Here is a 65309-nt window from a genome sequence, read left to right on the forward strand (position 1 = left end):
GTGTGTGTGTGTGTGTGTGTGTGTGTGTGTGCACGTCACAGCTAACAAGAGACTATGACAAAGTTATTTTGAGATATGGATTTGATTTTGCAGAGAACTCAGGATATTTGCGGGGTTACTGAAAACTGTGCTTCCCAAATGAAAGTGTTAGCAAGCAGTGAATGATTTAGAGTGCACCTAATTAAAAACAGATACCCATACATAAAGACACAATGAGGGTAAACAAGTGGCAGAGACCAGATTTGTTTCTAATAAATGTGGAGGCAATCATAACACAATGCAAAGACTCCCAGCATAAGGGGCAAAGTATCAGGCATGCAATAAAAGCAAACTATTTGGGAGAAATGTGTTTTCCTCAGCATAAATTGAGATGGGAGACAAAAGCAAAATACATTAATGAGCATGCAGCTGTAAGATAAAGGCCCAATGATGATGATGATGATCATGCAGAAACAAAGTTCTTGCCTGATTCTTTCCTTGAGTGTACAAAGCAGGGACTTCACAACAGATTGATTTGTGACACTGGGTGTAAATGAACAAAAATTGAATTTCAAAACAGAACCCGACAGTTGAATGTAGCATAATCACACAGCCAGCAGAGACAAAAAGATTAGTGATTGCCCACTGTTAGCACTGCAAATTAGGCTTGTTTCACAAAACAAGCCCATGTTACAAAGCTATGCTGGCATGACTGCCTAAGGACAGATGCCACTCAGAGTTTGAAATACAGCAAGGCAGGAAATTTCATGTGTACTTAAGTTAAAGAGGAGTTTGCAAACACAGATAATCCAATAGGTTCAGAACCTGTCTGGCAATAAGAAGACACTCTTCCTAATGGCACACTGTTTTGAATCTTTATTTTCCTTACGACGTTTCTATTTCTATGCCGCCCGATAGCCACAGCTCTTAATCTTCATTCATCGGCTTCATAATGCTACACATCTGCACCAGTGAATTTGTAGCATGATCTGTGGCACCGTGAATATGTCACAGTCAATAGGCCTCATCCAAGGCATTAGTTTGCAGGAGCAACAAGTGCTATACAGAACAGAACTACTACAACAGAATTGTTCATACTGACTTAAAGATACATCATTCCATTCTTTGAAAGGCCGGGGAAATAATTTTAAAATTCCTTATTTTCTGTCCCAGTGTCAGGATCCAGTGCCACTCTGCTTTTGTGTTAGGTTCAGCCTTCTGCAGATTCAGTTCCTCCTACCCCCTCAGGCCTTGTAGGACAAAAAGTTGCCCATTTAGGAATTACAGTGTGCGTGTGGGGGGTGGGGGATGTCTTGCTTTTTAAATATGTTTGAACAAAAAAAATGTATATGCAATATATATAATTTATTGTTTCACTATGTACAGCACCATGTGCATTGGTTGTGCTGTATAAATAATAATAATAATAATAATAATAATAATAATAATAATACACACAATGGCACAATCCAGCTATTATTAAACACTTTTAGCTACCTAAACATATGCATGTTTACTTAGAAGCAATTTCCAGAGAGCTCACTAGGACTTACTTAATTATAAAGAATCTCCTTAAATTAATACAGTACGCCTTGACTTATGAGTCAAAAGCATATTACATGTCAGACATTTTCAGACTAATCACAGGAATAGGGTCTTGAGGGTATGTGATATTATTGCACTAGGTCATGGGGGGTCGAGTTTGAAAACACTGCTATATTGTATAGTACTATGGATGGTGGGGTAGTGTGCAAACTAATTAAAATGTAATACTTTTGTTGAGTACTTGTTATTTTTGATATATGGCTTTAAAAACTCTAGGATCCATCGTTGATGAAGGATGGTTTCCAGATATAGAAATATATACATTAATGTAAACAAATAAGCCCAGCCCCCCTTTTCTAAGTTTAGCCCCATGCACAAACACCCCAAATCGAGAAGTCTACACCCCTGGCCAGAACTTTCCTTTAACCATCATGTGCAAAATACAGCCTATTTTTAATATTACCACTCTGTCTTTCTCCTTCCTTTCTCTCTCCCTCTCCAACTTTCCTTCCTCTTTAAAAAAAACAAAACAAAACCCAACACACCTTTAAATGATGGTGATGCCACTGATATGACCCATCTTAAGTCAGGATGCAACCAACTGGTGCATCTCCAACCACCAGAAAACTAATGCTATGAGAGTTAGACACAGTATTTCTTTTATCTTCATGATTTTCATTGAACTGCCTGGTTTATTTATTTATTTATTTTATTACATTTATATACCGCCCCCCAGCCGAAGCTCTCTGGGCGGTTTACAACAATTAAAAATAGTAAACATTAAAAGTACACAAAAATTTTAAAAAACATAAAAACAGTATAAAAACAACAACAGTATCCATTTAAAACAACAATTCTGGGATCCATTAAAAACAAACTTAACGTTGTTAAATGCTGTTTAAAATGCCTGGGAGAAGAGAAAGGTCTTGAGCTGACGCCGAAAAGATAACAACGTTGGCGCCAGGCGAGCCTCATCGGGGAGATCATTCAACAGTTGGGGGGCAACCACTGAAAAGGCCCTCTCCCTTGTTGCCATCCTCCGACTTCCCTCGGAGTAGGCACTCGGAGGAGGACCTTAGATGTTGAGCGCAGTGTACGGGTAGGTTCATGTCGGGAGAGGCGTTCCATCAGGTATTGTGGTCCCAAGCCATGTAGGGCTTTATAGGTTAAAACCAGCACCTTGAATTGGGCTCGGAAACATATAGGCAGCCAATGCAAGCGGGCCGGAATCGGTGTTATATGCTCAAATCTTCCTGTACCAGCTATCAATCTGGCCGCCGCATTTTGCACAAACTGCAGTTTCCGGACCGTCTTCAAAGGCTGCCCCATGTAGAGGGCGTTGCAGTAATCTAATTTGGAAGTTACCAAAGTATGGACAACTGAAGCTAGGTTATCCCTGTCCAGATAGAGGCGTAGCTGGGCCACCAACCAAAGTTGGTAGAAGGCACTCCGTGCCACCGAGGCCACCTGTGCCTCAAGTGACAAAGATGGTTCTAGAAGAACCCTCAAGCTACGAACCTGCTCCTTCAGGGGGAGTGCAACCCCATCCAGAACCGGTTGAACACCCCCCATCCGATCAGAGGAACCACCCACCAGCAGCATCTCAGTCTTGTCTGGATTGAGTTTAAGTTTATTAGCCCTCATCCAGTCCATTGTCTCAGCCAAGCACCGGTTCAGCACATCCACAGCCACACCTGATGAAGTTGAAAAGGAGCAGTAGAGCTGCGTGTCATCAGCGTACTGATGACAGCGCACTCCAAAATTCCGGATGACCGCACCCAACGGTTTCATGTACATGTTAAACAGCATGGGGGACAAGACCGACCCCTGTGGAACCCCATACCGAAGAGTCCACGGGGCCGAGCAATGTCCCCCAAGCACCACCTTCTGGAGCAGTCCTGCTAAGTAGGAGCGGAACCACTGCAATGCAGTGCCCCCCACTCCCAACTCAGCCAGAAGTTCCAGAAGGATACCATGGTCGATGGTATCGAAAGCCGCTGAGAGATCAAGGAGAATCAACAGAGTCACACTCCCCCGTCTTTCTCCCGACATAGGTCATCATACAGGGCGACCAAGGCTGTTTCTGTGCCAAAACCAGGCCTGAAACCCGACTGAAATGGATCCAGATAATCAGTCTCATCCAAAAGTGTCTGGAGCTGTCCCGCCACCACCCGCTCAAGGACCTTGCCCAGGAATGGAACATTTGCTACAGGCCTGTAATTACTAAGATTTTCCGGGTCCAAGGAAGTTTTCTTTAGGAGTGGTCTCACTACCGCCTCTTTCAGACGGTCTGGGACCACTCCCTCTCGTAGAGAGGCATTAATCACCTCCTTGGCCCAGCCGGCTGCCATCCCTACTAGCTTTTATTAGCCAAGAGGGGCAAGGATCCAGTACAGAGGTGGTTGCGCGGACCTGTCCAAGCGACTGTCCAAGACATTGGTTAGGAGTCTCTCCAGAATTAGGGCAGGAATATTAGGCTACTGTAAAAAACAACAAAAAACTATGCTAGCCAGAACACTTAAACAAAATCAGCAGGTTTCGCACAGGCAAAATTATGTATTTGTTATCTATCTATCTATCTTATTTATAATAAAAGTTATAACCTGCATTTTCCTCTCCAGACAGAGACATTCAAAGCAGCCAACAAAGGCATACAAATCATAATCCAATTATTAAAAATGCAATAAATACATCAAAATAAAATTGCATAAAAACAGTATTTAATGAAGAACATAAAAACCCAAGAAAGCTACAAGCTAAGAACATAATAGCTTGAACAGCAGTAAAATCAAAAGCCTGGCAAAACACAGGCAGAAATGTTGTGTGATTATCAACCCAAACGCCTTTCAGAATCCATGGGACTTTGCCCTAGTTGCAAAAGTAGAGATGTAAAATTTCTGGAAATTTTGAAGCCATGGGCGGGGGGAGAGAAATGTTTTTTTTTGGGGGGGGGGGTCGGGAAAAAACCGAAAATTTGGAGAAGTATATATCTGAACACCTTGTCTTAAACATTTATTTTATTCATCATGCTAAAATAAACATCCCATAATCCATTTTATCTTCATTTTTTTAAAAAAAAAATCCAATTTTTCAGGGGTAAACAAAAAAGGTTTAGGAAAAAAACGAAAGAAAATATATTTTTTTCAAATTTTTCCAGGGGTTTTCTAGGCCTTCACATCTCTATGCAAAAGTAAAAGGAAGGAAGAATGGGACTTGTGCTACATTGATGATATAGTGCTTAAGCTGTTTGCTTCCACCTATGCTGTACTTGTATGATTTTGAAATAAATTAAATTAAAGGTAACTGAACCCAGTAGAGCACCATCCCTGGAATTTATCACCACTCAGGAATGTTGGGAACATGTAACAATAAATCTGAGATTTGCCATTTGTGCCAGTGAAAATAGCCACCCGTGGCCTCAGTTGACTGCATTTGTTCATAAGTCTCCCGTAGTCTCTGGGATATAATCACAAATAAACAGGTGAGTAGATTTGGAAGTAAATGTCACTACAGTCAGTGAAAATTTACCCCAGATTTGTGTCAGTCAATGGTATTCATCTTTTTCAACCTTTGGGCAAATGAAGTCTCAAAAGATACTCCCAAAGCGATTTAGGACAGAACCAAATGTCCTTGCTGCTAATTCTATATCCCTGTGTTGGTAATTCTACCATGCAAAGAAGGTTTCAAGAAAGAACAATGTAAACCCATTTCTTCCACCCTACCCCACCCCACCCCACCTGTTTGTTTTTTGTTTTGTTTTGTTTTTTGTTCTGCTAACCCTGCAAGCTAAAGATGTTCCATTTATTTTTAAATTACGTGAAAATTAGCCAGGTGTGTTAGATAAGCTTTCTATACACAGGTCTAAATATTGACAAAGGGAGATGTGTCACTGGAAAAATCATCAGTCTGGCAATTATCACGTTAGCATGTTAAGTGGGGGGGGGGGGGAGATGTGAAACTTCCAAATGTGTCAATACAGATTATTTCATTTCCACCAGCTATCAGCAGCTATACTGTTAGCATCAGTGTCTTGATGTATACTCAGCAGCAGGTCACCTCCTGCAAGCAAATCCTTAAATTTCTGGATGTTCTGCCGTCCTAAACATAATGTCAAGAAGTAACTTATTGCTGAACATACCACAAAGTAGGGATAAAATAATTACCATACTCCCCACTTATAGACAGCCTCTGTGAAAGTGTTTTGCACCATCCAAGCGTAGGCACATAGAGAGCAGAAAGGAACAACTTGACTGCAGGAAGCTGGCTGGCAGAGTTGCTAATTGAGGGTTTCATGGGTCCATTGGAATGTGTATTGCCATCTAGCACTTTCTGTCTCTGTGTGTTCTGATTTCTGAAACTCCAGAAGACAAACTCAACATCTAGATCTGCAAACAAATCATTATGAAGTCACCAACACCCCACTGTGCTCTCTCCTCCCAAAGGAAACTGAACATAAAAAGATAGCTTTGGAACCTTTCATGTCTTAGGCTAGGGGTGAGTCTTACTTTCTTAGTAAGCAAAAAGTTTTATAATAGTCAGAATGGTTGGTTGGTTTTTCATTACTTAAGGACATAAGAAGAGCCCTACTGGATCATTCCAAAGACCTATAAATGGCTGGATCAGAGCAAAGGTTGGCAATAGCTACTATTCATGATGGCTATATATTACTTCCAATATCAGGGGCAGTATGCCTCTGCATACTGCCCCTGGCAAACATGGGTGGCAAACATGGGTGGGAGGGTGCTGTTGCCCTTATGTTCTGCTGGTGGGCTTCCCTTGGGCATCTGGTTGGCCTCTGTGCAAACACAATGTTGGACTAGATAAGCCTTTCGTCTGATCCAGTAAGCTCTTCTTATGTTCTGTCTAGTCCAACATTCTGTTTCCCACAGTGGCCAATCAGATGCTAACAAAACAGGAATGGGGGCAATAGCTGCTCCCTAGTAACATGTGTTCAGCGGTATTCTTCCTCTGATTCTTGAGGTCAGGACGGGTACCAACAGACAGCGTCCTGGGACAGCTGCTAAGGACCACAACTGGCATCTGTCCTGCCCACCCACTCACCCCAAGAAAACTCCTTTTTCCAGGCCAGCATCCTAAACAATACTACTTTAGGGGATTGTTATTAATTAAAATGGCAGCTAGAGCCAACCATGCAGCACTGCTGAGAGCACTGCTCAAAGTGCTCTTGCCTGTGACTAGATAGGCCTTTGCAACAGAAACAGTGCAAGTGCAGAAGCAGGATCTTGAATTTATTCTGGATACAGCAATATTATTGTACTCATGAACTTAGTTAACTTGATTTTTCTACTATCAGCACATGCTATTTCAGCATGAGTTTGCTCAAGGGATGGCTTATTGCTCAGTGTAGAGCACATCCTTTGCATACACAATGCCTTAGGTTCAACCCCAGCATTTCCAATTAATGGAACCCAGGTAACAGGGCTGGGGGGAAATCACTGTCAGATTTTGGAGAGCTCCTGCCAGTAAAGGCAGAGAGCACTGGACTACATGAACCAATAGAGTGACATAGGATAAGGCAATTTTGTAAGTTTATTTAACCCTTCAAATGGCATTGTACTTAACTTGTATTATTATCAAATATATAGCCATTTTGCAATTAACATTATCAGTACTTTCAACACACTCTGGAGTCAAAAACTGTACATTTCCAAGCTTTTAATTTGATTCATAGAACAACAACAAAAATGTCTTTGAAAAATATGTGCATATGAAAAGTGCATATGAAAAGTAGGCATGTGCTCCGCTCCTATTAGAAGCGCAGAAGCAGGAGCGAATTGGCCTGCTCCGCCTTGCCCATCGGTGGAGTAGAAGCAGACCGCGGACCCCTAGAAGCAAGGCGAAGAGAAGCGCCCATTTTCGGAGCGCTTCTCTTTCCGCGGAGCGCTCCGATCGCCATCTTGAAACATTTCGCCCATAGATAACTGGGTTGTTTTTGAAGCTATCGTTCTGAAAATTCTTGTGCTTAGACAGTTGTGGATGGGGGTCATTTTGAGACTACTCTCACCTCTCTGCGTCGTGCAGGTCGTGTGCTATTTTTTTTAAAAAAATTGGGTCAACAAACAGGGACGGCGCGGGTCAAACGGCGGTTTTCGCCCATAGGATTGCATTGCAGAAAAGAATCGGGGATAACTGGGTTGATTTTTAAGCTATCGTTCTGAAAATTCTTGTGCTTAGACAGTCGTGGATGGGGGTCATTTTGAGACTACTCTCACCTCTCTGCGTGGTGCGGGTCGCGCACTAGAATTTTTTAAAAAGTAGGGTAAAGGCGGGAAAAAGATTACCTTTTCGATTGCTGAGGGGCAGAGTCAACTCCCGGTCATGATCACATGATCCCAAAGTTGGAGGAGGGGATAGGCAAAACGGGTAACTTGGGATTCTGGGAACTTCTCTTTCTTAGTCTGAACGGACTTTTCCCAGTGTTTTTTAGAACAGTAGCCCCACCAAATGCACAAACACAACCTGTGAAATCATATACTAAGCCAATAATAAGAGATAGAAACACAGCACTGCTACCCACCCTAACTTTGGGGAACAACTGAAAAGATGTGGTGCAAGGGGATGAGCTCCCCTAGGGCATCTCATTGTGGACGTGCCCCCACTCTCTCCTGTACTTGGAAGGCCATCAGAGCCTTCCAAAGAGAGTAACCTGGTGGAGCAATGCCTATCATGAGTTGAAGTGACAGTTCCACTTCTTAGCGGTGGAGCAATGGCTTTCATGAGTTGAACTGTCAGCCTTGCTTCTTAAAAGACTGGTCACTACTAGGACCAGTCAAATTGGCAGCTGCTGCTTCCTCCTCCCCTGGGCACGTCCCCCTATTGCTGGTAAAAGACAGATATAGCCTTTTTTTAAAAGTTCTTCTTGCTGTTTATTCAGCAACACTGCTGCTTTTAATTCCACCCCTCCTTCGTTTATTTATTTATTTATTTATTCCATTTTATATGCATTACTGGCTTATCCTTGGCTCACTTCCTTATGCCCCCAGAAATGTCTGCTGCCTGCCTGCCTGCCTTCCCTCTCTCCTCCCCTGCCCGCCTTGCAGGGATGTTGTGTGTGTCTGGCTTTGACTCAGGGGAGAAGTCCTTCCTGCGCTCACTTGGAGTTTTGGAAGTTCCAAATCCATTTTTCAAGTGTGGAAGAAGATTCTTATAGGTTGATCTCTACTCCCCAATTCATGGCATGTTGGGATTTCCTTTGAAATGGCCCCATTGAGAGGTCTGCAGGTTTAAGCCCCGTCAAAAAACAGGGGATGATGGGACTGCCTTGAGTCTCGGCGTGCGGCGTATGTATCCCTGGATAAGCTGTCATGGTGGTGAGTTTGAGGGGTTTTTTTAACGTGCAAATTGACGGAGCTATTGGAAAGGGGTGTGAATGGGTGTTGGATTTTCATAAATTCCCCAAAAATCAGGGGATGATGGGACTGCCTTGAGTCTCGGCGTGCGTATGTATCCCTGGATAAGCTTTCATGGTGGCGAGTTTGAGGTTTCTAACGTGCAAATTGACGGAGCTATGGAAAGGGGTGTGAATGGGGTGCCCGATTTTCAAAAATTCCCCTAAAATCAGGGGATGATGGGATTGCCTTGAAACTTGGCGTCCATGTGGACACGTGGATAAGCTATCATGGTGCCGAGTTTGAGGTTTCTAACGTGCAAATTGACGGAGCTATCGAAAGGGGTGTGACTTAGGGTTATGGGTGGTGTGTTAGAGGTTAGAGCCCCGCCAAAAATCAGGGGATGATGGGACTGCCTTGAATCTGGGCGTCCATGTGGACACATGGATACGCTGTCATGGTAGCGAGTTTGAGGTTTTTAACATGCAAATTGACGGAGCTATCCCAAGGGGTCTGAATGGGGTGCCCGATTTTCATAAATTCCCCAAAAATCAGGGGATGATGGGATTGCCTTGAAACTTGGCGTGCGTGTGTATATGTCCATGAGGTGTCATGGTGCCAAACATGAGGTTTCTAACTTGAACAGAAAAAAAGTTGTTTACATTTTTAGCTTTCAATGCAACCCTATGGGGGGGAAAACGGAGCTCCGATCCAGATCCGGAGCTCCGAGCGGAGCGGAAATGGGCGGAGCGGGGGCGGGGTGAAGCGGACCGATCCAAAAATCGCGGATCTGGAAGTGAAGCGGAGCGGGGGGTCCATGCACACCCCTAATGAAAAGATGCATAGTTTTGTGGAGGGGATGTGCATGAACATGCAACGGGAGAAAAATAAACACATTTGGAAAAATGTTCAAAAATATATGCACACATATTTGTGTGAAAAGTAAAAGACAGTGCTCACAATCTGATATGGACATTGTGGTGAAATTGGGGGCCTTGCTAGACCCTACCGGATAAGCCAGCAGGGAGGCGGGTCGACGACGTGCTAACTTTAGCGTGCGACGCCCCGCCTCCTAGACGGCCGACGCGCAGGGACTACGGAAGCCCTGCAGCGTCGGCCATTTTTGTTGTTGTTGTTGTTAAAGGGGCCACATGCGCCCCAAAGACTTCGGAGAAGGTAAGTGGTTTTTTTTTACTTAAGCCCCCCACCCTTTTTTAAATTAAGCCCCGTCCCCTGCCCACTCTTTCCCCGCCCTCCCTCCCTGTCCCGTGTCGCCCTGCACCCTCCGTCCCTGTCCCGTGTCGCCCTGCGCCCTCCCTTCCTGTCCCGTGTGTCGCCCTGCGCCCTCCCTCCCTGTCCCGTGTGTCGCCCTGCGCCCTCCCTCCCTGTCCCGTGTGTCGCCCTGCGCCATCCCTCCCTGTCCCGTGTGTCGCCCTGCGCCATCCCTCCCTGTCCCGTGTGTCGCCCTGCGCCATCCCAATCTATCCTGCCAGGTCCAGCCTTCCCCCTCCCCCGGCCCGATGGGCACAGCGCTCGTATGAGCGCTGTGCCCAGTCCATGGCTTTTCCCGGCTACTAAGTGAGTAGCCACAAAAAGCCACGGACCCTGCTAGACGTTCCGCAGCCCCGGCCTCAGGCCGGGGCTGCGGAAAAGGCGCGCCATACGCGAATTCGCTTATGGCGCGTTAGGGGAGGCTTTAGTGCGGCCTGGGCCTGGATTCCCCTGTGCGTCATGTGGACACACAGCAGGGAAACCGGGCCTCAAAGCGTGCTAAGGCCTCGTCTAGCAAGGCCCTCAGAGTACTTCAACTGACTCAGGTTTTGTTGATTCGCACATCTGAAGGCAATAGACCTCTCCATTGCTGTTATCTAGTAACTGCTCCCTCTTCTTCTAGAGACTGTACATAGGAATCATGACTAGTAGCTATGAATTTGTGCAATCCCGTTAAGCTAAGTCATGCTGGTTAAGCATTTTGAGCTAAACATTATGGCTTAACATGTCATGTGAACCATGACTAAGCATATTGTGTGAACCATTCCTAACTATGATGGCTTCATAACCATGGTTTAAACACTGCAAAAAAGTTAGTGGCCTAACCATGACTTAGGAATACTGGAAAATATACCCATGATGGGGACAATACAAGAACGTGGAGGAAGACTTCTCATGGTTTTTGTAATGTATGAATCAATTTTATAAAAGAAAACCAGAGGCATCAATCATTGTTATATGGTGTAATTTAAGCTACAAATGTTTTAAACAGAACATGAAATCTGCATTGACTATTAACAAAGTGCAGGACACTCACCACCATGCAGAATTAGAATATGGCCCTAAGTCATGGAGAGTTTAGGCAACAGTTTCTCCTGAGTTAAAATTTTAAGAGTAGTTACCATAGCAACTGCTAGACATAGCATATGGTATGTCTGCTACCTCTGAGATAACAGAGCAATTTCTAAAGAATTTACTTTACAATATGGTGTGAACACTTGTACTTTTTACCATTTTTTTTATAGTGTTGTATAAGGTACTGTTGTTCCCTGACATACTCGTCATGTTGAATGCTCATTTTGTGTCTTCCTGTCATGCTAAGCAAACACTTTCTTCCTTTTCTTTGTCTTTCTTAGTCTTACTAATTCCCTATCACCACAAAGCAAGATGTGAAATATTATGGTCGACTGAGAAGTTATCTTGTGCAAACCGCAGTCTGACATTTTGCACAACTCCCATCCATTTCAATGCAGTGGGGGGGGGGAGAGGTGGATTGTGGCCTATATCGAAGACAACAGTTACTGGGCAAGACAGGTATCTGTCTCCTAATGCATCTTGATTATAGACGCTATTCATTCACTATGCTCTATTTCACTGTAAATCGTACTCAGGGTTTAAACAACCTATTTGCAAGATAGCATGCCTTCCAAACATAGCCAGAAAGGAAAAGGAAACAGTGACCCTCATTGCTCAAAATTCAATTATAATAAATATTTTGTAATGTTACATGCACATCAATGCTCTGAGCTGTGAGATTTCAAGGGTTCCAGCGCTTACCAACTGGTGTTTTGGGATAGTTGGTTTGTTTACACATATATACAGGTCAACCATAGATGGAGATTCATAGCATTAACACCCAACTGATGTACCAAAGTTTACTGCTCCCACATCAGATCTCTCGGGAGACAAGCCAGCTCACCAAATGCTGTCACAGAGTTTCTTACTCTGTTTGAGTCTTTTCCATTATAAAATGCCAGGTTCTTCACACAGTCACACAGCTTGGGGACTTCACTCTCAGAGACAAGAAAAGGAAGACATGGTTTCTTCTAGAAGCAGTCCCTGGCCCTTAGCCTTGGTTAAAGCTAATCTCCTTTACAAAGAAAGGTACTGAGCACTTGGCCAGAATTATCACTCAATCCAAGGGTCTGACCAACTATGACTCAGGCAAATTACACTATCAGAAAGCCCATTCACAGAAATCCTGGGCATGTCTAGACGAGGCGATATCCCAGGGATTGCCCCGGGATCATCCCTGCGCGTCCACATGATGCACAAGGGATCCCGGGGGCAGGGAGGCATGATCCCTCCCTTTCCCCAAGATAGCTGGGACAGCTTTAATCCCAACTTTTCCCATGATTTTAGGATTGTCGTGAGACCGCAGGACATGTGGGCAGCCGTCCTGGTTTCTTCCTGGCTCCTCGTGAGTAAATGCAAGTTGCCGGGAACCAGGCATGGGGCACGGAGTGCTTCAGGAACTCCATGCCCATCAGGGGTGGGGGGGAAATAGAATATATATATATACAGTAGCGATGTAGCACTCATGCGCTCATTTTTTATTTTAAAAAATCCCAAAATGGAGGGTGTGATGACGTCCTCTTCCTCCTGGGACGTTGTGTGCCACATGTAGACTGAGGGGGAGGATCTTGCAATCACCATATCACAAAATCCTCCCCCCTCCAATCCCTAGGTCTAGACATGCCCCCTGTAGTTAAGAAAGGGACCCTTTGTCGTGAGGACTTTTCAGGATTCTTCTTAACAAGTTCCATAAGCCCTTAAAAAAATGATTCCATAAGCCCTTAAAAAAATAACAACATTCTGTGACAATAAGTTCCACAAATTAATTATGTCTTGTTTGACAGGATAATTCCTTTTGCATGTCCTAACTTGTTGCTTACCAACTTCATTGAACAAAACCATTGGATTTTGGACGCATGGGGCTGCTGCCAAAAATGGCCACCCCATGAGTCTCCTCTTCTGGCCCATTAATATATAGTACAATGTACCACATATTCTTACATGCATTTCCCTTTTCCAGCTTCACATTATTGGCTGGTGACGGTAGATAATAACCATTCAACATAATGATGTCACGAAGGATATACAGACTAAGTGTCATTAGATCTTTGGAACTCAATGTGGTGCCATTCCTTTGAGCAACAGACTGGTGTTTATTGTAACACGTGATTCCACACAAGATCAGCCTATGCTAAATTATTTGCTTAAATGCCTGTCGTACATATTTCATACAATGTATTAACTGAAACTTTTATTCTAGTTTTGAATAGGGTTCATAGTCTGCATCTAACAGTACACGAATGACACACTTCCTATATACACACACACACACACACACACACACACACCATAAACTTGATCACTGTAACTTCTCTTAAAATATGAATTGAGGCTATCATGTTTGCTCACAATGTCAATGTGCTTTCACGAGAAAATCTAAAGAAGCAGGAAGCCAATGAACTACAGATGTGTGTGTTTTAGCTGGGAAAAGAAAATAGGCAATCTGAAAGAACCAACATTCTAATGACTTCAAACTATGACACATCTAAAACCAGAACATCTTATCCAAACACTTCGATTTCCCCCAAATGTTTTTAACTCCTACATACATCATTTGGACAACTCTAAAATAAAGCACAGAGCACTGAAATAAATGCAAATACTGCTACATTTACTGTACAAATGTAAAGGCTATGACAGGCTTAAAAGGCAATAAAATGTGAAGTAAAATGTGCGCTTTCTTCACAGATGATTCCTCTGATACTGTGAGTTGCCCCTAGGAATAGACAAATCTGTCAATTTCAGTTTCTCTTATCTTTGTGTGCACTTTGCTCTAATACATGAATTTTATATACATTTTTAATGGAGAATTAGGAAAAGTGGAATATCCAAGTTTAACTACATTTCAATTCATATATAGGTCCAGGAAGTGCAAATTAGGTGAGAGAGAGACAGAAAGAGAGAGAGAGAGAGAGAGAGAGAGAGAGAATGTCTGTTTAGCACACACTTACCTAATGTGAATTAGGTAATAATGTGAATTAGGTAAGTTCACACTGAAATGCAAACTTGAATAAATTTTGCTCATATTCCTAGTCACTGCATCTAACAAACACATTTTTTCAGTCTTGGCATACAACAGAGTTGTTATTTTCTCACACTAGAAAAATAAAATAAAAACTAATTTCTATTCTTAAATAATAATTTGATTAAAGGTTGGGTGTTTAAATCTTGACAATAAAATAAACTATAGCGCAGAAATATATGAGCATCAGATATAGAGGTCTTTCAAAATAAAAGTTTAAGAAATATTCCATGTACCTCTAAATGTATGCCACACCTTTTTCTAAGAGCTGAGACTAGAACATAACTACTGGAAATGAGAGTATTTCTGCCTGTATTTTCAATTATTTGATTAAAATATTATCCTTATCTGAGGATAGACCCACAAAAATCTAATTAATGAATTAAAACTAGTTCAAGTAAGTAAAGCATGCTTTCAGAGTACAGAATAATTAATTCGATCATATCGTTTAGTGAATAATATCACTTATTGAATAACATCATTCAAGTCAAGATGCCCATTTGCTATAATGGAATCTCGAAACAGGTTAAGAAGCATATCTAGTGTGTAATGTGATCTGTATTTATTGGCCTTTTCTGGAATGGCTAGGTTCAAATCAAATATCAACAAGGACTTGAGGATTACTTAACTGATTTGAGGTTCTCCCTCAGAAAAGCTTTTACCCTTTACAGGTAAACATCCACCTACTGCAGTGTTAAAGGAGTGGTGCTGTAACATTCTATTCAGTTTAAGACACTGGATCTGCAGACAGGGGATAGGTGAAGATATTCTGTATTACTTGTTCCCTGTAATGGAGAGTGTGCAGTAGAAGTTTGTCTCTCAGGTATTAAAGGGCTATGTGAGCATTGTTCCAATCTCTCTCTCTCTCTCTCTCTCTCTCTCTCTCTCTCTCTCTCTCTCTCTCTGTGTGTGTGTGTGTGTGTGTGTGTGTGTGTGTGTGTGTGTGAGAGAGAGAGAGAGAGAGAGAGAGAGAGGGAGGGAGGGAGGGAGGGAGGGATGTGTGACACTGAGAATTCCATTCCGTTTAAACCCAACAGGATTCTGCAGTGTTTCTGTTTCGGCAAGTGGCAGCAAACTGAAGTAGATCCCCCCACTCGCTGATTTAAAAAATGTTTTTCGCACTTTTTTCCAGATCTCACCATTTGTGCAAATGGTAATTTGCGCAAATTAGATCATTTTGAGGGCAGGGGGGTGGGAAATTTGCAGAAATAGGCTCATTTTTAATATATATATATATATATATATTGGCAATCTTGTGCAAATGCGTGCAATCGCAAGTTCACCTGTCCACTATGTCTCACAGAGGCATATTCCCAGCTTTTAAATTCTATCAGTTTCATCCTCTCCATACACTACTTCATTTAGCCCAGCAGAGCCATATTCCATACTTGCCAGGGAACTTGTCAATTTCATCCTCCTCTTTAGCACTTCCCAAGTGAAGTGGGGGAGCGCCAAAGAGAAAGATGGAATTGATAGGCAATAAAAATATTTTTTTAAAAAAGATGACCCAACTTCTGCAAATTTCAAGATCTGATTCACAACAAAAATACAATTTGCACGAATTGTCACCACTAAAAAAAAATGGAATCCACTCTTGGATCAACTTGCTACGGATCAAATTAACACAAGCGGTGGGAAACAGAATAAAATCTGCCAGGGCTGAACTGGAAAAATCCATCGAGATTTCACCCCAAAATGGAAGTCTCATAAACAAAGAAACCTAAGCTTTGGGTTTCCATATTGGTACATGGCAGAGCAGTCATGCATTTGAACTGGACAGCTATGCTGGCTTTCACTGTCGTACTAAATGCCTTTTCACATAACATGCAAACTGTGTGTTGGGAAATGTTGTGTACATCATTGTGAGCAAAGATAGCATGCCTGTTTTAGCACATGTTCACTGGGGACCCATTATGGATCATAATTTACATGTGCTAAAATACATCTGTGCACATCTGTATCCCACATCTATGTGTTTCTCCATACATATATGTGTTGAGTGGCGCTGATCTAAAATATAAAGCATGCAAACCAGAATAACAGAGTGGAGTCCCTTCAAATTGAATGCAAGGATATTCACTCAAGCAGGTTTTTTGTTTTAAGATTTGTAAGCTGCCTTGGTTATATTTTAGAGAGACCACGTAGAAATCCCAGAATTAAATAATAAGTACATTTGAAGGAATATAGTATATGATCATGAATTCAGACTCTGGTAAAGATCATATGTGTTGGGAAGACATGATATATATTTGCATATTGCCCTTTTCGGACAACAGAATTCCACATGGATCCTCTGCACTGTGATAAGTATCATACAGAATTTTTCTACACAAGGCTGTTAATTAGCTATTAATCCATTGTATCTTACTTTTGATTTCAACGCAGAATTGAGAACCAAGCAATATAGAAGGAGCATTTCCCTTCCTTCTTCTCTAGGTGGCACTGTGGTATAGTGGAATAGTGCAAATGAAAAGAGAAAATCACGCTTTCTTTCACTTTCATGATTTAATGCCGTATTTTTCCTGTTCTAATAAAACTCACCAAAAGTGCGGGTTAAACACAGAAGCAAAGCTGAAAAGTCACAAAATGGTCTAAAGAACCCATAAACAATCACGAGTAGAGAATGATGGGCACACAATAAAAACCTCATGTAGAAAAGTCCTCCAAAGTGGCAATAAATAAATACATAAACCTTGGTCAAATAGGCAATATTCAGCATTCAGAAGGTACAGTTTTCTGGAACAATGAGGGTTGTTTCACAACTTACCCAGAAATGGTGACAGAAAACACATGAATGACACGCACAATACCTCTCCATGCTTCTGGGTCACATGTGGTGTAATTCTTGTATTGTAGCTGCATCAGGAGCATATGAATGAAGCTGTGGAGAGGCTAGGTTACTTCTTCCTTCATAGAAGGTCTGAAAACATGAAAACAGGATGTTCAGCTATCTCGCCTATTCTCTATTTCCACTTCTGAATGCAGGCTGGTGGCACGATGCCTTGATCAAAAATCTTAAAGGAACACAAGCCTATTTTCCTTTTGAAATACATTCATGTTTGCTGTGCACTGTGTAAATACTCTGATTATGGAATGAAAATACTGTTTGAAGATAGGACATGCATTTTTTCTTTCTTTCTTGACTTTTAGTCTACAAATTTTGCTACTTTTATCAGAATAAGGCTGAAATCCTATGCACACTTAATAAACCCATTTTACGCACAGAATGAAACTTACGTGTGAGTAAACGTACATAGGAATGTGCCAGAAGACAACTAATAAATACTTCTTCTAAAACATTGCATGTTTTTTGTGAAGAAGATTAGAATATTAATAGCACCACATACTTGTCTATGCATGATTTAATCTCATTTTTATCCTGTTCCATATTTTAAAATCTTTTCTTCCCCAACCTGTAATATGTCACTACCTTTCTAGCAGGTTAATCCCAGGAGGTCCCATAACTGCAATTACTGCATTTAAATATTCCACATACCTGTCAAGATTGAAAAGTATTCTGTGGTGTCAGTTTAAATATAAATATCTATAATTCTAGTTAATCACCATCACTTTTAGTCAGTTTTGAAAACTCACTTGATGTCTATGTTGTGCTTGTGACCACATGCTGCTTCGGTTGCAGCTTTCGCCATTGATTTATTGGTTAAGAGGTTACCCAAAGCAATCCTGCTATACAACAGTGTTCCTGTACAGACGGTCCAGAGCTTTTCATAGAAGTAAAACTTGTCAATATAATTTCCCCCCTAATCGTTCAAGAAATTGCTCTGCTTTTCATTCTGAACTGTAAGTGAGGCTGGAGTTGCTATACAAATACTGTATATCAGGTTCTCCTTACAAAAACACACGCTTTTCATTCATGCCGCCTTTTTGCTTCTAAAGAAGGCCCTTCTATTTACCAGCAACGTGCAGAGCTGTCAATACCTCTTGACTGCCTTTGCCTTTTGAAGCAACGCGCCGATTCTATACAGCTTGTAATGACATCTTGTAAACGGCCTGAATGACCGTAAGACAGAAAACAAGCATTAGAGTGGTTTTTGGAAGTTACAGCCACCTAATTTTGACCAAAGCCATGTCACAAGGCTGCAGTGTTTACCTTTAAACTTAGATGTGTTCATGTGTCGACATTTATTTATCCTGCCTCAATAGCCCTTGCAGCGCAGATAAAAGTGCAATTATTTTTACAACAATGAGAGATTCAGGGTGCCAGAACTAATATCCTTGTGCCCAGCAACCATAACTAGCACCAATGAAAAGCACTTCAAAGCTTTTAATCTCCATGACAACCCACATCACATTCTTCAATAAACTACCACTTTACACAAACATATTCTTTATGCACACCTACTATGTATTCATAAATATTACTTGCATTGCACATCGAACAACCTGCTCTTTAGTGCCCTTGACTTCTTTTTCTTGCAAAATTAATCAATCAGACACACAGTTCAAACGGAACTTAATTTTATGCTCTTATGACTATGGTTCACTGTAGAATAAATCAAAGAAACAGATAGTGAAATTGGAAAGCCCTTTAACTGTCCACTGCAAAATATTGGCAAAAGGGGCCTAGGATTTGGGCTCAGCTACGAACTGGACAGTTATTCCACCTCCTGTCATTCCAGTGATGAGGGGACATAACTGGCAGCAAGAAGTTGTTCATTGAAAATTCAGCAATGGTGACACAAACCCATTGGCTTTGATCCTAATTACTGCTCCATGAACACAAGCATTCCTTCCATCTGGAGAAAGGTCTTGGATCCAGCAGAAGATTCCACTGAGAGAAGAGAAGGGGGGATTTCTCCTGATTCTCCCTTTGCTCTGCAGCCCCCTGCATCTCCCCACACTCTGGAGCAGATTTTTTGGGAGTGCAAAAGGCTGCAGTGAGAAGATATCAGTGAAAATTGCCTTTCTCTCCTCTTCCTGCAGCAACCAGCAGGAATAATAAATTATTATTATTATTTGACCTATTCCGGCAGGCCTATCCAGTGAAATTTTAGAAGGTTTTGAGGATGTTTTAACCATGTATGCTATGTTTTTACTCAGGTTTTAATGTGTTTTATATTCACTGTTGTTCCCCGCCTTGATCCAAGTGGAGAGGCGGATAAGAAAATTATTATTATTATTATTATTATTATTATTATTATTATTATTATTATTATTATCATCTCATGAGCAGAATTTCTGCTGTGGGGTTGCTCCTGCCAACAATGCATTAGTTAGGGTGGCCATATGGAAAGGAGGACAAGGCTTTTGTATCTTTAACAGTTGAATTGAAAAGGGAATTTCAGCAGGTGTCATTTGTAGGCACGCAGCACCTACTGAAATTCCCTATTCCTCACAACAGTTAAAGCTGCAGGAGCCCTGCCCTAATGACCAGATACAAAACAGGGCAGGGTTCTGCAGCTTTAAGTAAAGTGAAGAAGAGGGGATTTCACCAGGTGTTGTATGCATACAAATGACACCTGCTGAAATTCCCTTTTCTATGCAATTGCTAAAGATACAGAAACCTTGTTCTCCTTTTCATATGGTCACCCTACATTAGTTAGGATGCAAGTGATCCGTTTAACTTTTGAGTTAAGAGTGAGGCTCTTTCTAATTTTTATCACTGCCTGATAAAAAGACTCGCTGCCTGGAAAGTCATAGAATCATAGAATCATAGAATAGCAGAGTTGGAAGGGGCCTACAAGGCCATCGAGTCCAACCCCCTGCTCAATGCAGGAATCCACCCTAAAGCATCCCCGACAGATGCTTGTCCAGCTGCCTCTTGAAGGCCTCTAGTGTGGGAGAGCCCACAACCTCCCTAGGTAACTGATTCCATTGTCGCACTGCTCTAACAGTCAGGAAGTTTTTCCTGATCTCCAGCTGGAATCTGGCTTCTTTTAAGTCTGCTTCCTTTAAGTCTGCTTCCTTGTGATCTACCCTATCTAAATGAAGTTTTCTTCACTGACTGCAGTTCGAGCCTAGATTCCTCTGGATGAGAGTGACCATATGAAAAGGAGAACAGGGCTCCTGAATCTTTAACAGTTGTATGGGTGCTTCCAAACAGAGGGCTCCTAGCACAACAATCAGAAGTCATTGTGCAGCTATTCCATCTTTCCTTCCGTAACAGATTTTTTGGGTTGCTGGCAAGCAAAGAGACAGAAGCAGTGGTGGAAAAACATGGGGAGTGAGGCTAGATACTGAAGATCACGTTGTCTGGACCTCCCCCTCCCAGCAGAAAATTCTGTGCAAAAGGCAGTGCGATTGCACAATAAAAGCCTCATCTGGAAACACCCTATAATGCACCTCATCCCATCATAACTGACCTCTTGTGTCAGTCCTGCAAAGATGGCTTCTGCCCTATATTATCTTTCTTGAGACGTCTGTTTGTTTTCACTGTTTCCTGGGGCATTTCGGGGTGCTTCCAGATCAGCATTCTGGTCATATTTCATTTCCTTTTCATCCCTTGCTGTTCCAGTACTAATTAGGGCTATGCACCGCCTCGGGTCTGAACCCCGAATCCAAAGTGGATCAGGGTGATTCAGACCCTCCCGAACCAGATCTGAACCAGTTTGGGCAAAGTCCAAGGCAGCCCAAAGCCGAAGCCACCCCACCCCCAGCCTTGCATCCAGCAGCTTCCACTTCCGCCAATGCATAAGACAGGAAGTAGGCCATGCAGCCTACTTCCGGTCTTATGCATCGGCAGCAGTGAAAGCCATCGGATGAAAAAATGGCGGTGGTGGCAGAGCGGGGAAGGGGCAAGGGGGGTTTACTTGGTGCCTCTGCCATCCGCGGTGGTGGAGACACAAGGTAAGTGGAGACAGTTTTCTGGGTACCGGCTGTGCAGCCCAGCTGCAAAGCCAGCACCCAGAAAACTCCCAAGTCACCTCAGAGAGTCCAAATATCGCCGCAGCTTTGGCACCAAGATGGGTCGGGCAGCCCCAAGGCACCCATAAATCCTCCCCCAATAATGTCCATGCACTCTGCCAAAACTGGAGAATTGGGATTGGCTCATGAACTAACTGGGCTCAAGGTTCATAAAATAGCCACTTAATGTTTTATTAGAACAAATTAACAAGTTGTCTAGGCAGATAAAAATGCACCATTAAAAAGAAAAAAAAAGTTCTCTATCATGAAGGCCAAAACACCATTTGTTAATGAAGCAATCAGGGACTTGGTTTTGCTCTCTCTATATAAGGTAGGAGAGCCAGAAAGACTAGGGCAGCACAGCCATCATGGAAATCTGCCTGGGCACAACAACTCTGCTAGCCCTGCACCAAGCCTGGGCATACATCTCTCTGGAGCACATCAGAAATGAACCTGGGTAAAATTGCATCCCTGAAGGTTTGGGAGACACCTACCTAAGCCTCATCCCACATGGCTTGGCCTCAGTTTAGCCAGGCAACACAGATGGGTCGCATCTTCCAGAAAAGGGATGGAGGCCACTGAAAGTCATGGCCAACTCAGGCTCCCTCATGACCACAGCTAGTTACTGAACAGTAGCAACAGCAGGGGGAAATAAGTTATAAGGAAAATGATAATTTACATACACGTACAGTACATCTCATTATAGTGCAGAAGACTGCAGCCAGGAGACCTGTATGCCTACCTGTTCAGTCTGCTACCTAGGTGCTAACACCTTTATGGTTCTTCATCTTTAAACTGGAATTGGACAAGACAGCCCTTAAAATAGAACATAAGAGGAGCCCTTGCTGGAGCAGTCCAAAGGTCCATCTTGTCCAGCATTCATACAGTAGTCAACCAGCTGACTGACTGACTTGCTGGAGGCAACCTCCCCAAATTATGGGGCTGCCCTTCAGCTCATTGTTTATCAGGCCCACGTTTCACCTAGTGCTTTCTCATCATCACCCTTGGCCCAATTGAGGGTCACCTGACCAGCAGCAAGTTTTCCAGATCCATGCTTTCTGCTCTCCGGTTATATATATAAAATTCCACACAACATATAGAATCATCTATAAACATGGCAAATAATCATGCCAATCTTAAGTTTCCAAAATAACAACGCAGTACAAGTAATGTCTAGATGGGACCTAAACATAAGTATTTATGGGAAACTGGCCCTTTGCTTGAAAAAGAACTGTTTTAATAGACATGTAATGCATAACTATGGCTTGCATTCTGGAAGTGGCCTCTGATTCAAAGATCCAGTTCGCAGAAACTCACTGCTGACATTTACAGGACCTTCAATTAACTAATCAAATCATTTCTTGCCTCCTTTTTTCTGCCTTATTATATTGCCGTGAAAAAAATTACATACTTTGCTGCTTCAGAAATGGGCTGGTTCTTTTTTTCAGCACACTACCTATGGAGAACAAAAAGTTTTAGGTATGGGGTGAAGGTAATGTTCGAAACTATAGTTTCCAGCTATATATAATTACCTTCAATGGAGCAAAATCATAATGAGAATAGCTTTATTGTCATATTTTTCACTAGTGGGTGTGAAGAATGATTTAACTTACAGGTACTGATTATGTAATTGTATTGATATAGGGCACACAGCCTACTCTGCCTCATGAATCACGTAGACTGACAAGAGGAGGTGTAGAACACCCCACATACTTTTGGCTTCACAAAAGGAGAGAGGTGCTCTCAAATGAGCCATTAAAGTTCTTGATCACAGATAGCGCACACAGTAAAAGAGAACATGTCGATGCCATGCGGCGCCATTTAGAAATTAATTGGATAATGCGAACATGCGCCCGCACAATGGGACTGCCCATCAGAGGTTCCCAATGGCCCGAAAATAAAGTTGTAAACTCATCTAAACGGAACTGAGAGGAGATCCACAAAGTGCCCGCTTGTTCCTGCTTTGCTTATTATGGCCTACCATAATACAGTCTTGTAAATAAGCCACTATTTATTTATTTATTTTTACTAGCCTGCTAAGAGGTTAGTAGCCTTCTTCCGCATGCTGGCCACAGAAGAGGAGAAGCCTCCACCTCCTCTGTGGCCAGCACCGGAATGTAGGCTACTAGTAGCATGGCTGCTTGTGAATCGCCACGAAAGAGGCCAACGTATGACACCTATTTGCCATCAAATTTGCATAGGTAGAGATACAAATCTAGAAATAACTATTATAATTTAAGTAGAACTACAGTACACCTTACCATAGTGGGGAAGATTGTGACCAGGTGACCTCTCTGTGCCTAGTGAATGAAGAAGGGCGAGGAAGAAGAGGCGAGGCTCTGGTGCTAGTGTACAAATGACACCTGCTGAAATTCCCTTTTCTTTTCAACTGTTAAAGGTACAGGAGCCCTGTCCTCCTTTTCATATGGTCACCCTATCATTGTGAGGATAAAATGGAGAGGAGGAAGATTATGTATGCTGCCTTGGGTTCATTGGAGGAAAAGAGTCAGGATATAAATGCCATAAAGAAATAATAAGTCCCCAGCTCAAATCTCAGATCTACCGAGTACTCATCAGACATGGCCTTAGACATGCCACTTTCTCTTAGCATTTCCCTGCCACTAAGCATGTGGGGATGATTCTGCCAAAACATACTCAGGTTGCTCTGCAGCATGAAAAATATAGTAACAACAAGGGGGGAAAAACACCACAGCAGGAAGAGTTGATTCAAAACAAATACTAACACTGCAGTGTAGCTTTTTTGCCTTTTCCACCTTAGCAGATTTTCTGTGGAAAGAAAACAGATGGATAAAGCAGAGAGAAAATATGGGAAGGTTACAAATGGTTATAAATGGAAGATGACATCTGGAACCTACATAAAATTCAGTTGTTGAGGCAGGGCAATTGCCTTGCCTGAAGGTATTCAGTCTTTCATATACGTATTATTTCTTCTGGGCCAAATCCTATGGTACCCCTGAAGAACATTCCAGGAACCACAGGCTTTTTTGGATTCCCCCTCCCAAAGTTTTTTTTTTATTCCCCCACTGCTACAACTTGGGGAGGGGGACTTCAAGATCCAACCCTTCTCTGCACCCCCCTACAGCCACCAAGGAAAGAATCGCAGCACCTGCTCTCTGAAGTCACAAAAGTAGGTTCAGATGATCTCCTAGCAGGGCCAGTCCTATTATTAGGCAGAGTGAGGCAACCACCTCAGGTGGCAGATGCTAAGAGGTATCCATGGCAGTCCTACAGCCATTCTACTGTCTTAGGAGGACAAATATGTATGTGCCTCACAGCCTGTCCTACATCCCTTAAACTAGCCTGCTTCCATCAGGTGTGATGAGGGGCTCTATCCTGTTGCCAGAAGTAAAGTTCAAGTGCCAGTCCAGTTGGTTTCTGTACCTGGAATGGAAGGGGGCGCCATCTTGTCCTTTGCCTCAGGTAACAAAATGTCTTCGAGGTCAAAAAGGAGAGGGATGTTCCAGTGCAAGAGGAGAGACTGGGATACTCAAAATCCTATGGCATTTCCAGCTCTGGCCCTGGCTCAGAGGCCCATCTAGAGGCAATTTTTTTTACGAAGTATAGAGAGGTGAAAATCACTGCTGTCATTCCTCTCACCCTGCTGGCATCATTCCAGCAGGGTACAGGACACTCGGAAGTCTCCATGACTAGAGGCATCCATCTAGTGAAAAAGGCATCCCACCAATGCAACATATACACTATGATGGGACAAGGAAGAGGGCTTTCTCTGCTGTGGCACCCCGAATGTGGAATGTCCTCCCCTTGGACGCCCGATTGGCGCCAACATTGACTGCATTTCAACGCCAAGTGAAAACATGGGTTTTTAACAAAGCCTTTGATGGTTAAACTCACTGGCACATTGTTTAAACTGTTTTAACTGCTTTTACTGCTTTTAAATTATATATTGTTTTAACTTGGTTCATGGTTTAATTTGTTTTTAACTGTGCATATTTATTGTTTTATACTGTATGCTTTTATCTGTATGCCGCTCTGAGATCTTAATGATATAGGGCGGGATATAAAATGTTTTAAATAAATAATAATAAATAATAATAAATAGTGTGTGTCATTCCAATGAGGTTGTGCCCTTACCTTTGCAATTTACATTGCTATCCTATACCTGATTAGTCAAAAGTAAGATTCCTTGAGTTCAATGCACTTACTTCCAAGCAAGTATGTATAGGACACAGACGCCTAGAAGCAACAATCAAGAAAATATACAATCTAACAAAATGAAAATAACACAATAATAATAACGTAGTTGGTTTTTAGCTCAAAGCACCATTTATTTATTTATTTAAAACATTTATATCCTGCCCTATATCAATAAGATCTCAGGGCAGTGTACAGATAAAAGCATACCATGTGAAGAAACGGAAGGTAGATGAGGATCTAAGAAGAATGGCGCCACAGAAGAATTTCAAAATTAGTCCAGCAGCTGCCTAACAAGGGCAAAGGCCGGATTCTGAAAAGAACAGCTCTCCATAGTCTCATGACTTGGAGAACCCTTGCCTCTGCTAAAAGTACCGCATTCCACGCAACCACATAGATCATTTTTTTAAAAAACACACGTTTTGCAATTCATAAAAATATTGGCAACTTAGTTAACACAGATAACTAAGAAATTCTTTGACACCCTCTAGTGGCAACTGTTTAGATTGCAATTGCTTTATGAAAATAATATCAAGTTTATTTATTTATTTATTTATTTAAGGATTTTTATGCCGCCATTCAGCCAAAAAAGGCTCTCACGGCGGCTTACAAAAGTATTTCTTGACAGTCCCTGCCCACAGGCTTACAATCTAAAAGACATGACACAAAAGGAGAGGGGATTGGGAGGGAGGAGGAGGAGGGGGAAAAGGAAAGCAAATTCAGGCACTACAATCTTAGTTGCAAAGTTCAGCAGTTACAGTTGACAGCAGGAGGGAGGGGGCTCTCAGCTGGAGCTGGACCCAGGCACGGTGCAGAGGTGCCTGGCTGCTGCTTCCTCCCTCACTGGTGGCCTCTGCAGAGACAGTTGGTAGCAGGAGGGAGGGGGCTCTCAGCTGGAGCTGGACCCAGGCACGGTGGAGAGGTGCCTGGCTGCTGCTTCCTCCCTCACTGGTGGCCTCTGCAGTGACAGTTGGTAGCAAGATTATGGGTCTACTGAACGCAAAAGCCAACGAGCCTCTAGTGATCTCCTTCCAAAAGGAACCAAACCCGGGTAAACGCTGCACTCTTGGAATGTTTCACCACTTATGGTGTGTGTAATTATCATAGATATTTCACTGTTATCACAGAGCCAAAATATATGTGGTAGGCAGTTCCGCAATTCTTCTTCTTAAGAGTTGGGGGGTTGATGTCCTTTTGTTTTGTTTTTTAAACTAAAAACAGCTGCAGTGGACTGGAATCTAGAACAGAGAGGGTCAGACTCAACTTTCTCCCCCCACCCCATGGCTGCTTTCCCACTTGTGGGAGGAGAGGGAAAGATGCACTATATTTTTCCCCACAGAAAGAAAAGCAGCTGGGAGTAGCAGGAAAGGAGTGAGGAGCCCTTCACTGCCCACCATTTCTCCCCTTGATTTCAGTCTTTCACAGCTGCTTTGAATTGTAAAAATAATAAAACAGGAGTTAGAAAAAAAGAATTACAAACTGTCATTCACAAAAAGTTTGGCACTCTGTAATAAAACATACAACCAGACTTCAAAGGGGCTGTCTAAACATCGTCTTTGCCCCATGACGGTTCCGAATCAACACTGCATCGGTTCTATGATGCAGCCACCAATTCACTGCCACCGTGTGGCAAAGAGACGATGATGTACAGTGGAAAAGTTGGGGACTTACCCCAACTTTTCCTGGAGGAACAAGGTCAGCGTGGCTCTTCCACTGTCTGTCGTCGCTCCGGCACTGCACGTTCTCAGCAGAAGGCAACCTCTCCTTGGTTGCCGGAAGCAGAGCAAGGGGAACAGGCCTGGCAAGTTGAATGGCTGCCAGAAACCCCTTCGTCTAGATAACTTGACACCACCCCACAGCAGCGATACTGTGGGGTTTGGCAGTGAAGCAGTGCCAAGTCAGCACCATGAAGGCAGGGCCTACGATGCAATGCATGGCTAAGAAAAAGTTTGTGCCTTATCAATGCAGTTTTAAGATAACTGCAAATATTTCTTTTGCCTGGGGATGTATTCTGAGCAAAAACCATTTTACTGACTTTTAAATGTGTGTGTAGTGTATTTTTTGAAAACAAATAAACAGAGGCTCATCTGTGATCTATTAAAACTAACAATGTGGCATTATGACCACTCCCCATCTAAAACTAAGACATCTTGAACATATTCTGTGTCAATCCCAACAACATGATGGCAAAAAAGCAGGGGTGGGCAACCTTTGGAAGTCGAGGGCCACATTATCTCAGGGGAAAGTGATCTGGGGTGGTAGGCTGACAGTGGTCCCTTTTTCTCAGTGGAGGATGGTGGTTGTGATATCAGTGGGGTGGCAAATCCACTCTGGGTTTCAGTCAAAACTAGTCACAACTCTAAAGGTGTTTTGCTGAACTTGGACTGGTTCTGACTGAACCTGGAATGGATTCACAGACCCACTGACCTCAGAGTCTCCACCGCCTTTACTCTTTCTCTCCCAGGATGATGCTCTAACCAGGGCTGGGCAAATTGTGCCCTTTCAAATGTTTTAGCCTCCATTGGCCCTCACCATTGGCCATTTGGGCTAGGGCTGACAGGAGTTGTAGGCCAAAACATCTGGAGTGCCACAAGTTGCCCAGCAATGTTCTAAATGAAGAAATACAACTTGCACTCCTATTTGGTTAGACAAACTGCTTCCTGTCTCCCAAAATGGAAGCCAGTAATTACAAGCTAACCAAATCATAGAATCATAGAATAGCAGAGTTGGAACGGGCCTACAAGGCCATCGAGTCCATCCCCCTGCTCAATGCAGGAATCCACCCTAAAGCATCCCTGACAGATGGTTGTCCAGCTGCCTCTTGAAGGCCTCTAGGGTGGGAGAGCCCACAACCTCCCTGGGTAATTAATTCCATTGTCATACTGCTCTAACAGTCAGGAAGTTTTTCCTGATGTCCAGCTGGAATCTAGCTTCCTTTAACTTGAGTCCATTATTCCGTGTCCTGCACTCTTGGAGGATCGAGAAGAGATCCTGGCCCTCCTCTGTGTGACAACCTTTTAAGTATTTGAAGAGTGCTATCATGTCTCCCCTCAATCTTATCTTCTCCAGGCTAAACATGCCCAGTTCTTTCAGTCTCTCTTCATAGGGCTTTGTTTCTAGACCTCTGATCATCCTGGTTGCCCTCTTCTGAACACGCTCCAGCTTGTCTCCGTCCTTCTTGAATTGCGGAGCCCAGAACTGGACGCAATGCTCTAGATGAGGCCTAACCAGGGCCAAATAGAGAGGAACCAGTACCTCACGTGATTTGGAAGCTATACTTCTATTAATGCAGCCCAAAATAGCATTTGCCTTTCTTGCAGCCATATCGCACTGTTGGCTCATATTCAGCTTGCAATCTACAACAATTCCAAGATCCTTCTCGTTTGTAGTATTGCTGAGCCAAGTATCCCCCAACTTGTAACTGTGCATTTGGTTTCTATTTCCTAAATGTAGAACTTGGCATTTAGGAAATAGAAACCAAATGCACAGTTACAAGATGGGGGATACTTGGCTCAGCAACACGACAAACGAGAAGGATCTTGGAATTGTTGTAGATCACAAGCTGAAGATTGTTGTAGATCGCAAGCTGAAGATTGTTGTAGATCACAAGCTGAAGATTGTTGTAGATCACAAGCTGAAGATTGTTGTAGATTGCAAGCTGAAGATTGTTGTAGATTGCAAGCTGAAGATTGTTGTAGATCACAAGCTGAAAATCTTAGCAGTCGTGGCCAGTATTGGCTAGGTTCATCAAAAGAAGTCCAGTAGCCACAATCGTAGCTTTCTTCTCATGACTGGTAGTTGAGGAGAGAAAGCTGTTTCTTAGTATATAACCCATTTAGCAAGGCTATGGTTTATAATGGGAGACAACCTGGTCGAAGTCTTGAGACTCGCCTGTTTGATGGGGATTAATGAAAAAAATGAAAATTAAGTTAGGGCATAATCCTATGGAGATAGTCATCACAGCAGCCTCCGAAGTCGGAGGCTACTGAGTATGCAATGCAGGGTGGCCAGAGCACGGAGGTGACCCTGCATTTTCACTAGACAGGTGATTTCCCTCCCCACACCTGCGACCACCCCCATTTCCCCCATCTTTGTACTACATTTCCAAGCACAGAGATGTAGCAGGCACATCCACGCTAACTATGAGGGGGAGGAGCGTGTGATCTCTGGGCTCCAGGGCTCCAAGCTCGGATCCCAGAAATCAAACAATCCTATATGCCCTAGATGCTGTCTTGGGGACATAGGATTGCTCCCTTAATTGTTATCACAGTTTTGCACATCTGATATTAGCCTGTGGTTTATAGCTAAACTTTACAATGAATTCCACTTTGATGACTAGATGCAAAGCGTGGGTGCAAGAAAATGTTATCTGATTGGATGCATGAGCAGCCAAATTCTGTGTTTGGTTGATTTACATTTAATTGGGCTGCGGGTGAATTTGAACACTCACATTCAGATGCATCGGAGAAGATGCACCATTAAAAGTGGGAACCAAGAAAAAAAACGGAAATGAAGAACAATTGAACCTGCACCGCGTTTCAAAGACCAAGGAATGTGGTAGGATGGTGCTGCATTCATATAAACACATTATACTTGTGACCGACATTAGAAGAAACTAACGCAAACGTACAGGCAACATCTGAGCTCTCCCTGGCGAAACCGCAGGGTCACACAGCAGGGGAAATATCATTCCCAAGCACCACTGCTCACGTAGCTACTTATTATCCGAGCAACCCTGTAACAAGAGACCTGAAATTGCTGTTTTGTGAAAAAAAGTCCTGCTGCTAAGAAGGTGGCATGTTTGAATTTAAAAGGCACCCAGCACAGCCAGAGGTTATTTCTGGATCAAAACACGCACACAAGGATGTAAGGATATAATAGGAGAGAATTTAAAAGAAAAAGTTATGTTCTGTGGTAAACAACAAGAAGTGGGAAGTTGGAAGTTAGGAAATGTGAAAATTAACTGATCACAAAATCCTAGGATGAACCAACTTAACATTTATTTCCTTTCTAAAGGTATTGCAGACCAGGGATTAATGATTTATTAATTGTGTAACAAAGGCTGCAATCCTTTCTTTGCACACTTATTTAGGAGTAAGTCCCATTGGATACAGTAGAACTTACTTCTGAATTAAACTTGTTTAGGGCAGAGCAGCACAGGTATTTTACCTGTATTTTTGCCTTGAGAGAGACCATCTGAATGACCATCCAGTAACTATAGTGTTGGGTGGAAGGAACTTTTGACAGCAACAAAGAATAATCTAAAGACCATTAGAAATGTAACAAAACAGTGGCCTGGTTCAGACAACCCGCTAAACCATGCTGTTTAACCACAAAATGGTTAAGGGACATTAACCATTAATGCATTCCATTAACCATTTTGTGGTTAAGCAGCATGGTTTAGCATGTTGTCTGAACCAGGTCTATGTATTCAGAAGGTTTTCTGGTGTCTAGATATGAAGAATGTTTCCAGTGAAACTAGCAATACAACTGTAGCACTAGTTGCTGCCTAACCATGGTTTAACTGTAAGTCACCTGGAGAGCCACATTTGGTCCGAAAGGAGACTCATAGATTTACAAATAAATACAAATAAATAAATAGATAAAATTGTTAGATTGACAGCCAAGCTAACAGGCTCCCCCCAGCCATGCAATGTTCCCTCTGCCTTTCCATATTTAGCCTCATCAATGGGGTGGTGTAATGCCTGCACTAACACATGCAAGGCAGGCATCAAGGGTATTTATTTATTTATTTAGAATATTTATATACCGCTCCCCATTGGAAAATTTTGGAACAGTGTACAATATAAAATGAAAATAAAAACAGAATAAAACAGTTAAAACAAAATTTAAAAGAAGCAAAAACAGAGATTCAAGGCTGCATATTAAGGAAAGGCTTCTTGGAATAAAGACGTTTTCAGGAGGTGCCGAAAGGAGTACAAAGTTGGCGCCTGCCTGACCTCCAGAGGGTAGACATTCTCTCTTACTGTCAATGATGTTACGCTTACTCCGGTCAAGGAAGCTCGTAGCCTTGGCTTTATACTTGACTCCTCGCTCTCCTTTATTCCTCATATTGAGGCAGTAGCTAAATCTTGTCGTTTTTTTCCTGTATAATATTGCCAGGATTCTATCATTTTTGTCTGTCTCTTCTGCCAAGACGCTTGTTCATGCGCTGGTTATTTCACGGTTGGACTACTGCAACCTTCTTCTCTCTGGCCTTCCTTCTTCTCACATCAGTCCGTTGGTTTCTGTTCACCACTCTGCCGCAAAGATCATCTTCTTGGCTCGCCGCTCTGACCATGTTACTCCGCTTCTGAAATCTCTTCATTGGCTTCCAATTCACTTCAGAATCCAATATAAACTTCTCCTGTTAACCTTCAAAGCTTTTCACTGTCTAGCTCCTTCCTATCTCTCCTCTCTCATCTCACACTATTGCCCCGCTCGTGCATCTTCGCTCCTCTGATGCCATGTTTCTCGCCTGCCCAAGGGCCTCTACTTCCCTTGCTCAGCTTCATCCATTTTCTTCTGCTGCCCCTTACTCCTGGAACGCTCTTCCAGAACGTTTGAGAACTACAAGTTCAATCGCAGCTTTTAAAGCTCAACTAAAAACTTTTCTTTTTCCTAAAGCTTTTAAAACTTGATGTTGTGCGGACTTTATACTGTTAGTTTTACCCTACCCTGTGCCTGCTTACCCTACCCTGTGCCTGTTGGCATTCTTTTCCCCTCCTTATTGTTTTACTATGATTTTATTAGATTGTAAGCCTATGCGGCAGGGCCTTGCTATTTACTGTTTTACTCTGTACAGCACCATGTACATTGATGGTGCTTTATAAATAAATAATAATAAATAATAATAGACATGGATGGGCACCAGCCAAGGTCCCACAGCCCAGCAGGGGCCCATTGACAAGAACACCCTGGAGTTGCTCTTCCTCTTCACCTTTGCAACCTGTCTGTTCACATCACCTGCTTCTCGCTCTCCCTCAGCAGTGGTGGTGAGGAGTGGCAGTGTCTACGTGCTCACTGGCTCTCTGCCTATCAAGCAAGGATGTGGTACCATTGATGAGAAAGAGAGTGAGGGGCAAGAGCAGCTGGTGACAATGGTGATGAGAAGGTAGACTCAATGAGTGAAGAAGGCCCCTTGAGGCTACCTTGCCCAGCCACCCTCAAAAAGATGGAGCAGCTACTGAACCAACAGCTAGCTTTTAAATCACAGTTTGAAACTAGGACTGAAGATAGTTTGTACAGCTTGGTTAAAGCCAGTGTGGTGTAGTAGCTAAGGTGTTGGCCTGGGAGTCAGGAGATCCAGGTTGTAGTCCCCACTCGGCCATGGAAACCCACTGGGTGACTTTGGGTTTAAGACCTGGCAATGTGGTGGATCAGTTGTCTTGATATAAACCTTTCCAGTTATTAAAATCAGCAAGATACCCTCACTTGCAGAGACCCACTTGTCAGGTGCACGAAAAAAACCTTTCCCTTGTATTGTTCCCAAAGTCTGGAACACAGTCCCTCTAGAGTTACAACTAGTCCCCACTCTTTCTGATGGAAGGAGGACATCCCCATGCCCAAAATAAGGAGGCTTGGATAAGGACCTTGATACCCCTGGTCCTCTATTCTGAGGTGCTTGAAAGTGGAAAGCAATCAAGGACCCAACTACAATAAGGTCCTGTTTATTTTCCCATTCCACATCAGCTGTAGAAGATTCTGGACCCTTCCTCCAAATAAACAAAAACTTATAGAGAAAGACTTCCTTACACATGGGACGTAAACAAGAACTAATATCCCAACCAAGCTAAACTTGCCATTTTCTTGAAACATCAAGCACCGATGTGGGGAAATAAACACAAAGACATTGGCAGTGTCTACTGGAATTTACTCCCAGGTAAATGGCACAGGATTGCAGCCAAAAGGGGCCATCTTGTAGATATATCAGGACTAGTTTAGTGGACAGATAAAGGGAAGTACTTCTTCACGCCTCACATAGTTAAAACTTCCACAAGATGTAGTGATGACCAACAAGTTGGATCGCTTTGAAAGAGGACTGGACAAATTCTTAGAGGATAAAACTATCAATGGCTATTAGGCCATGATGGCTATATGCTACTTCCAGTATGAGAGACAGTATGCCTATGCACACAGGTGCTGGGGAACTTGGGCGGGAAGGTGCTGTTGCAGTCATATCCAGCTTATGGGTTTTCCTTGGACAGCTGGTTGTGAACAGAATACTGGACTAAAGAACCCCTGGTCTGATCCAGCACAGCTCTTCTCACGTTCTTAAAAGCAACAGGATTTCCTAGCGAATAAACATCCATGCAGTCGCGTCTCAGCACAATCTTATGCAAGTCGGAAGTAAGTTTCACTGTTCTAAATATTTCCAGTTAAGTGTGCCCAGGATCACCCGCTAAGGGGAAAACGTTATGTTTGCGCGTTTGCCGTTTTTCCGCGGCGACTCCCTCCAGTCCACTGTCATCCCCTCCCCACTTCGGTGTGTGTTGCTCAGTTCGGACGACACGCTTATCAGCCGGGTTGGCGGAGGGGGGGGGGAATAGGAACAAAATGGGAAACAACCATTGATTAGCGTGTCGTCCGAACTCAGCCAGCCTGTGTGTGAATATTCCATAGCAGGATTACGCTTTGCTAATTTGTGCGAAAACAACTGGTGCTGCTCTTTACTAGGACGTGCACTGCGTGTCCCGTCGACGCCACACCTCGCGACTAAAAGGCTGCAGCACAGAAGGATCGACACGGGTTCCTCCAGACCGACGCAGTGCAAGCTCGAGATAGTAGCAGCCAAATATCGAACCAACGGATTCTTCCTCCCCTCCTTCTCCGAGATCCGGGGATTCTATTAAGGCAACATCAGCCGAGCGTCCGCTCAATGGATCGAGCAGTACGGAGGGGTGAGGAGGCGGGGCTGAGTCTCGCGTCCTTTTGTGACGCGGCGGATGTTGGGGTTTGAATGCTCCGGCGGTTATTTTGGACTGGAGGTGGGCGCTTTACGGAACGAGTCGGTGAGTGGGGGCTTCACTCTGCCGATGGGCGGCAAAAGCTGTGGCTCGAGCTGCAGGGTGAGGCGGGAGCGTGAGGAAGGGGGCTCAGAGCGCGCGGTGGGGCAGGGGGCGTTAGGGTCTGTCTCACGACGCCTCCTCGCTTCTCCAGGGAAGAGGCGGGGGGGCGCGTGATGCCGTGCGAATCCTGCTTGCACCGAGCCGTCTCCCCTTTTCCTTTAGTTTAACTCATTCCTCTCCCCCCCTCAACCTGGCGCCCTCTAGAAGTGTTGGACTGCAACTCCTATCATCCCCAGCCGGAATGATGTGAGGTGTAGTTTAGCACATCTGGAGGGGCACCAGAACCCCTGGTCTGATCCAGCACCAGGTCGGGGGAAGGCGAGTTGAAATGAAGGCCGCAAGCTAGTATGGACGCTTACCTGGGAGTAAGCCCTGTTGAATTCGCTGGTACTTACTCCGGAGTAGGAAAACATAGGGATAAGGCTTCAAGATTTTCGAGGTGGAAGAGGGAGGCGCTGAGGCAGCGCTTAAAAGAAAAGTCCCTCAAGACTGTTACAACAAAGACAATGAAGAGGGTTTTGTGGTACCAGAAGGGCTGACTGACCATTTACACCCTGATCCTATGTGTGTTTACTTGGAAGTAAGTTTGCGTCCAGTGGGGTTTATACCCTATTAAGTGTAGTTAGGACTGCAGACTTACTTAGGCTCTAATTCACTGCATTCTTGCTTGGAAGCAAGCCTCACTGGACTTGTTTCTACAGGTGGTATAGTGTTGGGGTCTTCAACTGGAGGGTCATGACCCAAAAGTGGGTCACAAGATCAGTCTAGATGAGTCGAGGCAAAGCTGTTTCTGCCATGTTGGGCAATTGTAAAAGAGGGTCCCATATTGCAGGTTGTTAGTCCGAGGTAGGTTTCTGGTCTGGACCTGTTGAAGTGGTCAGAGTATTGGAATAAGGAGGTCCAGATTCAAATCCCATCTTGGCCATGAGCTTCTACAAGTGACTTTGGACAAATCATTGACTCTCATCCTAACTTACCTTGTAGATTTGTTGTGAGGATAAACATGGAGAGGAAGAAGATGGTGCACGCTGCCTTGAGCTCCTTGGAGGAAAGGGCAGGATATAAATGTAACAAATAAAATAATAAACATGCATATGATTGCACTGTTCATGAGTATTTATCCCACCCAGTTATTCTTTTAGCCTTTCAGGTGTGGGCAGACTTTCTTTCTGTTTGCTTTAAAGGGCTGTTCCTGTGCCATTTTTTTCATCATAGTTTGCAATCCCAGGAATATGAGTTTCCGTTTGTTTTAAAAGTTCTATACTCAATATCACTTGAATATTGGAAATGATTATTTGGACAGATTTATGCCAGTGCTAAATTTATCTTCTGTGGAAAATTGCTGAACATGATGATGACAGTTAAAAGAGAAAAATAGGAGTATTCCAAGGCCTTTTAAATTGTTGTTGTGGTTTTTAACTTGTCTTATTATGTGAGCTACCCTAATAACTTTTTGTTATTAGGTTGAATATAAATACCTTTAAATAAATAATGGCACTAATTATCACAGAAGGACTGATTGGCTAACAAAATGTTAGTAAGAGGGCTTTGGACGTGAGAGGTTTAATTTTACCAGTACTGTTTCTGAAGAATACTTTATATCCCTGGCAAGTATATCTTTTGTGCTTTGACGACAGTCGGAGACAAAACTGAGCAACTTCTAGATTTTATATTTTCAGAAATAGAATCAGCCATTATTTCTTCGTTCCAAGAGGCCTAGGTTTAACCTCAAGCATCTGTGACACCTAGTAGAGCTTAATGGCTTAAGTTTCTGACACTTCCTCCATTCTGTCTTAAGACTCTGACTATGCAGACTTCAGGACATTACATTGTCAGCCTTTTTTGTCCTTTCCCCTAACCTGTTTTTTGTAACATTTTACCTGATGGAGAGATCCATAGATCTTGAAAGCTTGCCCAAAATTTAGTGCATATTTTGTTAATACTAACAAAGGTATTGTGTGACCATGATTTTTTTCTTATAGACTAGCATAGCTTGCTTTGTTTTTATAGGAAGCAGATGGAAACTTCTCTGGAAGGATATGAGCTATTTTGGTAAAGGGGCATGCCTTTCTCTCTCCCTTCCATTCCTTACCCTGGGAGAAGGTATCTTTGTAAAAAGAAAGATAAACTGCTTATTGAAGACAGTTTTTGAATGCTGAAAGCAACCACCTTTATCCTTAGAGATCTGATACAGGAGCATTGTGCTTTCCGTGCCTGTCAGGTTGTTTAAGCTATGCCTCTACTTATGTTCAAAATGTATATTTATAAATAAGTCAGATATTACAAAAAGCAACAGATCTCCAAAGATCTTCTTCCAATGAAACCAAACCTGGGTAAATGTCCTGGAACATCTCTTCACAGAGAAGTGGCGAGCATGTGATGGTATCAGAGTATTCCAGAACGGGGACATCATCACCAGTAAAGGGACTGTAACTCCCAGTTACCAACCTCACTTCTGAAAGTGGCAGCATCCTCAACAAGGCTTGTGATGCAGAACTTTAAAAAGTGGGCAGTTTCATGTTCTGGAGATTCAGCAGATGTAAAACCTTTTCCCATCACTGGGAAACACAATGCTAGACTAGATAGGCTTTTGGTCTAACTGATCAGTGCTCATGTTATGCTGAATTTCTGCTTGCTGCACAGCTGTTCAAGGCAAAAGGCCCCTGACAGAAATAAAAAGGCAACACTTCTCAGGAAGGAAGTAGTTCTGAGAATAGCACTTTCCCACCCTCTCATGTCATTCCTTATGTAGGGAAAGGAGGTGGCGTAGACACTCCTCAACTTTTATCTCTTTCCTTTACTCTTCTTTTCCAGTCAATATGATGCTCTTGATTGTTCATTGCTTAAGAAGATGAGGCCTCTATCTAGTTTCTGACTCTTCAGATAAGTGCTTCGGCGGGGGTGAGGTTCCTCATGGCCAAGCAAATTGCTGGTCGTTATTACTGTGGTAACTGTTTTCCATTTTGAAATTAGTTCTCTATAAATTGTAAAGGGGCTAAGTCTTGTCACCCTGATCCAGTATCATATACTACACATATTGCAAATGCTTGTGTTTCATAGGTTAATCTCTTCTCCATTTCTATAAACCACACCAAAATCTTGAAATATGTTCTTCTTCCTACCAGGATTTAAGTTATAGTTTTGGGACCCAAACTAAATGGGGTTCTATGGCATAGTAGTGAGTCTGAAGCACACTTATTAGGAAATATGTTCCATTGATCTCAGTGGGACTTAATTTTGAATAAACTTGTTTAGGATTGGGCTGAAAGACTTTAAGGTGCTCCTAAATTCAGGAATTTCAGTTCTTTTCAGACCTGCAGAGTATAATACATTCAGTCTGATTGTTGTCACAGGGAGCTGCCATTCATCTCGGTGAGCATTTCCGCTGAAAACGGAATATGATTTGCTAAACAAATAGCCCAGTGGTTTCCTTTCAAGTGGTAGCATTAGGCTGTCACAGACCACAATGTGAACCTCAGACCCTTTCATATTTAAATTCAAGGCACATACCGTGAACTGAAATGGCATCTGTGAAAGCCCCTGAAGGGCAGGCTGTCTTTGTTGCCTCTTAATAAAAGGGAAAACATGCATCTGAAATTCTGCCCGCTTCCCTTGTTTTATATGCTTGAAACATTTTATTTAAATCCATCTATTTTCAAAACTTTTGTTTATGGCAGCGCAAGGTTGATGTTGAAATGAGACTTTGCTCACTATCTAAGATAACTTTTGCCTCGTCTTATTTTTTTTGTATGGATTTTCCAAGGGTGTGTTAATAAAATGTACTGTTTTCTTTTGGAGATTTTAAGCAGGTACAGTGAACTTCAGATGTAATATTGCTTTATCTGAAGTCATGACAACATCTCATTTAAAAGCTTATTAATCAGAGAAATAAGAGATAGCAGTATGCTAAAATTTGCTTTGTTTTATTAATTAAAACAAGTAAAGGTGCAATCCTATCAGAACTGCCATTGATACTTGTAAACCTCTGAACTTGGAGGCCTATGAGTATCCAGTGCAGAACAGGAGGCACTGCAGAGGCAAGGAGGCTTTTTTGCCAACCAAGCTGAGACAATGGGGTGGGGGAGGCAAGGAGGCTGCAGGGATTGAGGATTCTTTATAAGACGGCCTCTCCAGTCCCCTCCCTGCCCTCTTTACTTTCTGTCTCACCAGCTGTGAGGGAGTGGGGAGTTTGGACTTGTGGGTCCAAGGTCAGAGTACTGTCTCCAACCTCAGATCAAGGAATCCGAACTGTCCTATTCTCCCCCTACACCCAGACTCTGTTTAGGGGCATAGGATTGCTCTGTAAATATGTTTATTAAAAATGCCATCTTGGTTGCTTAGCAAGGTTAGGAGGACCTAGTTGCACCAAAAATCTGGAAGTACTCATTTTTCAGAATTATTTTGAATAAAGTTTCTAGAACACATAGACATTTGTTAATTGTCAACGCCAGTAGTTTTGTGCAGAAAAAAGAAACTCTGCTAAATTTATTTGGCTATGCATGGTCATAACCCTTATATACCCAGTTGTTGAATTTAGGAATGGTAGGCTACAGTACTGTATTTGCTTACCTAGGAATAAGTTCCATTGAACTAATTGTCAGAACATAAGAAGAGCCATGCTGGATCAGGCCAAGGGTCCATCTAGTCCAGCATTTTGTACGCACAGTGGCCAACCAGCTGCTCTATGAAACCCACAAGCAGGACATTTATTTATTTATTTATTACATTTATATACCGCCGCATAGCTGAAGCTCTCTGGGCGGTTTACAAAAGTGCAACAGCACCCTCCCACCTATGTTCACCACCACTTGGTGTACAAAGGCATACTGGAACGTACTGATTGTAACTTACTTATAGTAACTCTAAATGTAAGTTCTGACTAGGACTTGTGTAAGATTGTACTGGAAGAGAATCTCCCAAGTTTCTTTTTCTATAGGAGAAATTATTGAATATAATTGAGGTTGTAATTTCCCCCCACCTACTTCTGTATATGTACTTTTTAGATCTTGTTCCTAGATGTATTAAACTTCCATAATCCTTGGTTATTTGTGCAGGAAATTCTACCTGTACTGATGATATCACTGTTAAAGTACTTGAAATTTGTGGATCTTAAAAGTCAGTGGACGTTGCTGGAAAAAGAATATCTTGTTAGTGGCACCAAAAGTGGTAAAGATGATTTAAGGTGCAATCTGAAATCAGTCCCAAAAAAAGGGAGGGAATCATCTTTTTTTTTTGTATTGAGAACTAATTCTGTTGCCCAAAGAAATGGGTTCTGATGCCAGTACACTCTAATCCAAAAGGTTTCTTACATTTAGCAGTTATAACATGAACTAAACACTGGGGTCACCCTTGAAGGCCCTCTTCTGGATGGGACAGGTAGCAAAGGGCCTTCTTTGTGGTGAAGCTCTATTTGTAGAATATTACCTCTAGAGAGGTTTGCATGGTACCCACTTTGATAGTTTTCAAGCAGCAGACAAATAATTTATTTTCGCAGGCCTGTATCTTGTGCTGCTTTTATCTGCTATTTGTCAGATATGGTTGGTTGTATGCAGTTTATTATTTTAATTTGTGACTCTGCCTGGAAATACTTATATTGAAGGGCGGCCCATAAATTCTTTTAAATAAACAACTGCATATTTTGTCTTATTGTGAATGATAATGAGGTGCTGTGGTAAAGCATGTGTCAATTGACAGTTCCCTAATTCAAATAATGCTTCACACAAGTTGTCCAAAGCTTGAGCTCTGCAACATAGCAGTTTGTGAAGGAGAGCAAATACATTCAGACATAGTTCAACAGATGGATCAGCTCCCCATATTTGGTAGTTAAGCAAGCATAAGTATTGATGTCAATTCAGTTTTGCCTAATTACTAAATTCCTTAAATGCTCATTATTTTTCCTTCTGCTAGTTTAATAGAACATTTGGGAAGACATTAGGTTTCATGGGGTTTCCATATTTGACTTTTCTTTTGCTTCTTCAGACAAGAAATGTACAGTGTCAGCCAAAGTACCTTTAACTGTAATTACCATTCCGAAGTTGAAACAACCCGTCATTTTTTTACAATCTTGATTAATCTTATCATCAATGGATGCTTTAGAACACTTAGGAACAATTTGCTAATGGTCACCATGTGTAGGCTGGTAAAAGACCACTTAGTCATGTTTTATTTACCTACCAAATGAAGTGAATTTCACTTTCAAGATCTAGCTAGCAATTGTTATTCTTTTCTAATCTCCCAGGTACTTAGATGGAGAGAGACTGATGAGCAACTTCAAACAAAGTGGAAGACACTGGAGCTCTCTTATTTCACCCACATATGGGCAAAACAGCTTTAAATTTTGTGAGTATTTTGAATAGTCTCAACTATTATGTTGCAGTAAGGTCACTGACAGATCAGCCAAAATCCTATTATTGCACACATTGTCAGTCTCTAATCTGTCACTCAAATAGAGGGTCATCTTTTTCTACGACAAACTTGAATTGATACATTGTTATGATCACACAGTTACTCAATTCCCAAATAACTGGGAATTCCTGTTATCTTTCAGAGATCTACGAATTAAACTAAAATTCCCTAGTAGCCAACTCAAACCTAGTTTGTATTATGTGGTGATGCTATAATCAGCGTAATCATCTGTTTGTTTGGGCTTGAGGCTTACACCATCTCTGAAATGCTTAAGTTTTTAAAGAAAAGTATTGGCCTGAATTGAGAGTTCCCATGAGTAGAACTCTGCTCAAAGGATATTTACTTTCCAATTGCATGGGTCATAAGTAAGATGTGCAACTTGGACATGTGGTCTTAATTGCTAAGTGACTAATTTTACAGGCTTGGATATTCCAACTTTCCACCTGATATTGGTGAGATATATATAAAAAGGAATACCTTACTTAAACTTATTGGCACATGAGATCTCTTTCTAGAGTGCTTTGATGACAACTATATTACCCCAGAGCAACAGCCTTTGTGACCTAATTGACCCAAAGCAACAGCCTCTATGATTTATCATCTCAACTGACTGCTTGCCTGTCCAGTTGATATAAGACTTAAGTCCCTTCTCATCCCCTCCCCACCCCTCCTTCCCTTTTTCTTTATATTTTTTTTCTCTTGTCCCTTATCGTCTTACCTACCTTTATGAAGACTGAAAGCAGGACTCTCAGCTAATTTGCAGAGACAAAATAGCTAACAACCAGGAGCTTATTATCTTCCAGATAATTTTGTACCACCAAAGAGATAATGTATTTGCTTTTCTGAATTTCAAGTTTATTCTAAAATTGTTTATTTATTCATATCAGTAACCTGTACTTGTTAAAGATAATGGAAGACTCCAATAACTACTGATTAAAAACAAACCTGAGGCCACATTTGATATGGCAATGGAGACTTACATATCAGGAATAGTTAATGCAGTATTTCTTTATCTTCTGTACTTTTAATCTGAAAGAGAGAAGATTAAGTAGTTTACTAGATTAGAGATTAATATCAATCATTCTGCAACTGATTTTTTCTCCCCATATTGCACAGTTGGAACAAGAACACTAGGATGAGTGATAACATTATTGGCTGCCTTCAGAACCTGCGTAAGTACTTCTTACAATGTGTGTTTGATGCTTCAGTTCAAAATGCAACTTTTAAACAAAATTCCAGCATGGATTTGTGCAAAAAGTACTTCATATTTAATGTTTCTCCGTTTTACTTCTTCAAATTCATGTTACAGTGGCTTCAGAGAATGTATAATTATTTCCTAGCATCATCAATGCCCCACCCATGTTAATAATCCTGGTGGTACTGTACATGATGGGAGTGTCAATAGAACCAACACTTCTTAATTTTTGTGATTAAGTACAAAGATTTAGAAATATGTAATGATTGCCAAAGAATAAGAAGTGTGGTCCCTTGGTATGCATTATGACAGCCATCCCCAACCTAGTGTCCTCCAAATATTTTTGACTGCAACTCACATCAGCCCCAGCCAGCATCAGGAGAAATGCTGGGAGTTGTCCACAGGCACCTGGTTGGGGAAAGTTGCATATAGTGCCGCCCGTCTCTTTTGACACTTGATTAACCATGTGTGCTTGGTCATTTCCTTGAATGGAAGGCCTGTCTGTGCTTCCCATAAAGGGATTCAGCAACTCTGTTCCTGCTGAAGGCTATGCGAGTAGGCTGCTCGTATTGGCACAAATGGCATATGTGTCAGAGTGGGGATGCAAACTGTCCTCCAAGTACAAATGGTCATGCAACATTCTATTTTAAAAGTATCACTTTTGATATAGTAAGGTAGAAGTGGAGAACATGTGTACTGCAAGCACCACTCCTCCAACTTTTTCAGCAGTGCAGCACCAAAAACGGGCCAACTTTCCTTTTTAAGAAAACAAGTAGCAGTTTGCTGATGAATTAGTTCTTAGTAGGGGGGGGAATAGCCCTTGGAACCCCTGAAGTTGCCCATTTTTGTAGTAGAGAAACCATTTCTCAGTTTTGAATAGACTAAAGCATGTTTTTATGTTTAAAATACTCTAGTATCAGAATTTGGGCACAGGCTGCAGAATACGTTATTTTAAACACAGAATGCTTAATCTTCTATATATGACTTCTTCGGCTTATCTTGCTCTTATTTACATTCTCCATTAAGTAGAATTTGCTTTGTGATAAGCATTGGAACAATAGTAAGTGTCATAGTACTTAATATATTTAATTTTAGCCTGCGAATTCTGTCAACGGGCTGATGATTGTCCTGAAAAATATGGGGAAAAGAGAACTTATGAGGACTATAATCTCACTGTTCATTATTACTGTGTGGTAAGTATTTCCTGCTAAACCTTCAAAGTACTAGGTGACTATCGGAAAACTAGTTAGCTATAGAAACTTCTGGATCAACTGTTTCACAACTCCAAATAATTTGGAATAAAAATGTGATGCCAGATATGCTTTCCTTTTAATTAAGAATTAGAGGTATACTTTCCATGACAATAGATAGGATGCAATCAACTTTTAAATATACCAAGGTCTCATCCACGGATTTAAGAGAGAACCTCTATTTCTTGTCCTCAGTGTTGTGCTTATCACCAGAATCATTTCTCTTAATTGTAATCAGTTTTGAATATAGCATTAAAACATAGTTCAACTCTAAATAAATAAGCAAAAAAAGGCTCAGGCTTGCACATTACCTCTCCTCTTCCAGCATAGCCATAAAAAGGAGACCAGAGGCATCCCACTTCCTGTATTAAACAGGCCAGAGTTTATTGTTGTATCTGAACTGGGAGATAATACTGGTTAGTTTAATCTATGATTTGTAAAAACAAGTTAGTATGAAATTGTAGTTTATGATCCTGGCTTGTTAACAAAACAGACTTGCTTCTGCTTATTCATTCTTGGCACCCCAAAATCCCATAGCTCAATAGGCAGAAAGTTAAGGTGGCTTTTTTCCATGCCAGTACAGGGTGGTGATCTTGGATAGCTAGCTCTTGCCAGCTAGCCATCACAAATAAAATGGGAGTGTGGGAACAAAATGGAGGTGAGTAGGAGCTTGGTGCCAACAAATATACACAAGTAGAAGCAACGAGCTCAAAAATGAAATGTAATTTGAGTTTGGCAGTAAATGTTGACAGTATTGCAAATCAAGTGAATCTTCTACATTTACTGCACCTTGCCCCTGCTGTAAAATTAGGAAATTCAATTAGATTCCTCCAAGAGAATTCTGGGTTAAAATATGGAATTCAAAAGCCCGATACAACTCAACTCAGAGTCTTGGTACAAGAATATTTTTCCCCTTATCTTTGAGGTTTCCCAGATGGGAAAAAAGAAGTGCCAGACTATTAGTAATTGATGATTGGCTCATTGATACTGTTTATTGATAAAAAATGTATCCAAACAATAGGTACCATGTTTTGCACTTTGGGCACCATGGGGTCAGTGCCCATATTAGATTTATATTGACATTATCATTGCAAAATCGTAAAAACATAAAAACAGGAATGTAGTTAGATAAGGTTAGATTGTCTCTGCAGAGGCCACCAGTGAGGGAGAAAGCAGCAGCCAGGCACCTCTCCACCGTGCCTGGGTCCAGCTCCAGCTGAGAGCACCCCTCCCTCCTGCTGTCACCTGCAACTGCTGAACTTTCCAACTAAGATTGTAGTGCCTGAATTTGCTTTCCTTTTCCCCCTCCTCCTCCTCCTTCCCAATCCCCTTTCCTTTTGTGTCATGTCTTTTAGATTGTAAGCCTGTGGGCAGGGACTGTCAAGAAATACTTTTGTAAGCCGCCGTGAGAGCCTTTTTTGGCTGAATGGCGGCATAAAAATCCTTAAATAAATAAATAAATAAATAAAATAAGGTAATTAGGACAGACCTCAAATCATAAATACAAAAGACGTGTTTTCAGAACACATAATAGCAAGACAGAATGAAATCTAAGAATTGTTGAATCACAGGAACACCAGTAACGTCATGAGATTCTGGAATTTTTATATGTATGTTACACTAATTTATGTGATAGTTCTTAGACATAAGTTGATTTAAGAATAAGAATGTATTCTTAGGAATCTATCTTAATAGGATATAAATGAAGTAAAAACAAACTAGTTTAATATCCTCCAAAGAGTAAATAAATGAGACTTGAACATGCAACAGTGGCAGCTATCCTTTTGGATCAGCTACCCCAAATACGTTGCTTGTAAACCATCTTAATGAGCTTTAAACTAACAATAGTTTTTGCTCTGCTTAGAACCCTTGACTTAAGATGACGTTGCATGTGTCATGTGTTTGAAGCTATACATGTATAAGCTTTGTATTCAGAATTGTTATGCTGGTATTTTTATAGTTAAAAAAAGACAAATCTTGTATGAAAGTGATTTCTGAAAAAGAAAACTCTGTATGACCTATATATAGAGTAAAGAGTTTAATCTTACTTTAAGATGGCACCTCATCGTGTGAGGAATTTAAATATGCTAGAGTAAGGCTGCACTCCTATTTATTTATTTATTTATTGCCTTTTTATACCGCCAAATAGCCAAGCTCCTTTAATTGAAAGTGAGCCCAACTGGACTCGGCTGGACTTGCTTCTGAGGAAATATTTGAGTTGCATCTGTCACCAAGTGTAAAGAGAACTAGCGATTCTGAATTAATATTTATTTATTATTTTATCACTCTCCATCCTCATTAAATATCCTAGACAATCTAGCATGTCAAGTTTATCTTAACCAAAGCATTAAATCCCCCACAAACGGTGGGTTCCACTAGCACCTGGGCAAGATTGAATAGTGCCCAAATATTGTGTTAGTTGTCAGTAAGCCATTTGTTTCATCATAGTTAATGTCAAGTGGGATTTGGCAGAGAGGTGAAGATGAAGAAGGTTTCTATGGTTTTTTACCTGAAGACATCCAAAAAGAAATTAATCGAGCTGCAAGACTGGTAAGGCCATACCTTGAATGTTGACTTGACTAAATATGTCAATACAATATACTCAAAAAAGTAATGATTAAGGGGCTTGCTTTTTTTTTTTTTTGCAAATGCTTACTCAGTAAGGCTGCAATCTTGCTCTAGTATCAGAAGCAGGTGTTGGAGAAATTGTTTTGGATAAAGGAATTCTATATAGTTTAGCAGTAACTTTTTATCAATTTCATTAGTACTGGGGGAAATTGCAGGGGATTAAAAAAGACAGTTGTAGTAAACTAAGCTTTTTTGCTTGAAGGAAAAGCCAAACCTCACTTCTCAGATGATCTGTGGGACTAGCTGTGTAAAAATAATTGTGCTAATGATTGGTAAGTTAAATTAATTGGAACTCTAAACTGGTGCTAGAAACGTCCAAAATGTGTTGGATATTTCTGTAAATTGACACTTCCTCCACAAATGATAGAAATGCTAAGGTGTATAGCTGGAGTCATTAGTAAGATGTTCGGGTACTTAGACTGAATTTTTAATATTTCCAGTTACATGAAATGATTTAATTAAAAAATGGGAAACCAGTATTTTCTATGATCATAGCAGAAAGAGTTCTGTATAAAAATCTTGGAGATAACAAACCATTCTGAATGAATGGCTATGCAGACTATGGGATTATTTGATTTCACAATTAACCAATTAAAGGTGAGACAAAAGTTAGGCAATTTACTCTTCCTTTGCAATATAGAAAACTGAACTATAGGAAGGTGTGACTATTATGGAAATTCAGGGATTTGTATGAGAATTAAGTGCTGAAAGAAATTTCCCACATCCCTGATATTTCATAATTTCCTATAGTTTATAGTACCCCAAGTCTTTTGATAATAAATGAAAAGGTCTGGTTGTGTTTTGGTTGGTAAAAATGAATTATTTTGCAGTACAGCCCAGTATGCATTTTTCTTAATAAAAAAATTGGATGTAAAATAACTGTTCGCTTCTATATATATTTTAAATCTTGAAGAGAATGTAGAGCTTAAAATAAGCATTAATAAAGAAATCGATGAGCAGGTGGCTGGTGTCCTTTAGCTTAATGTATTTGTTTCTTTCTAGAAATGTACTATCTGTAAGAGAAAAGGTGCTTCAATTGGTTGTGTGGTATCTAGATGCAAACGAAGCTACCACTATCCTTGTGGGATAGAGAGAGGATGCATTTTCCAATTCAGAGGAAATTTTCCGTAAGTTTTTGTTCATAACACTTTTAGTATTTTTATTTTATTTTTTTAAAAACTGCAAATGCCAAAGGAACTCCACATTACATTTGGCCAACAAGGAAGTGAATTATTCCTTGCTGCTATAGCTCTTGAATGACATTCTTACTTTCTTTTAGTTCTACCCTACACTTGGATGTTTTCTGACTGAACATTTCATCTGTATTTCACAATTGTGCCATGTTTTGCCTATTAAAGTGTTTTTGTTTAATAAATCTGTTAGTGCAGGAAGATTTGATTTGTTATTTAGTGCTCTTATAATTGACACATTTAGCTCATGCATTGCTTGGTGGGTTTGCTCATTTGCCTTATTTAAAAAAAAAGTTATTTCCCCCTCACTTTTTTCCTCTGTACCCAAGTTATATATACCTACTTGTTTAGGTGGCCACTACTTTGTGCATGTAATGAAATGGATTCTGGTACACAAAAGCTTTTGTCAAATAGAAATGTTAGTTTTAAGGTGCCATAAGTCTCTTTATGGGTTTGAACCTAGAAAAGTTTTGATGTATCGCTCCGATTTTTAGATTTTTAACTGAGTAGTATGCTTTTAAAGAGGTATGATTATATATTTAAGGTCATATTGTTGGAAACACCGACCCACTCAAAAACGTCCCTCCAACTCAAAAGGATCTTCACAATGTACAATATGTTTGGAGTTGGTTGAACATGCACCATCGTACAACATTTTGGCAAGTCCATGCTGTAAAAATGCTTGGTTTCATAGAGACTGTTTGCAGGTATGTTTGGAATGCCATAATAGTAGTGCTCCATTTTAATACTAAAAAGAAGCATGCAGTAAACTGATGAAATAGACAGTAGTTTAGCTTAATGCAAGAGTTTCATTTTATTCAGTACAGTATTGTATCACTCTTTAGCCATGGCTACTGTCGATGTGGGACTATGCAAAGAGGTAATGGCATGTGGGGAGAATGTGTTTTGTATGAGAAGCCTTACAAAATCAGATTTAGTAAGCATTTGTAAACGTGAAAGGATGCCTCCAATTTTACAAGCTTGATAACTAAAGAATTTGTTATCGTCATAGGTACTAATCTTCAGAGACATTCAATAGCCTCCCTGTCTCCGGAATAAAACAGAAATGCTGATCATTCTATTTTCTTTCTCTTTTTGGATCCAGTGTCAAGCTCTGAGTGCAGGAGTATTTTTTTTCCGATGCCCAGTATGTAATAATAAAGAGAAATTTCAGAATGAAATGTTGAGAATGGGTATCCATGTTCCAGAAAAGTAAGTACTTCACAAAATACTGTTTATATTTTTAAGATTATATTGTATGACTTTGTGGCTAGCCACTCTGGGTATATATGACTATTTTAACAAGAAAAGTTAAGCTAGGGGATTAAAATTGTCTAATAAATGTTCAAATGCTTCCAGAGATGCCTCCTGGGAACTGGAAGAGAATGCATACCAAGACCTTCTTCAGTGTTACCAACACTGCGATATCAAAAGATGCCTCTGCAAAAATGGAAGAGACTACAATAAGTCTGATAGGTATTAATATATGCAGTTCTTGTAATCAAACATGTTGACCACACTCGTAGCTTTTTGGAATGTAGCTGTAGTACATTCTGTCAACAATTAATTTAATTTAAAAACAAAGTAAGTTGGTCATGGTGGCGCTATACTAAGCCAAAGAAATGAATGACTTTTAATTTCAGTTACCTGGTGGGTTGTTTTGTTTTCTGTTTGCAGTAATAAGATGATGATGATGATGATGATGATGATGATGATGATGATGATGATTGCAGCTTCTTGGGCACCAAGTGTTTCAAGTAAACACTGTTCCAATATAATTTGCTTTTAGAATGCCAAATCCATAGTATTGCTTAAAAATCCAAAACTCAAGAGGAGAGATGGAGACTCTTCCTCTTGCAGGGCCTTGTGTGAGGCCCTTCTGCTAATTCTTGCCCCTGGAAGGCTAACGGAGAGGTGAATCCCAGTTATCTTGGATCAGTGATCAGAGATAACAGCAGGGATTCACCTTAGTGCTTTACCCTAATTGGGAGGATGAATGGTACACTAAGTGGCTTGCCTGGCCTGCATCAATAGGGGAAATGTATGGGGCAGGTGAAGCCAACCAGACCAAGGTGCCTCCTGCAGGCAGGAAAAGTCTGCAGGCAGCAAAGCCAGGGCCCTGATTGAAACACCAGTTGGAAGAACTCCAACCAGTGCTTTGGCTGGGGACTGGATGACATTGGGGCATTCTGTTCTCCTGCCCAAGATAAACAGGCAAGCTTATATCTATCCATACACTCAGATCAACATTAGAAGCCCTGGACCATATCCTTCTGCCTTTTGAAATTTAGTGGGTGAGTAGGTAAAACAGGGTCTTCTAATTGTGATAGCTTCTTCATTATTTGCCTTCTGTCAATTAGTGAAAATATGGCTTTTCCAGAAGGCTTTTAGGGACAACATAGAATGGGTTGGATTCAATACTTGTTTCACTGATGTAAACAGTTCTATCAGCAGAATTGAGTGGGGGAGATTCCACACACACACTCCCTCAATCTCTGAAGGCCTGGGAAACCCTCTGGAGCAGTTTTTAAGATGGTTTTTAGGAGCTGCAGGGGCAGAGAGCTGGAGGAAGTCTTGTTGCTAGTGGCTGTCCACTAGCACAGCATTGGATTTAACCCATTATCTGTAGGGTTGAGTTACCATTGGGTTCGATTAAAGGTGCTGTGCATGGGGAGGGACACTTTCACAAACAGAACCTTTGAATCCAACCTAACATTTTTGCTGCTGTGGATTTTTCTGGCTGTCTTGTGTTCTGTTTCGTGTGTGTGTGTGTGTGTGTGTGTGTGTGCGTGTGTATTCTATTATATTTTGATTATTATTGTTAGCCATCTTAGAAAGCCTTTGTGATAGAAAGATTGGTCAAAAATATTAAATACAAAATAATCCTGCACCCCTGCCTCCCATTTTGTTACACAATGCAACTGATGTGACGGTTGTACAACTAACTAGCTACATTACGTTTAACTTATTAAAGGGTTAAATTTAAAATACATTTTTGTTTCCTTTTAGCAAATGGGAAATAAAGCGCTGTCAGTACTGCGGTTCCAGTGGAACTCATTTGGCTTGTTCCTCACTAACAAGTTGGGAGCAAAATTGGGAATGCATAGAATGTAGAACCATCCTTGCCAAATCAAATGGTATGAAACTACTGTTCATAATATCTGAATTTACTGAAGTTTGTTACTGTTTTATGAGACAATTGTATGAATTTCATTATACAGGAAACTGCCAGAAATGGCGAAAGCGTTCTTTGAGTATGTCTGAAAAAACAGATATCGGAGACGGTTTGCTGGAAGAGCCATCACCCAAATGCCCTAGACAGTCTCCTGGATCCCATCTTGGTTTTCTCATCAGGTATGTGATTTTTTTCCCCCCATTGCATGGGAACACAGTGACCTGGTTTGCATATAATTGCAATTAATGGGGTGTTTAACCCATGGATTGTCAGGGCCATGCAGAAGCAAGTGAGCTCACTGCCTCCCACCCACTGGCCACTTCCATTTTGCATCCAGTTTCTCAAACAATTCAGGAGTACCCCAACTCCTGAAACCGGAACACTTTAAGGGACAAAAAAACAGACTTTGAGCCCATGTTTTATTGTTGGATTAAAATTCTGGATTGTTTGTCCTTCAATGACCTGGAGTTCTGAGTTAGGACAATGCAACAAACAACCCAGGAGTGAAGGCATTCCTGGATTGTTTGAGAAACTGAATGCAAAGTAGAGAGTTGGCAGGAGGCAGTACATACGCTCATTCCTGTGCGAATCCAACTAACTGTGGTTTAAATGAAACAGGATTTTTTGGAAAAATTGAAAAAATGCAATATTAGCCCATTTTACAGATGGAAAGTCATTTTGTTACTTTAGGAACATAAAATGTATATGTACAAGTTGGTTTCGCATAAAATTATTTCATTTGGTATATTAAAAGTACAGTGTATTCAAGCAATTATTATGAATTGAATTTACTTTTTAAAATTTTTACTCTTTTTGGTAACAAATGGTGCTACAAGCCCCTGAACCTCTTTAGTTTTGCCAGTTTATGAGGAGCAGGCAAAAAACAATTAAAAACAAATAAGAAACCATCAACATTAGTAACAAAGAAAATTATTTATGTCTCCGTTAGTCCTCTACGGTGTCAAGCAGACATAAAACATCCATTCCCATAAAAAGAACTGAGGAAAGAGGGGACCAAGATTCAATGAATATACATGAAATATAATCAGACCCACTTTCTGAGCTATAGCTATCAGCTTCAGTCTCTGATTCAATGGCAGTGCCCCCTAGAGGCAGAAATGCATCTTGCTGTTGCATTTGAGAGTTGTAGTCCCAGTTTACAACCTAGGACTTGCTTGTCCTTGGTGCACAGAAATTGTAATTATTTGGTACTGTACGTAGTTTTTTGAAATTATTTGGAGAAGTAAATATATATGAACACCTTGTCTTAAACATTTTATTCACCCTGCTAAAATAAAACATTCCACCATCCATTTTTTCTTCATTTTTTCCAATTTGGGGGGGAAAGAACGGAAAGAACGGGAGGACGTTTTTTTTCTGAATTTTTCTGGTTTTTTTCTGGGCCTTCACTTCTCTAGATGCTTTTTCCTAGAGAAGTGAGAGGTTCATTCACATTGTAGTAAACCATGGCTTAGCATGATGTGTGGAACATGGTCTTTGCCAAATTATAGCTTGATCCTAAACACAAAAACTTTGATCCAAGAGCTAAATGGCGAATTCCGCACATGCTTCAGAGCCTCCTTGAAACAGATCTCCGTGCCATCCAATCAGCTGTTCCTCAAATCAGGAACTTCAGAAGCAGTCTGCCATTGGGAAGGGTAGGGGGTGGGGGCAGAACTAGCCCTTGCACCATGCCTAAAGAATCTTTGAAGCATGGCCTAAAATAAATAAATAACCAGCCTTTAACAAAAAGTACACTTACATGTCATTTATTTAAGGTCACTGTACAAATCCCATTGATTTCAACTGAGCTGAGTTATATTCCAATCCATAATTCTTAATATGGCAATATGTAGCTACCTGGTAGATCTTTTGCCTATTATTAAATCTAGAAGTACTCTTTTGTAAAAATGCCATTATCTATGGACTTCTTGTGCCTTCTGTGTTGGAGATAGAAACTTTTGAGTGAGGACTTTAAAATGTTTTGGTATGCTTGTATGTGGGCATATACATTTGCAGTTTTTAATTTAGAGAGGCACTTTTCTAACTTTCATAAGTGGAATCTAAAATTGTTCTTGTTTTTTCTTCTTCAGGTCCCCAAAGATTATATGCCCCAGTGGCTTTACTCAGTGTTCACAAATGGATCTCCCCTCTTCCAATAATAGATTAATATCCCCATCCCCTTTGATCAGTCCTTCAGTGAGGAATCTGTCACTAAGAAAAATGTAAGTTAGTAAACAGCAAGCATTTATATTTTATGATAGATGATTGAGTTCAGAAAGAGGGAAACTGGGCTAGTTTCCATATCATATCTCAAACTACTTTGGAATCCCTACACTTTAGTTTCAAAGGCAGTTGTTATGCTGGGATGGTAGTAACCATGTGTAAAACATTAAGCTCATGGAACTAGCTAATTTTTCCAACCATGAAACAACATCTGGGTCCAAGACCCAGAGGTGATTCTTACCAATGGAAGGAGTGACACAGTTTTCACCAATTCCCTCTTCAGCCCTCACACACTGTTCAAGAGGGATCCCCAGCCCTCTGGAGCAGACCATCCGAGGGCACAAGGGGCTTTAAATGGAGGTGTCCATGAATGGAACTCCACTCAGTTTGCTCCCACCAGCAGGAGGAAACTCAGGATCCAGCCACTATTGATATCTCAATGGGGAACATGGTATTAAATGTGTCTGAAAAGTAAGACAGCACCAACTATCAGCAATCTTTCATGTTACCCTGATTTCAAGTTTCATTGCAGTGAGGAAGAGCCTTTGTGCTTTCACATTTTAAAATAAGTGAAATGTTACAAGTATTAAATAACTTTACTCATACTGCAAAATTGTTGGGTTTTAAGCAGTTTAAAATTTTAGTGAACTAATTACTAATGCTGATTTATTCTAAAATTTAAGCAACCACAGGTTACATGGCAGATGGTTATACAGATTGAGAACTATTGCTGTACATACCTAAATAGATGCTTTTGCTAATCAAAGCAGTCATTTTATATTGTGTAGGCAACTTGGAGTGCAGAAAAGAGAGGTCTCCAATATTCTGAGGGAACTAAGATCACAAATCAATACTAAACCAACAAGACTGAATATCAGTAGACAAAACATCTGGGATAGTGCTTTAAAGGGATTTCAGAAGCGGAACTTCAATCCTGCCAATACTCTCGAAATAAAATACATAAACTGCAGGACTAAATCAGAGATGGATATCTGTCATTCAACAAAGGAAGATTTTTTTCTATTACTGATGCTTCACCTTCAGAACTCACCACTCTTTGAAGGCAGTTTATCAAAGAATTTGTCTTTTGATTCTCAAGGTAGGCCTAAACTGCATATATTTGAAATATATTTTGGAGAGGAGAGGCCTTGTTTCTTTCTCCCTTCTACATTCTCCAATGTGTTCAGGGTTGTGTACATGTCGTACTCCATTTTATCTCCAGAGCATCCCAATCAGCTGCATCACACTAGCACTGGTCTTTAGAGCAACTGGTAGTTGTATGTACTACAAGAAAAGTAAATGTGTCCATTCCTAGAGGAAAATTGAACACGTCTATTTGATACATTTGAGATTGTCGTGCCTGGCTACCAAGCTAAAAGTTTTATCGTAGTAGTGGATAGAATAGCTCCCAAGCTTTCAAGAACAGCTTTTCATGATGGTGGGGATGGGTCTGTAGAGTAGGAAAAGTTGCCAGTGAAGTCCTTGTGCTGTAGCAGAAACTTCCAGCACAGTCCTTTAATATTCCATCAATACATAATTAGGTTAAGGAATTTGCTACCACAAGATGTGATAGTTTAGAAAAATAGCTTTAGAATAGAATTAAACAAATTCATGTAAGATCGGTAGTTCATGGCTATTTACCAATATAGCTAAATGGTACCTCCATGTTGAGAGGTAGAATGCTTCTGAGCACCAGATGCTCAGGAGAAACGGGGGTGGGGGCTCTTGGCTTCATGCCCTGCTTGTCAGCTTCCAGTGGTATGTGGCTGGTGGCCTTTGAATAGTGGACTGGATGGTCTTTTGGTTAGATCATTTGGTCTTCATTCCAATAGTATTTTTTTTTATTTGTACCTACAGCTCATAAAGATAATTTATACTATGAAGCTGGCAAAATGATTGCAGTTTCTCTGGTTCATGGAGGCCCATCTCCTAGCTTCTTCTCCAAAACCTTGTTTAATTGCCTCGTCTATGGCACAGAGAATGTGAAACCAACTGTAGAAGATGTTACAGATGTGGATGTTTTGCAGGCAATAGAGAGGGTAAGTTTCTGTACCCCTATGTAGCACTCTAGGGGTGAGTATTGATCTAGAAATGAACTGATGGAATAACATATATACCAAACTATTGGTCATGCAAAGGTGATCAGACGTAAGATCCAAAACAAGTAGGAAGTAGAAGGTTCATATATTCAGCAAATAAAATAATTGATGTTTTGTTCCCTTCTCTAGATAAAATCTTCAACAAGTCCGAGAAGTTTAGAATCAGCAATAAGTGATTTCTCTGAATATCTCACTACTGTTGGATGTTTGAAACCAGTAACAACTCTGTGTGATAAGGATATGTTGGTGAATGAAATATTAAATTATCATGTCATCAAGAGAACTCTTTTACCTTTTGAAAGGTTTGTTTGCTGTAAAAAAAAACCATTAGTATACCTTTTTCATTTTATAGTCCAGAACAATTTCACCACTTCACATAGAAATTGTGTAACTGATGTTCTGCATGTATAATTTACATACTATGTTTTCCATGTGTTCTCCCAGTGGTGGTTTTCACCACACTGCTTTCTCCTCTTAATTTATTTGTTTTGAAGATATAAAACTGAAGTACAATGTTGCATGAAACAGTATACTACTATCTACTATTCAAAATGCTTAAGGAAGATTTGAAACTGTCTTGAATAACTGAGTTGTTGGATGAGCACCTAAAATAGAGTTTCATCTGCGACAATGTCAACAGTCTACAAGAAGCAGCCCGAGGGAGGGGACTCTGCATCTTTGTTTCATTGTTGTGAGTTGCTTCCAGGAGAATTTTCAATAAATTTGAAAAAACTATAATTAGAAAGATCAGGAGTCAGTAGTAGTTCCAGCAAAGGTATTCTGGCTAGCTCCTGAAGCTTATCCAAACACAGGAATGTGTCAGTAAAATGAATTTTAATCATTCCAGCAAATGCAGGAATGCTTGCTTTTAGAAAGTTAAAGGGAGTATTTATGATATGAAAAATAAGTTTTGACAGCATCTATGAGGAAAATGAGTTTTATTTTTTTAAAGTAAAAACACATAATACTTACTTTCTGTGCGTGTTTTTCCCAGCTTTAGGCAAGGTTTGAAAACGCTTGGTGTTTTGGAAAAAATGCAGATGAATCCAGATGCGTTTTGTAGCGTATTATGTGACAAGCCTGAGAAACTTTCAGCAAAACTTCTTGGTGATCTCTTTACAATCCACTGTTTACCAGGAGCAGACAAAGCCAGAAGTCTCGATTTCTGGATGGGTTACTTGCAGGAGACAGATAGTAAGCACTGAAACTGAACTGGGAATCTGGAATGTGCGTGCTTTGATCTGACAAACAGGCTACACTGCGTAGTTCATTTCACTCCCCCTGTAGTCCTCCTGCCCAGGCCAGGCAGTTTTTCTTGCTTCCTTTGCAATGGAAACCATATCCTGCCATCTCTTGCTCTGCTGTTTCTGATTGGTCTGCTTCTCCCTAGGGACATCTTCTACCTCTGCCAATTCCCCTAATTCTCAATCCTGTTTCAATCTTTACCCTTGGAAATCAGGGACCTTCACCCCCCACCATCCCTTTTTGTATCACCCCAATTTCCAAGGCCTTCCTTCCCACTCCTACCCACTACCCTGATTTCCAAGCCTTTGCAGGGTCCCCTTTTCTTGTCCTTATCAACAAAGGGGGGGCTCTAACTCCTTGTAAGTTTGAAGAAATGAGATGAAATTTAATACACAGGTTCCCCTTATGGGGAACCACCAGATGCACCACTGGATAAATGTATGACTTTGCTTTTTTGTGGAAGGTGAGGATTTAACCACACGTGAAACAACCCATTTGCTTCCCTTCCCATTCGTATCGCCTCCCCGCTCCCCCCCCCCCAGTACCTATTCCTTGCCCAGAATTCCAAAGCTTTGCTGGCTTGCCATTCCAAGTGAAGTTTTATCCAACACCTGAACCATTTGGGAACACTGTCGGAGTGGGGAGCTGATTTAGAGCTGGAGACACAGCTGAATGTGGCAGGAAAACAAATTTGCTCAAGGTCGCTCCAACAATTAGACACGTGCAAGCGGAAGCAAGTTTGCACCTTTGCAGAGTATATCACCGAAGGTAGAAGGAAGGGGTAGTCAGGTGTCAAATGGGTTAGAACACCAGCAGCAGGCACAATCTGTTGTTAGGCAGATCTTGGGAACAGAATTAGGTGAGGCTGTACAGGTCCTAGACTCAGTAATGGGTTGGATGAAGGCCAGTAATCTGAAACTAAATCCTGGCGAGACGGAAGCTGTGGGTGAGTGGTTCCCGAGTCCGGGAGATAGGCTCATTGCCTGTTCTGGATGGGGTTGCACTCCCTCTGAAAAATCAGGTTTGTAGTTTGGGGGTACTCCTAGATCCGTCTCCGTCGCTGAGGCTCAAGTGCCTTTTACCAGCTTTGGCTTATTCGCCAGCTATGGCCTCTCCTGGACAGAGATAGCTTGGCCACGGTTGTACAGGCATTGGTAACCTCAAGGTTGGATTACTGCAATGAGCTCTATGTGGGGCTGCCTTTAAAGCTGCTCCAGAAACTGGAGCTAGTGCAGAATGCAGCAGCTCAGCTGTTGTCTGGAGCTGCCCCTTTCCAGCATGTAACTCCTTTGCTGAGAGAACTGCACTGGCTGCCTATTCGCTACCGGGCCAGGTTCAAGGTTCTTGTACTTGTGTACAAAGCCCTAAACAACTTGGGACCAGGATATTTGAGAAAGAGCCTTCTCTCCTATCAACCTGTCCAGTCACTGAGGTCATCTGAGGGCATGCTCCTGGTGGTTCCACATGGACTATTGTCTGATTGGAGTCCACCAGAGCCTTCAGTGTGGTGGTTTACAAAGATTAAAAACAGTGAACATTAAAAACAAATATACAGAATTTAAAACCATAAAAAGCAGAAAAACAATATCCATTTAAAACAACTATTCTGGAGTCAGTTAAGAAAAAACTCAGCATATGCTGTTAAATGCCAAGGGAAAGATAAAAGTCTTGACCTGGCTCCGAAAAGATAATGTTGGCACCAGGCGAGCCTCATTGGGGAGATCATTCTATAATTGGGGGACTTCCACTGAAAAGGCCCTCTCCCTTGTTGACATCCTCCAAGCTTCCCTTGGAATAGGCACCCGGAGGAGGACCTTAGATATTGTGGAACATCTTGTATAATCTCTTTGCAGTTAATGAAAATTCTTCATATTTCTTGGTCCAGGTGGTGAATCAGCTGTAACTCTGGAGGACATCTTAGTGTTTGCAACTGGCATCCGCAATATTCCACCCATTGGCTTTGATCCTGAGCCTTCAGTTAAGTTTCTGCATATAAAATACCCCATCAGAAAGAGACACCTTAACTGTTTAGAGCTTCCAATAACAAAGTCTTATGAGAAGTTTAAAACAATTCTGGATTTCGCCATCAGACGTACTCTACAATTAGAATCAGAAGTACATTAGTCACTACAGTGGACATTGAAATTTGGATGATGAAGCATGTAAGAAGCTTGCCAGCTGCTACAGGATAACACACAAATTCATCTGCAAAGGCTTACAGTTTGATTGTGGAAATTGCTTAATTTCAGTCTTGCATTTTGAACTTTGTTTCAAAATGGTGAGCAAACAAAGCTTTCAAAACAGTTTTGCATTATTTGTATTTTTTACAACACTTGGCCTTAATCTTATTCTTAGCCCTATCCCATAAGATACACCAGCAAGTGACTAGTTTTCTTCTAGTGTGCTGTATCCTCCATTTTATATTAAACAATTAATTAGAATTCACATTTCTGAGCAAATAAGTTCAGGAATCTTTTCCAATTTGATTGTAATGGCCTAAATCCAACATATTGTTACTGGAAGAAATTGCTGAGCTGCCTTTTCCCATTGCACAAGTGCTAGTGGACTACTTTGTAAGCCTGAGATTTGCAAGTGGTTGCGCAAGCAGAACTTCAGTTGGATTTCTCCTCTTGTGCATAGTTTGGAACTTGGTTTCCCCTGGTGCAACATTATTTGTGCTAGTGGAATTACAGCATTGGTTACATCCCAAAATATGCAGGAAATTGTGTTTTTGTATTAAGTTTTGACTCGTTGATGTGGTACACTGAGACGAGAAGACAGCATTTTACATACTAAATGATTTCAAGTAAATATTCTAGCTATTACTTATGAACAAGAAATAAGGAAGCTAAACACATTACCTCATTTTTTTATTTTTTTGGTCAAATATATTTTTAAAGAGTAATAGAGCTTTATAATGATCAGTTTGGCTGTGGTGTAGTGCTACTCTATAGTTATGTTTCCGTTCTACAACCATTCCAGACCTTATATATTAATAATACTGTATTTAAATATGAAAGGGTTAGAAAAAATGTACCATTGTGTAAAAGAATTTGCAGTTCAGAGAAGACATATATGAAGTCAGACATGTTAAATCAATTTCGTGGTCCAGTCCAATGCTCGGCAACTGTAAATAAGGAGTTGCACTCCAGGTTATCTGTATTGAAAACGTTCTAGTTGATCCAAAATATTACTGATGGAAGAGGGCAGAAATTAATTAGCATTATGTTTGCACCAACTTTATATCTTCAGAACTACCAAGTTTAGAGATTCCATTATTTAGTCAATGCTTTATTTGGAAGCTTGTGCACTTAGTTTCATTTTTTAATTTTCTCTGGCTTTGGATACATTGTAGATATACCATATAGAATATTACACTTTCTAATCTGGGTGATAGAATAATTTACTTGCTTACCATGTCTTAGGTTTTAGACAAAATTATATAAAATACATGGCAATGGCTTAGGTCCAAAGTGGCATGAGGTTGCTTCTGGATAGGAGATCATCTGCTTCCCCATTTGGCAACAGTTCTCTGCCTCTCATGAAAGTTCCTTCACAGTGGTTGAGATACCCTCTAGCAGAGCTTTTTGGTGACATTTGGGTGAACAACCACAGAATATGACTGCACTCTATTAAACCCGGTGACTTGGATCTCTACCTGCCAGGTGTATGTGCAAACAGAAACTGCTGGGGCTTGTCCATGCATTTCTGTCCTAAGTCACATAAATGTTTGCAGACACAGAGTAGTGTGTGAGGAATTATGCCCACAAAATCTCAAGAGATGTTGGGCTAGTCCATTTTGCACTTTGAAATGTACAATTTCCAAAAGTTTTGAAGTTATGGGGGGGAAATCATATCAAACCTAAATGTATGTTACCGGTATAACAACTTAAAAGATATAATTTATTACTTAGCATATAAAACGGAACTACTTGGCAAATGCATGAAATTTGCAGAGCAGTCCTCTGCATTTTTACTTAGAAGTAAAATCTACTCTGTTTAGTGGAGCTTGCTCCTAGGCAAGCACACATAATGTGCCCATCGGGTGAGGTGAAAAACGCAACCAGTGTCAAAAGGACAGCAGGTGTAGGATACTTGCTTCTAGTATCTCCAAATTAGATCGAAGGTCACTAGAAGACGCAAGCACCAGTTTCACAAGTAATGTTATTAAAGCATTTTTACCCTCCATCAGTCAAAAAGTCTCTCAGCTGCAGCCTGGTGGAATGGCTGCTGTTAGGTTGTTAGGCTGCTGAATGGCTGCTGTTAGGATGAGCTTCATGTAGTTGGAATGGCCCTGAATTCTCCTCTCATTTAGCGCCCTCTAAGTGCAGAAATGTACCTTGCATTTTAGTATTGTGGGTGGCTACAGTATATACCCAGGAATTTTAATTCTGACTGCTATAGATTGTTGTACATAAAAAAATTCATACTACAAATTTTAAGTAAAATTTGCCTTAACATTTCACTAATTCCAAAAGAGAAATGATACATAGAAGTTGCCCCCCCCAAATCTCTTAATGTTTCCATTGGAACGATTGAAAAAACATCTGGGATTTGTGGGGGGGGGGTCTAGGCCATCACATCTGTAATTGCAAATCTGCTCTGAAGGTGCTGCAAGTGCCTAAAGTGCAACATGATGCAAACCTGCTTCAGCCTTCTGTAAGCTGGAGAGGGGGCTGGGAAAACGTTCTCACAGTAATGCAGTACTCCTAAAGCCTTACAGCATCTCTCCAAGGTCACTATTCCATTAGAAATAAGCTTTCTTCCCCCACTGGAAGATGAGAAGAGTTCTGGCAACCACTAATTTTGCTGGCTACCAAACCAGCCAAAAATGGTGGGCTGCTGACTTAGAGAAAATGCTTCAGGCACCTATAAACTTTAAAAGATATTAATTTATAACGTTGGTATTTTGTCAGTCTCCATTCTCTTTTATTAAAATCTATGTGGGTATAATTTACTCTTCATGAATGACTCATGATATGTTAATCTGCAAGTGTCTTGTAAGGATAAGTTCTTTTCTACACGCCACCGACTTAATTATTGTGGATCGGTTAACCCAATGCATGTTACACTCCCATGTTTGATGGTCATTAATAGGGTTATTGTGCTAATCCATAGTTACCTTTTAAAGGAAGGTTTAAGCTAAAATTCCATTCAGATTTTTGGAGAAACTCACACTTATTTTTAAAGTACTTTTTAAAAAGATGTTGAGAAGATATAGTTTTAAAAATTGTTACTAATTTGTTAAATTTTAACTATGGACTTGTTTTACAATGTTAGTCAGCTTGGCATGATATGATAAGAATGTCTTCTACTTGAGCCAGCAGTTCTTAAAAGCTTAAGTAGTTTCACAGTATTGTCTAAAATCTGTAACTAAGATCCAAAAAGCTTATTTAGTAAAAGGCACATTCTACTTTTCTCTGAGTAGCTAATCCCCACACAGTCTGCTTTTGAAAGTCCGTTTAGGTTCAAAATTGATTTGCCATGAAGTGTATGGTAAGTAGCTATCTGAAAAATACAGGGTCCTGGCCATGGTTTTTCAGTGTGCAGGCTATGCCTCAATTCATTCCTTGCTGGCCCCAATGGAAAATAAGCACTATAAATCATTACTGTCAAACTCTAGCCTTACATTATACATTTGCTTTACTATGACAGCATAAAAAGGTTTTGTTCCATAATGTTGGATCGTATGTCAGACAAGGGGACTAGAGTTGGTTGTTAGACATCCCATCTCATCAAAGTGTCTTGTTCAAAAATACAGCTATAAAGTATTTTTCAGTGAAATTAAGAATGTAACACTAACTCCCCAAGTAAAACTTAGCGGCAATCCAACAAAGGCAGCCACCACTGCCAAAAATGTTGATGGCGGTTTTGTGTCATTGGTGAAGCTGTTCTTTTCTCATGACATCCATTCTTTGCACCTTGCATGTGATTTAATGACCGCATATTAGTTCGCTGCATTGGATCATTAGACATAAACAATATTGTTAAATCATCTCAGTCTTAAAGCATACATGCACAAAATTTGAGCATCTTACGTTGTAGTTCTGATTACTTGAATTTGTTATTTGCTAGACTTTGTAATTAAATTTACTGATTATACTAGAGAAAATAAGAAACGCTGATGATTAATAAGGGCTTGCATACATGTGTCAATGCAGGGCAACAGTATTCCTTATGGCAGCTCAGGTACTTGAAGGAGACTTCATTGGATGCTTTAGCAAAGTATTCAAAAGTTCACTGATTTTTGTTCTGATATATGCAATGATTTGGATAATGAGGCAAAATCAATTAGTTATGAAATCTGAAATCTATTGGCGGGAGAAATAAAGTCTTCAGCATTATGTAACAGTAGCGTGAAATACGAAGTTTGCATATATAGTTACATGTTTGTAAATATTCTAAGTTTTTGTGTTAAAACTATTACCTTTATTTCCTGAATCTTGTAGCTTCTAGTATCTATTGTTTGCTCTTATGTTACTTGTAGCAATATATTATGGGAGAATTGTCATGTAAATGTATATATAAAGTGCAATAAATCAAGGATTAGTTAACAGTATTAAATATATATGCATTCAACTGCAGTTGGACTTGTTTCTTGAAAAGATGTACTGAGTAAAGTGAGTTTCGGTGCAATGCTGGCATTTTATCTAGGACACTTGATAACAGATGAGAGACATCTTGCAATGTTAATAACCACACTTGAGTCATTTATTTAGTTTGCTTATTTTTATAAAATCAGTATATATCGTAGGTTAGCAAATTCCAGAAGAATGTTGTTCGTTTTGTTTTTACCAGAATTCACAAAAGCAATACATCTATTTTTATTGATCAAAAAACAGTAAGAAATATTTTTAGAACTGACCTTGAATTCCTTGAGTTTAAGAACTCATATTAGTACAAGAACATGAATTACATGAATAGCTTTTCCACCATGCTAACAACAACTGTCCAACACCATGTAAAAGTAGAGAATGAAGGTAATGGCTGTTGCCCCCGTACACAGAATCTTCATGGTCTTAGGCAGAGGTGGGGTGTCTCAGTTTGACGGCCAAATTCCATTTCAGAGAAGCTTTTGGGGGTGCTGCAGGCAAAAGTGGTGGGGCTAAACATACCAGCATATTTTAGTTTAAAGCACCTACAGCCAGTAACAGCCTTAGGAGAGGCATTTCAACATTTTAGAATGGGGAAGAAAGGCACAAAAGCTAGGAAACCACCGGTGGTAGGCAAAAAATGGGGTGGGGCCATCTGCAGAACTTGAGCATGGCTGGATTGGGCTTCTGGCCCTGAAGTTTCCTAACCATGGTTTAGGATCTTCCAGACTGCCTGAAATATAACCAGAGGATTCTAATGAAAACGAAAGCATATAGACAAAACTGATGGGTCGGATAAAACTAAATAGACTTTATTAATGCATTGCATTGCAAATTAATAGTTATGTGTTGAGATCATGATTTGGAATTCACATACCACCTTTCCGATTGCATACTTAAAATTGTATACAACCAACTGAGAACAATGCTAACTAAATACTGATTTAGCATCTCCTTGATCAAGAAATGTACACATTCTGTGTTGACCAAGTTCAAAAGCTGAAAAGCATCTTTCCCAACTGTCTGAGTTATTCCTATTAGTAAGAACTTCTAAAATGTTGGAAGTATCTTCATAATCAGCAATTACTAATTTCACCAGGTATACAAGTCAATATTCCGTAATCTAACCTTCATTTCTCTGACATCACTGTTTACAATGTCCCCATTGCTTTTAGCAACATTGCACTTCATATGTCTGATAAAGTGGATTGCATTCCATAAATGCTTATGCCATCATAAATTGGTTAATCTGTAGGGTGCCATAAGACTTCTTGCTGCAACATGCTTATCCCTCTGGAAATTGTTAAGAAAATTATAGGTAACAACTTGTATACTGAAACAAATGCCAACTTCCTGTACTCTGTAAACCTGTTTGACAAGCTAACCTAGGAAAGTCAGGTCACATAGGCCTTAAATATCAAATTGTGGCAAAGCAATAAATGCAGATTCCTATTCTTACAATAGTGTTCTATTTCCCTTGGTACCTAGAGGCATGCTTTCTTGACAATGGAAGAGCACTTAGCGATTGGGTCTAGCAACAACCGGCAGCCATCTCTTTTAGGAATCTGACATATTTTTGACCACTCAGTCCTATTAAATCAATCTTACAAATTACAGATTGTGTGAAATACATTTAATGTGCGTCCTTTACTGGAGATGAGGCAGATATTTGACCATAGTGCCCCACCTGTGGAATGCCTTCCTGGCAGCTGTGTTTTGTTTTGTTTTTGGATGCCAAGAAAAACACTTATTCACCCAGGAATTTAAATGCTGCTGCTTTTAGTGTGATTCAGGCTGTAATCCTAAATACACTTACTAGGAAGCAATCCCCTTTAAACTCAGAATTTACTTTTGAATAAAATATTCAGCTGTTAGTGTTCTATTGGCTACCGTTACTCTGGCTATGTTGTTGACATACTATATGTTTTATACTATTGCAAACTGCCCTGGAATCCACTTTGATCATGGGCTATACAGAAATATTTGGAATGTGGATTTTACCACAACAGTTCATAGAATTATAGAATAATAGAATTAGAAGGGCGTATAAGGCAATCAAGTCCAACCCCCATTTTTTTTAGGTTGAGTAGTACAAGGTAGAGATCAGAAGATCACTGATGAGTATGTCTTTTAAATCAAGTTAGAGCACTAAAAAGTCTGCATATGTTAAGGGTTGTATCCAATGTTAATCTAACTCTCCATTCATTTCAAAGGGCCTACACTTACTAGGACTAACATTGGATACAATCCTAAATATGCAGTATTACACTTCTGTGCTCTGCCATAACTACTGCCTGTTTTGTGCTTGCAGTCATTAACAGATGATCTCCACATGCACTGAAATGGTGCAAAAATCCACCTTATATCCCTCTCTAAGCAATTTGATTTCCAAGATGGTTGACAGGTATTAAACTTCTGCTTGTGAAGTGACAATGTTCATGAATAATTTGAGAGCTGCCACCACCCTCCTCCAGCTTAATATACTCTTAAAAGTTGAGCTCGAGTTGATCTTAAATTTAAATATACTTGAGATGCAAACTTGCATCCTTCTGTTTTGTACTAATTAATCTAGAATAATTACCTACAATCGACCTTAAACCTTAAGGAAGGTGTGGGGAACCTGTGTCCCTCCAGATGTTGTTAAACTCCCAAGTACCTTCAACCACTGTCAGCATGGCCAATAGTCAGGGATGATGGGAGCTTAGTCCAACATTTGGAGTGCCACAGGTTTCTCACCCCTGACTTATGGCATCATGAGGCTGTTCTAAGGCCCTCCAAATATCTGAACTGCATCATCCTCACCACTGGCTATGCTGGCTAGAGTTGATGGGAACTGCAATCCAACAAGTTACCCACTTAGAAATTCTGTGAAGTTGGTCAGTAAAACAGATCAGGAAAATGCCTTCTTCAGCGTAAGAATGCATTGGGCGCGGGGGGAGGACAACCGACCAATAATA

At 40.9% G+C, this 65309-nt stretch overlaps 1 protein-coding gene across 1 annotated transcript; it reads left to right on the forward strand.

The window, feature by feature from the left end:
• The first annotated feature begins 43053 nt into the window (after window positions 1–43053).
• On the forward strand, window positions 43054–58062 carry G2E3 (G2/M-phase specific E3 ubiquitin protein ligase). Its single transcript, XM_063118891.1, has 13 exons — window positions 43054–43139; window positions 45645–45746; window positions 46827–46951; window positions 47559–47721; window positions 48120–48226; window positions 48374–48490; window positions 50024–50151; window positions 50236–50368; window positions 53204–53514; window positions 54273–54454; window positions 54644–54816; window positions 55509–55708; window positions 57645–58062. The coding sequence occupies exons 2-13, from the start codon at window positions 45648–45650 to the stop codon at window positions 57881–57883; spliced, it is 1977 nt and encodes a 658-aa protein (XP_062974961.1). The 5' UTR covers window positions 43054–43139; window positions 45645–45647; the 3' UTR covers window positions 57884–58062.
• The last annotated feature ends 7247 nt before the right edge of the window (window positions 58063–65309 follow it).

Source organism: Elgaria multicarinata, chromosome 2 (genome assembly GCF_023053635.1).
Source record: "Elgaria multicarinata webbii isolate HBS135686 ecotype San Diego chromosome 2, rElgMul1.1.pri, whole genome shotgun sequence".
NCBI lineage: Eukaryota > Metazoa > Chordata > Lepidosauria > Squamata > Anguidae > Elgaria > Elgaria multicarinata.

What these genes read in the sequence shown, in the direction of transcription:
- G2E3 (XM_063118891.1), top strand. Translation starts at nt 45,648, where the DNA reads ATGTCAAGTGGGATTTGGCAGAGAGGTGAAGATGAAGAAGGTTTCTAT. An exon ending in CAATTCAGAGGAAATTTTCC is followed by an intron (nt 46,952 to 47,558) that starts GTAAGTTTTTGT and finishes TATATATTTAAG; the next exon opens with GTCATATTGTTGGAAACACC. An exon ending in CATCTTGGTTTTCTCATCAG is followed by an intron (nt 50,369 to 53,203) that starts GTATGTGATTTT and finishes TATATTGTGTAG; the next exon opens with GCAACTTGGAGTGCAGAAAA.